The sequence below is a fragment of the Diadema antillarum genome, unplaced genomic scaffold (genome assembly GCF_040938485.1).
Source record: "Diadema antillarum isolate AM-2024a unplaced genomic scaffold, OU_Dant_1.0 seq00000507_RagTag, whole genome shotgun sequence".
In the NCBI taxonomy this organism is placed as follows: Eukaryota; Metazoa; Echinodermata; class Echinoidea; order Diadematoida; family Diadematidae; genus Diadema; species Diadema antillarum.
Window position 1 is genome coordinate 1,194,957 of NW_027271462.1, and position 57,389 is coordinate 1,252,345.

The 57,389-nt window shown below is 38.1% G+C and overlaps 2 protein-coding genes and 1 pseudogene across 2 annotated transcripts; 1 reads left to right on the forward strand and 2 right to left on the reverse strand.

The window, feature by feature from the left end:
• Positions 1–5,562: 5,562 nt before the first annotated feature.
• Positions 5,563–21,427, reverse strand: LOC139734003 (phospholipid scramblase 2-like). Its single transcript, XM_071644810.1, has 9 exons — positions 21,407–21,427; positions 15,930–16,380; positions 15,176–15,253; positions 13,825–13,901; positions 12,383–12,513; positions 9,850–9,970; positions 8,396–8,498; positions 7,161–7,219; positions 5,563–5,668 (listed from the first exon to the last, which is right to left on the reverse strand). Exons 1-9 carry the CDS (start codon positions 21,425–21,427, stop codon positions 5,624–5,626), a joined length of 1,086 nt encoding a protein of 361 aa, XP_071500911.1. The 3' UTR covers positions 5,563–5,623.
• Positions 21,428–28,169: 6,742 nt separating this feature from the next.
• LOC139734039 (TAR DNA-binding protein 43-like) lies at positions 28,170–38,538 on the reverse strand (annotated as a pseudogene).
• Positions 38,539–39,938: 1,400 nt separating this feature from the next.
• Positions 39,939–45,071, forward strand: LOC139734040 (uncharacterized). Its single transcript, XM_071644847.1, has 5 exons — positions 39,939–40,079; positions 41,014–41,162; positions 42,439–42,546; positions 43,180–43,283; positions 44,899–45,071. The coding sequence occupies exons 1-5, from the start codon at positions 39,939–39,941 to the stop codon at positions 45,069–45,071; spliced, it is 675 nt and encodes a 224-aa protein (XP_071500948.1).
• Positions 45,072–57,389: the final 12,318 nt, after the last annotated feature.

The following is a 57,389-nucleotide window of genomic DNA, read 5'->3' on the forward strand; positions in this document are numbered from 1 at the left end:
TATACTGCGTCACCTACTGCAAGGTATATCTAATTTTCGGCAAAGCCGCGATTCTAAACCTCCTTCTTTTGAGGAAGTGTTGGAGTGTGGGGGGAAAATGAAGTCACACACACACACACACTCACACACATACACACACACTTATTTTTTTACCAATGATATTTATTCACTTTCATTCAAATTATACAAAAAACATGAATTACATTTGGTATTACTCTTATAGTACTTAACAAAAACATTTCCTTTTAACGTCAAATTTCCGCATGTAGAAATAAAAATTAACAAAGGTAATGATTGTAATTGAATCGAAGCCTGAGATGATCGCTGTGCAAAGCTGCATTCCTAGGCAATTCAGAAATTAATCAAAGTCATTATTTATCATTTTCAGATGAAACAGACACCAGCTTTAGTACTTCAAAATAGTTCTAATACTCGAGTTATGGATAGAAACAACGAATGTAAAAATGTTAATCAGTATTATTAATGTTAAGTATCGTTTAATATACAAAATGTGAACAATAGTTTCATGAAAATTGTTTCTAATACATGTATAAACCGTCTGCAGTTATGGTTTATTGACAAAAATAGTGACATCTCCTTATATTTCAGGCTTTATTGCGAAGTTTTTATACCTTGGGATGATTTGTGATACAACTGACCTTCATGGACCAAAATATATGTGATAACTTAAATATCACTGCTCCCTATGGTAAACAGTGGCTTTAAGCATTTTGATACACAATGCACTAAAATGATGGCAACCACTACCCATGTACAGCTGTCATATTTTTGATAAAGCATCATAACATTCAGAATAAGAGACATACACTTGTCTTTTGTAATATGCGACAATTCTTTTACCAGCTAGCAAAGCAATACCCAATCGAAGTATTCCTTCAGTAACATATAAGTTTCAATGCGTGTCAACATAATCCACTCCACTCCACATAAATGTAATTTGTTTGTTTTTTTCTCGTTTTCTTTACTATGTATAAAATGTATTTTGTAACCGTATGATTTTTAAAGGTGATGGCTAGTAACTGATCAGTGGGAATCAGTGGGGATGCTGGGAGATGATTTAAGAGTATATCATTGTTGTGTGAAAATTGTTTGCTTCAGAATGGTCTTATATTTCAGTAATGTGCAGTTCAATGTTAACGGTCGCCGCGACACTGTACAGGCATGCTAACCTGGAAACATTGAACTGCACATTACTTGAATATGAGACCATTCTGAAGCAAATGATTTTCACACAACAATAGATATATACTCTTAAATGAATCCCACAAGGATTGGAACAATCATCCCTCAGCATTCCCACTGATCAGTTACTAGCCATCCCCTTTAAAGGGGCATTCCGGACGATTTTCATAATTTCACATCATGAAGTACATAAATCAACAGCTCCATGTATAGATTCGTGGAATTTATTGTGGTCCTTGAGCAGAGAAACCAATAAATTGAAAATCTTAAACAAATTACACTGAACAGTGTTGATGACATCAGAGCCTCATATATTTCATAAATGTAGCAGTGTAATTCCATTACAATACCACTTGCTCAACAAGTTCACCTGTGAAAAATCTATGTATGCCTTCTTCTTTTGTTCTGGTTCCTTGAGCCCCAACTCATGCATTCTTATCATGCTTATGGTGAGGCTGGCATGTCATCATCCTTGTTCATTGCAATTTGTTATAAATTTTGAAAATATTCTCATTCCTTATCCCAATCACTATAAATTCTGAAACTCTGTACTCAGTTTAACTGATTTATAGCTGTTCAAATGTAAAAGTCTGAAAATCATCCGGAGGTCCCCTTTAAGCTACACGGACTCACTGAAGAACAGCAATTGGCTGAAGTGAGCGACCCGTGGTGAAATAAACTGATCTCAACTCAAACTCAAACTCAAACTCAAACTCCTTCGTAGATTGGTTACCAAATGTGTAGCACAAGAATCAACTTCAATGGTTACAATCATGTGTGGTTTGATGACAGTCGCATGGCCGGCGTCAGACTTCTGGTACCACTTCAGGTTTTCACCAGCTAACAAGCAACAAACAAACAAACAAACAAACAAACAAACAAACAAACAAACAAACAAACATAACAAAACAAAGCAAAACAACACAAAGACAAGGTCTTCAGCGCAAAAACAAATAACTTATCGCGCTCACACACATCAACGCTTCTATCTACATGTATTTGTTTTTTCTAGTGCCACTTAAGGATTTCCGGGGTAAAAAAAAAAAAAGTGTGTGTGCGGGGGATCCCAAAGTGGTGACACCTTATGTATTCCTATGTATCGTGCAAAAAAAAGCCCCCCCCCCCCCCCGGTTCCGCCGGCCCTGTGTCGGGAGAATTAGGTCAATTCATACAGATCGAAGAAGTGGACTCCGATAGCAGTCCGTGAATTTTGTGATGTTGCTAAAGCCACTGTATCTTGGATAACTCTCATTGGGTCAACACATGCCACAACTAGTCTCCACATAATATGGAGATTTGGGGGAACCGCGGTATCGCTATAATAAAGGACATGTTCACCTTTACAGACATGTGGATAGAATGAATTCAGTAATCACGTATACTAGAACACATCAGTGAGAGTTTAAGGAAAATTAGACAATTCGTTCAAAAGTTATGAATTTTTGAAGTGTCTGTGCAGTCACTGCTGGATAAGAAGACTACTACAGCTTGAGGTGTCACATGTGTTTAACAATATAAAGAAAATACATATTACGCTTCAACATAACTATCGAAAAGAGGTAATTAATGCAATGACGAAATGACAGCGATATCGTCCGTACGATAACGGTCATGAATGTGCCATAATCGTCTGGAATGTGAATCATTTTGACGGCGAAATGTAATGTCTCATTTAGCCGTGGAAGATACGTCATGGCGAGAAACTCAATGGGACATGCCACGTCAGCTTCGTGCTCATGGCCCATGGGGATGTCATCTCCGCCATCGATCGTGAAGCTCTGTACTGTGGAAAATGTTCTGGATTCTGATATGACTTGTGCGAACGTACGTACTTTCCTTCGGCAAGACGTTTGATTTTGATTATCTTCATCTAAGTTGGCACGTGGACACACACACAACGACAAAAAAAAAAAAATGCTTAGATATAAAAAAGAGACGCTCTTTTAATGAAACAACAATTCCACTACAGTGATTATCAATGCTACTATTATCAATTACCCGCATAAAAACTAGGTGACTATACAAACATTGATGATGGGTTAAATACACATATTAGGCAAGCTGTGTGTGTTTAACATATTTAGTCGAGAACCGCTTGCATATAAACTCACACACACACACACACACACACGCACACACGCGCACACACGCACATTTCACAATAATGACAGTTGACCTGACGCTGTACTGCGTGCAGACAATAAAATTAATGCCACATAATATCTGCCTAAGTAAAGGGAAATTACATGTAAAAAACACAATTACGTGAATATGAATACATTATCAGGTCTTTGTTTGGCATATTGATTTACTCTTGAATTCCTTAGAATTTAAGAAATCAGATTTACACATAAGTACTTATATAATACACGCGTAATTTTAACAGAAGGAAATGAGAAGTATTAGCACATTTTGATATACAAATTTATGTAATAGCAAATACATGGTGTGTTCTACAACATGGAATGCGTAAGGCACTGGGTTTATAAGTTACAAAAGGGAGCTTTAGATTTTCACGACGGGGACGTTCAGAGGGGTGGGGTTAGGGAAACATGTTCTGAGCATGCGCAAAATCGTGTATCAAAGTCGATCTATTTTTAGCTGAGTTTTCACTACGCGTTCTGCGCTATTTTTTCGTCCGCTCAATTCACCACATAAGGGCTTTTTACACTTGTAAAATTTTGCTTAAGGGCTTTTTACACTTGTAAATTTTTGCTTAGCCCCGGACTATCGGTGGGGCTAAGGGGGGGGGGGGGGGGGGGCTTAGCCCCACCGTTGGTACGGGACTATCCTTAGCCCACTTTCTGTTTACACTCGTTTTTGCCAAAGTGGGCTAGCCCCACCGATAGTACGGTACTATCTGGCCCTGCAAAATAGCAGGGGTTAGCACCGCAATTGCGGTGCCAAGCAAGTGAGTGTAAACAGAACGAAAAAATAATCCTGGGCTAAGCGACGGAGACGAAGTCCGACCCTCACTGACCAATCAGAAACGAGGCAATCAAGTGCTGCCGGTGCGTGCGTGTACGTGTACAGTACACAGCGTAATTATGAATATTCATGTGGTTTGGAAAGTCCGGGGCTAAGAAATACGAGTGTAAAAAGGTCAGTTTTCTCCTTAGCCCCGGACAAGAGATAGTACGGGACTAATTGGCCAGTGTAAAAAGCTGAAAAAATTGGTACGGGACTAACGATAGTCGTGGGTCAGAGAAAGTCCGGGGTTAAGAAACACAAGTGTAAAAAGCCCTTTAGCCCCGGACCAACGGTGGGGCTAAGGGGGGGCCTTAGCCCCACCGTTGGTACGGGACTATCCTTAGCCCACTTTCTGTTTACACTCGTTTTTTGCCAAAGTGGGCTAGCCCCACCGATAGTACGGTACTATCTGGCCCTGCAAAATAGCAGGGGTTAGCACCTCAATTGCGGTGCCAAGCAAGTGAGTGTAAACAGAACGAAAAAATAATCCTGGGCTAAGCGACGGAGACAAAGTCCGACCCTCACTGACCAATCAGAAACGAGGTAATCAAGTGCTGCCGGTGCGTACGTGTACGTGTACAGTACACAGCGTAATTATGAATATTCATGTGGTTTGGAAAGTCCGGGGCTAAGAAATACGAGTGTAAAAAGGTCAGTTTTCTCCTTAGCCCCGGACAAGAGATAGTACGGGACTAATTGGCGAGTGTAAAAAGCTGAAAAAAATTGGTACGGGACTAACGATAGTCCTGGGTCAGAGAAAGTCCGGGGTTAAGAAACACAAGTGTAAAAAGCCCTGTAGAGAGCTATTCATGCACCGATCAATGGGGGCGCCATTTTGATTTTTATAGGTTGCGTCTAAAGCTATCTTTCAACATGACGCAGGGAGACAGGAGAACGCCCAGCTCAAGCATCGACTCAAACGTCCGCGCCGCAAATCTAAAGCTCCCTAATATGTGATCTCTTCAATACGACAGGGTGCTTGAATTCAAAAGCTGCGACAAACTGTGACAATCAAAATCATATTTTTGTCAGTCATTTCATTGTACTACAATCGAATGCAGTTTCACGTTGCAATACATGAAATCACTTAAAGATGAAGCAAAATGGGAAGAATATCTATTTTACACACAAAATAATGTGAATGTGCGCGGTTTTTGTTTCTGACAAAACTGACTCACAAAGTCAATGTAATACCTATAAGTCACTGAGATATTTCAAACCTCGATCACGACTACTTACAGCAGTATAATTTTCAAATACTGTAACATTATCTCATATATAAGTTGTGTCATTAACGGAAATTTTTGGACAGGGGGTTAATAAGCAAGACTTTACGTGTCTATATCCCAGTTAATCTGAAGTAATGTACTAGTAAGTCATCTCAAAAGAGCAGGTCGATCCATCGGCTCAGCAGCTCGACAAATCTGGCAGAAGTCCAGTGGGGCGCCATCTAGCGGTCATTGTTTTGCTTCGGGTTTTCGAAGTACATGAAATCCTTTTCGGGGAAAAGAGCACAATCAATATAACAAATTAAAGGACAAGTTCACCTTCATAAACATAAGGATTGAGAGATTGTAACTATATTAGTAGAACACATCATTGAAAGTTTGAGGAAAATCGGACAATCTGTTCAATAGTTATGAATTTTTGAAGTTTTTGTGCAGTAACCGCTGGATGAGAAGACTACTGCAGTGTATGAATAACTCAGATGTCACATGCGTACAACAATATAAGGAAAATATAAAGAGAATTTCACAAAATTTCATCTTTTGAAAAAAAGTACACATTCCCTTGAATCGTTACCGACATATGTTATGGGTAATATTATTCCCCCTGCCTCTAGAAAGAGACAAGTCAAGTGGTCTTTTATTATGCGAAAAAAGTGAAAATATGTTGAATTTTCTTTACATTTTCTTTATACTGTTGTACGCATATGACTCACAAGCTGCAGTAGTCTCCTCATCCAGCGGTTCCAACACAAAAATTTTAAAAATTCATAACTTTTGCATCGATTGTCCAATTTTCCTCAAACTTTCACTGATGTGTTCTACTTATATTGCTGCATTTTCTCAATCCTTATGTTTATGAAGGTGAACCTGTCCTTTAACAACAATATCAAAATATGTATATAAACAAAAATAAAATGGAATGCGCTCAAGATGGGGAAGAGATAAGTGACATCAAATCCGAATACATATCACAGATTTCAAATGAATTGCAAATTCACCGAAAAACAAAAACTGTTAAGAGTTTCACAAGATATTCATGAAATTGATCTTGTCATTTCAGTACTAAAACTGAAACTGAAACAGTAAGATCCGTGAAGATACGTGTGTTTTCCGGAAGATTTGTATTTGTACATGTTCATATTGATACAAATTTACAATTTGATCCAGGCGTATAGATATTGTAATTTGCAATTCTCTGTCTTCAAGGTGCATCATTGCGATTTGCAGACTGAATCATTACCTGTCGCTCTCTACGTCACAATAACAAGGTCTCTTCTTTAAATGTTTACTTCATTGATATGGAGTAGTAGTGATATCAGTGATTATAGAGCCTTAACGTTTAGAAATATGTTTATGATTGGACACTAGTGATTCATATATTTTTCATTTCTACATCTGTTGATTAAGCCAAAGCATCACTTGAGTGGAAGGAATGTTGAAAGTGAACAGTAATTTATAAAGAATGTCTCAGAATGTTACTTGTTTTCACAATTGCATTCATGACACGTATTTTATTTTTTTTTCGGAGCCGCTGGTGATTGATTGATTAATTGACTGATTGATTGATTGATTGATTGACTGATTGATTATTGTATTGTCTGCAATGGAAATTCATAGTATATTGGAACAACAATGCATGAAATACATACAACTACACCCAAATATAGACCACAAAGTGCAATTGAAACTGAAACTCAAGAAACATTGTGAAACAGTGCTAAAAGTACTATACGTATACAGTCTGGAACATCAACTCACAATCAGGAATGTGCTTGCGAGGATGAGCGCTTTCACTTTCACGTCCAAATCTTTGGGAACTGATGAAAGAAAAAAAGTAACATTTTAATCATCACCTTATAAATACGCGTCAAAGTTGGTTGAAACAGTTATACAAGGGAGGGTGAAATGATTTTTACCTCCCTGTTGTACTTTGAAACCTACACTCAATGCAAAATGTTCTTACGCTTTAATACAAGGACCTAAAATGTGTTCTAAACTCACCCCGAGTAAAATGTACGAACTTGGAAACCTTGTAGCACAGAAAAAGTGAGAAAGTCCCCCCCCCCCAAACAAAAAAAAAACAAAAAAACAAAACAAAACAAAACAAAACAAAACAAAACAAAAACCACGAAAACTAAAACAAAAAAAAACAAACAAAAACACAAATAAGAATGAGAAAGAATTTCAGATTAAATATGCTTCAGGAGAGAGCGCCCAGATATTTCATTCTCTAAATACTCTGCCAAAAAACGATGACCACAGCAACGCAGGGTTTCTACGGTGGTCACATTTCAGAGTCAATAGTATGGTCCTTCGGATTGGCGACTAGGATTAGTCATCTTTGGATTGGTATTTCTGTTAAAAGGTGATCCGAATTCTGTCCGAGCTGGACGAGGCATTTTTAAAGGAAAAACAGGTAACTCATTCAATGTTCCAACAAGGGTTGGGTTAATTTATAGGAGAGCGGCCGCCTGCGTGTTGTAACACTATTTTGTGTTGTCACTGCTGTCGTTATCATTTCGAGGGTTTTGCTTTTTCATGCATGACCTTTATGAGTTAAATGTACGCTTTTATTCATTTATGAATTCATTCTGTATAATATTGGGTAATGGATTTGTGAGTCAAAAGGACATTATCGTCTTTATTTAGAGAACCTGCTAATGGTACTATGATTTCAGTTGTGTCTTCACGTATTACGACACAGACTTGTCAGGAGGCATTACAGCTTTCACAAGTAGCGTCTGCAATGTCAATATTACCAACACAACGACACAATCCTGTTTTACATGGTAACATGATTCCTACCTCAGAAATTATATAGAAAAGATTACGAAAAGAAAAGAGAGTAGAGCTAAGCAAATATTTACTTAGTTTAGGCAAAGAAGAGAATCGCAGACGAAAGATATCGTTCCGAAATGAAGAGGTGGATGATCGTGTAGGGTAGACGCTGGAAATGGCGTGATTAATGCCATTGCCAATTTCTTAAGACTTACATGTGGCTCCGAAATTGTCTGCTTGTGTGTAGTTCTCCCGGAAAAAGCCTCCCCACTGCTTCGATACCTTGCCTATCTCCTCACTCAGATCATTCGTCAAGATCTGTGAATCAGGAATTCATTCAATATTTCATGCGTAAAATGAAGCAAAACAAGCAAAAATATACGCGTATTCAAACGTTCGTTGTCATTGTCAAACTTTGGAGCGGTATACCTCAATGTGCTTTGCTTGTCCCACAATGAATAAAACACGTCTTTTATCTACTGTGCATCTTAAAAGCCGAGAATTTATTAAATTGGTTGCAGAAGTGACATATCGTGCATATTGTCTTGATTGTCACTGGCTAAAAATAATTAGGTACAGAGTATGAATGACTAGTTAAAGAGTACAAATTATTAATGACAGAGATTAAACGACTATTTCACAGAGTATAAAGACTAGGTACAGAGTACAATGAAAGGAATTAAACAACTATTTCACAGAGTATAAATGACTAGTTACAGAGTTCAAATTACTAATGACAGGGATTTTATTTGATTTGATTTGATTTATTCCTGCTTAATTCCGTTACATCAGATATGATTATGTACACGTCATTTATGACAAACAGTATATCGACACATTATTCTTAGTACAATTATACAAGACAAATACAAACAGCTTAGGGAACTTAAACAGAAGGGTCTCCAATATAAGCCGAGGCTTGACGGTATGGAGACTATGCTGAGCTACTCTGAATAGAATAGGGGATAGAGAGAGAGAGAGAGAGAGAGAGAGAGATAGGGAAGGGTATAGGGGAAAAGGGAAAAGGGAGAAAAGGGAAAATTACAGCAAAACTGTTAGTGTTGGTTCTAATCCTTAAAGCATGCAATGGGTACTGCGTAATTACGCAGTACCCGCTGCATGCTATAAGCATGCTATAAGAATTAGAACCAACACTTGGTGTCAGGCGAAAGCTCGGTGGTCTAGTGGAGATGACGCCTGTCCGGTGATCAGGAGGTCGAGGGTTCGAATCCCGCTCGAGTATGTATATACTCCCATGGTTTTTTATCATGGCTACTACTAAAACACTGATCAATTCAGTGCTTAGTACGTCGATGCAAGGCAATTTGCCAATCAGTTGCAAGTAACCACTTGCTGCACACTATAGCAGTTGCTCTAATAGCAATTTTAACATGGGAGTGATAATGTGAATACGACATAATTTTAGGGTTTAAACATTCCGGCTTCCATAGACACGGGGAAAGATTCGAAAAATGGAAAACATGAATCAATTGCAATTCCTATATGTGATATACCAGCCAGCTGCAATGCCGCATAAAAAAAAGAAAAGAAAGAAAGAAGGGGGAACTATGACGCTATGCGACACGACCGAAGGTCTTACTTGAAGTGGAAGGAAAAACATCGATTAAAATGTATATGGATTAAGATGAGCGAGGGGGTAATAGCTTACGTTGAATTCGATGTCACCCGTGCAACAAATGGTCTGACATCGGCACCAGGGCCCACGGATTTTCAACACAGTCTCGTTCTCCGCATTGCAGATGTCAAAGTGAGGAGATATGAAACTCCGTCTGACAAGACAAATAAAGGGGGAAAAGAATGTTTAGAAGTAGTAGATCAAACGACAGGTAATGTATTCCTATTCAGTATAATTCATGTCCACCATCATGCGCCGTAAGGATTTAGTCTAAAGGGTTTTCTGAAAGATGAAAAAAAAACACCAAAACAAAACATAGTGTTCATACTCTCTGAATGCAACGAAAGCATTTCATATTTCAAGAGAACTTCTTCCGAGAGCCACAAGGACTACATCGTTACTTTGATGTAATATGGCGTTCTTTCATTTTTCAGCATAAAGAAGACAACATACGCTTAAGTCATTGTAAGTTACAAATATCTTAAGTGCCTAAAAAAGTAATGCACCCAAAACAACGGTTAATCTCCGTTAAGTTGAATAAAAACAAAAACAAAAAACAAAAACGGAAAACCCTTCGACTTACGTGAAATTCGACTTAAATAATAAAATTAACACAAAGTCATGTTTGTCATTTATCTGGGTATAGTTTTTCTTCGACTCATCCAATTTTTCGACTTACGCGACGTCGACTGTATCACCTTATTCTCTGAAGGGCCTATACTGGAATGTTCTAGTTGTATGGTAAACCCGGAGGACGCTCTTTCATCATGAACGAATGTTCGCTCCTGACCTATACCCCTCCTTTGGGAGCCAAAACCTGTTATAAAATGGGTTCAAGAATGTAGCCAATAGGAAGCGCTGAAATGAGACACACCTCCTTCCTTTACTTCAGTCACAACTGCACTGCCTGTAATCCTATGGTAGATTGCCGATCGTCTGTGCGCGCGGCGGCTCCTTTGATGAATTGCATGCATACGCGTACGCGCTGTCAATCCTGTAAACAACTTCTAGTTCGGGCTGCCGGCCGGCCGGCCTGTCTTCCCTTGTGCATATGTGGCGTACGTACGTATACTGTACTATACGTACACTTTGTACAGTACAGTAGACCAAGCGTTATGGGACCGGACGCGTACATGGAGTCACTTTGAAGAGCAAATCCAACGATTTAGCAGGTTAATTCTCACGCCGTTTTCAGAGTATGTTGTCTAGTAGGCCTATATGAGGAGTCTATATCAAGTCTTTAAGGTAAAGGGTGCATATTCTATGTAAAATAAGTAAGTTTTCATGCGGGTGTCCGGAAACCCAACCCCCCATTATACTTATACTGTATGTGCGGGACTTCCGCGAGTGCGACGTGCGTAAAAGTTTGGGACGAACATCTTCGGACGTCTTGACCCACAAAGGTACGTGAAAAACGCTGAAAAATGATGTTAGTTTTCGAATTTTCGACCCATTTTATAAAACAAATGATGCACAGGATTATTTCGTGACGTTAGTGTAGGCGTAGCTCACTCTCGGGTATTTACAATGTAGTGCAACATGCACTCGGCTTCGCCTCGTGCATGTTTCACAATTGTAAATACCCTCGAGTGCACTACGCCTACACTAACGCACTCTATCCTGTGCATCATTTGTATATTATAAAATGGGTTCAAGAATGTAGCCAATAGGAAGCGCTGAAATGAGACACACCTCCTTCCTTTACTTCAGTACAACTGCACTGCCTGTAATCCTATGGTAGATTGCCGATCGTCTGTGCGCGCGGCGGCTCCTTTGATGAATTGCATGCATACGCGTACGCGCTGTCAATCCTGTAAACAACTTCTAGTTCGGGCTGCCGGCCGGCCGGCCTGTCTTCCCTTGTGCATAACGTATGTGGCGTACGTACGTATACTGTACTATACGTACACTTTGTACAGTACAGTAGACCAAGCGTTATGGGACCGGACGCGTACATGGAGTCACTTTGAAGAGCAAATCCAACGATTTAGCAGGTTAATTCTCACGCCGTTTTCAGAGTATGTTGTCTAGTAGGCCTATATGAGGAGTCTATATCAAGTCTTTAAGGTAAAGGGTGCATATTCTATGTAAAATAAGTAAGTTTTCATGCGGGTGTCTGGAAACCCAACCCCCCATTATACTTATACTGTATGTGCGGGACTTCCGCGAGTGCGACGTGCGTAGAAGTTTGGGACGAACATCTTCGGACGTCTTGACCCACAAAGGTACGTGAAAAACGCTGAAAAATGATGTTAGTTTTCGAATTTTCGACCCATTTTATAAAACAAATGATGCACAGGATTATTTCGTGGCGTTAGTGTAGGCGTAGCTCACTCTCGGGTATTTACAATGTAGTGCAACATGCACTCGGCTTCGCCTCGTGCATGTTTCACAATTGTAAATACCCTCGAGTGCACTACGCCTACACTAACGCACTCTATCCTGTGCATCATTTGTATATTAATGCCCTCCACCCTATGTCATGTTCACTGACCGCTGAAGTTTTCTATGGTTGGTAGAGTTCAGCGCGCACCCTGTGCTCTGATTGGATAATATCTCAACTTACGACTGCTTGACGTAGCCAATGGGAGAGCCGGGCGGGGCCTCCACTGTAATCATGTAGGCGCAGTAGTTGTCATTGGCACACCAGCAGCATCCGGCGCAACACTTGAACTCTCGAAACACTCGAATTACTTCCTGTGGGGTCAAGAAGAGAGTTACAAGAATCATATAGGGCTCACACGGGTATAAAGGTTAATTCCCCATAGAGACGTGTGTTAAAATTCAAAATATTCAAAAAATTCTGTAAACTAGCTGGGAGAAATGAGATGTTTCATGTTCGGTAACCTAAAAAGTGAGATATACCCTTCACCCATCAAATTTATAAAGGGGGTTCTTCGGCTCAAGCTCTTTCCAAGGGTTTGCAAAGCCAGACTACGAGTTCTTTTTACTCAAAAAATCACATATTTTCTGCACATACACCCAAGCAAATACAGTCCTTTCAAATTCCATGAGAAAAGCTTTCATCTTCCAACCAAAATGCAGTTTGTAGAGGAATTCATACTCAAGATCTGCAGGTATTCAGTTTCTGCCAAAACGCCTTTTCTGATTTTTTATTAAATTTTTTCTTCATTTATTTTAGTATCTTTGGTACGATTTTGTGATGCGGTCAGGGATATTCTATGACATTTACAGGTGTGAGCCCTACAGAATAATATTATGAATAATCACTCCATACTATAAGTTTACACACCACATACATTGATGTTTTGTTCTTTGTTCGATTATCTTCTTCTTTAATCGAGTGAATACAAATTCCCTTCAACTGACAATAAATACGATAAAGCCATAACATGTCAGATGCTGAAACTCTCAATTCCCTATCGTTTTCAGGAAAAGTTTATTAACCTTTGCTTGAAAGAAATGCGTGCTCCTTGCCACCTTCTTGTCAAACAAGTATCTATAGTCTATTATACATAGGATCCCATGATGAGCCGAGAACTGAATAGTTCTGCTCATATTTCCAGATAATCAATCCCATGACAAAAATGTTACTTAAATTTGGACGTAGTATATGGAATATTTAGCTAAACCCTGCTAGATTAAGAAGTAGGCCTATCCACATCGACTATAAAGCTCTGTCATAGCGATTACATTATTCATAAAACTGCGAGAGGACAGACTGCCTGACATCTTCTGAGCGGAAATCTACAAGGGATTATAGCCACCGTCAAAGTGTCAAAAGAAACTATTATCAATGTTACCACAATTTTTTTCTAGACAAACTGCCGTGTTTGGACAAAATATTTGTCTATCATAATTCGCATATGAATTGTTATATTCGCATGTGTTTCATATGCAAATATCTATTGATATCATTCATAATGATTATGAAAGGTGGAAATCAAGACATAACAAAAACATACAAATTACAAAGAAAGGTTGCGAGGTCAAAGAGCATGAAAGTAAATAGATTGATTGAACATGTTGAAAGGAGAATCTAAATACCCTGCTAAAGTTGTCCAGGATATGGAATTCAAACCCTCTGGCGGCTCCACACATGATACGCATGCACGGATCGGACTCTGGAAAACAACAACCGTACAATTCACATTGATTTGATAGAGAGTGGTAAGATGATAACAATTCTCACATATCGTCATTGCACGTAACACGTAACGGTTACAGCCACTCGTTATTCCGAAGGTTCGTTATTCCGAAGGCTCTTCGGTCCGAAGATTTGTTATACCGAAGGTTCGTTTTTCCGAATTTCATTTTCGGATTAACAAGTCTTCGGAATAACTCCACAAAAAGTTCGGATTAACGAACCTTTCTTCATTTTCGGATTAACGAACCTCTAGGTATAGGGAAATTGTGTGTTTCGGATTAACGAACCTTCGGAATAACGAACCTTCTGAATATCGAACCCTCGGAGTGACGAACAGCACCCCACGTAACACATACAACTAAATGAAAACCTCGTATAAGTTTTACAAACTTGGAACAAGTAAAAACAGCTGAAATGTTTTGTGGAAGTTCCACTTTTCAGTAAGAATAAAATGACATGGTGACGCAAACTCTTGGAAGGATAAAGCATTAACGCAAATTGTCATAGACACATTTCAGAAATATCTTCCTTATCAGAAATAAACAGCATGGCATGCATAAATCAACCCCAAATGACATACATTGTATACACGTTATGGGCTTAATTCGCTCCATCGGCCTCCACAGTCATCTTTAAACCAAGCTTTATGTATAACATCTTTTTTTCCCCCTGAAAATCAGACAGCTATTATATCGAAGTTTGCCTGGTTTGGAAGCAACCCGAGGACGCAACCAGGTTCCTGACATTTGTCTACAAGGGATAGCTGAAAATAATGCTATAGATTACTTTCGATAACGGACTTAGATATACACACTAAAGTGTAAACTGGTCCATTACAACTTCGCTTTAATGTACTTATTTCCGGGGAAAAACTCCGAATACGTCAGCAATAATCAATTTAAAAGGGGGTATCTCACTGAGCGGCGAATGCTTGCGAGCGTAGCGAATTCTATATTATTATGTATATAGGGAATGTTAGGTTATGTTGCAATCAAATTCGTAAACAATTGCATTCAAATTCGCAAACTGTTTACAATTAAAACTGTTTGCGAATTTGAATGCAATTGTTTACAAATTTGATTGCAACATGTTAACAATCCCTGAAAACCTTAGAATATTCGCTACGCTCGCAAACTTTCGCAGCTCAGTGAGATACCCCCTAATTAGGAAAACATGATGACCACCCCCCCAAAAAAAACAAAAAAAACAAAAACAAAACAAAACAAAACCGAGAGGTATCGTGGCACATACCTTCCGTAGCAAAGAAAACCTGTTGTCCCACGTTGTTTTTGATGAGATATTTGTTTGCAAAATCGACATTTAATAACACTAAAGAAGAGGAGAAGAGGGAGAGAAAAATATAGAAGCAAAAATTGCGCATTCAGAGAAATTGTTACAATATTCAGGGCGCATACGTATATTTCATAGATTGCATATAGGCCTATCTAAGATGTTTATAAAAAGTTTGCCTTCATTTCGTCATCACCGCGCCAAGAAATCAAAGATCATAAGACATGGCAAAGTTGATTGAAATGAAATTTGATATCTAGACTTGGTTGATTTCAGAAATTTATAAATAGATATGAAGAAAATTTCTGAGAATGTGGCTTTGTTTTTAGTGCCTGGGAAGGGGTTTTCATTGTAAAGGGCTGTGAGCGACACGTTATATATATATATATATATATATATATATATATATATGTAGACAAAATGACTTTAAGCGAAGTATCGATGAAACGACAAATATATCATATTTCTGTATCTATCAGATTGTATATTCTATATTCTATTCTGTATTTATCAGTCTATTTGCATACAAATTTACATATACATGTACTAAGGTATATTGTATATTTTATGCAATTATCTAAATCTTTGTGTTTGTATGTAGGCCTCATGTTTCTTTATAATTAAAACTCATACTGAGATACTGCCTGACAATAAAAGCAATAGGGGTCAATAAAAGCCTAGGGTTTTCTGACCGCACGCTACGGCGAAAGCTTACCCTCTGCTAGTTCTATCTGTTGATGTATGAGGAGTTGGTCCAACTGGGACAGGTATTCCAGTCCGGGGGGACACCCCGGTATACTGGGAGGAGCTGGCATCATGACAATCGGTGCCGGCTGTCCGGGAAGTTGCATCGGCTGCGCCATCGGTTGTCCGGGTTGCATCATCGGTTGTCCCATCGGTTGCCCAGGCTGCATCATCGGTTGCCCAGGTTGCATCATCGGTTGCCCAGGTTGCATCATCGGTTGCCCAGGTTGCATCATAGGTTGCCCCGCCTGTCCCATGTACGGCTGGCCGGGATACGCACCAGGCGGACCCTGCTGCGGCTGTCCCGGGTACTGCGCCATAGCGATTCCCTGCTGCGGTGGATATGTACCAGGAACCATTTGCGGCTGAGCTGCGGGGTTCCCATCGGGAGGGAGCTCACCCTTCTCTTGATTGGGGTTTTCCTTCAGTAATCAAAAGAATGTAAATTATAAAATTATAGACATAATAATACATGCAATAACAGAAATAATATCTAGCATTCATACTGGGCTTCATTATACGGGCTTGTTTCTATAAGCGCATTGACAAACGGAACAAAAAAAAATGAATTATAAGATACAGAATAATAGTTACGAAATTTGTGATATGCATATGGCAAAAAAAGAAAAATATATCATGAATGATAGAATAAGTATAAGACGGTTTTGAGCATCGATTTAAACTTGTATACACTTTCCATTATGCGTATTCGTATATTTATATCGATATGATCATATTGGAATTTTCCTCGTGTTGGACTTCGAATATTATTATAAGAAGAAGGAGTGTATCACATTATAAACACTGACGAAGGCCCGAGGTGGGCCCAAAATTTTGTGAATAAAAATCTTCTTGTTGGAGCTACAAATGGCGTACTGGAGACTCCTTCTTATATATATATATATATATATATATATATATATATATATATATGTATACAAAGAGAGAGAGAGAGAGAGAGAGAGAGAGAGAGAGTTCCAGCAAAATAAGGATATGAATGCACATAATTTAATTATATATATTACATACCCTATATACACACAGTGTAGGTCCTATATTTCATACAATGTGCAAAGAAAGATAAATAGGAATGTGCAATTTGCAAATGAAACGTGGTATATAATATATATAATGAGTGGCCCACATCTCTACAAGCTTGTCTTATAGGCGGGCCTCTCTTTTCCAATGATACAAAGATTTTAAATACATAGTTCTGTCATGTATGTTTTTATTGTTGTATTGAATGTTTCTTTTTGGAATTGTGAAATGTGATATTAGAAACAGAATTTGTTTTGAATTGAATTGAGATGAATTTAGTATGTTTTGTATTAACACCAATCATTATACGGGTGGTGTAATAGTCACTTATTATTATTTCTGCTATTCTGTTTGTCTGATTTTTATACACTTTTAATGTAACATAATTATAAGGGCGAAGGGTATATTCATAGCGAAATAGCCCGTTGTTAACACACAGACACACATCACATTCAGATAAGTCACCTGGTTTAATCAGACAATATATCGCGTATCCAAACAACATACCATGCACACAAGATCATGTCGCAAACTATAATGGAATCATTCCTATGATCATAACTGGAAAAATAAAATATATAGATTTGCTTCACAATGCAGTGACGTATATAGGGCCGGGCAGAGGGTAAGACATAATGGGCCTAAACGACTCTGGAAACAATTACGTGCCCCAGGCCATCAAGCTAAATGACTTTCTGTTGTTTGTTTGCACACAATCTATTGGACACCGACTGATCAAAGGTTGATTTACAAAATTAGCAAGCCTTCGTTTCCCCACGTAATGGCATCTTCGTAACGCAAATCAGCGATATAATCATTTCAAGCTGTTGTTATATATAAACGTACACTAAATCTTGTCATGCATTAGACTAGCGCTCCACCCCCCCCCCCTCGAAAAAATGAATCTGTAATATCATAGTTGTCAAGTTCAAATATATACAATGACTTTAAAATCACAAGAAGGCATGATCAAATTGGCATAAAGATATTGAAAAGAAATTTCAATTCTTTGTTTTTCTTTTATGTCGGCTACCACTACTTGAATAGAATTGGGAACAAAAATTCAAAGCATGCAAGAAATGACAATTGTATTGTATACATAAATCATGAAAAATCTGACTGTAATCTACGGACAGGACAATGAACACTAAATCAAGAGGTTCTTAGTTCGAGTCCTTTGGCAGCTTCGGTTGTGCCCTTAAGCAAAGCACTTTATCCTCATTGCCTAATTATTCGGAGAGGATTTAAAGAAGTATAAGGTGCTGATATGCTACGCAGATGTTGGACAAAATCCTTCAAGGTTCCAAGGTCAGAGGTAAAAGGTTGCAGAACCTTGATTTAAATGATACTTTCCAGCTGTAACTTTATGAAGAACTTTGTAGCAAATGGTAGAAATAAAGCAATATTGTTTATACATATTGTTTTCATAAGATTAGTGTGAGAAAAAAGGTGTATTATCATGATTATAAGTTATTTGAGCTCGGAATGGTTTGTGTGTGTTTGTGTTTGTGTGTGTGTGTGTGAGTGTGTGTGTGTGTTTGTGTGTATGTGTTTTGTGGAAGGGTAGAAATGAAGAGACAATTTTTTTTTTCCATTTTTGTCCAAATTAGAATATTTATGCAATAGCTCAAAGGTTAATGTCAAAGGTCACTGTTTTCAGATACAAAATGGTTTTTAGCCATAACTTCGCCTAGTGCAATGGTAATATCAAGATTCAAGATTGCAATTTATTTTCATTTCCATAAAACAAACAGAGAAAGTATATACACTGTATAAGCAGAACATATTTTGTAATAATTGCAAAAACGTAAATTGACATAGTACATGAGAAGATTAGTAACAATGAAGAAAATACAATTGTACTTTTTTATATTTAATATATAGGTATACCTATACACATGTATGCATATAGTACAAGCAAATTAAGGGTGGGAATGGAAATGGAGGGACCACTAAATATCATCTAAATATCATCTAATGAGAAGAAATAATATTCCTAAACATTCCTATGACAGGAAAAGGTGAAGACCAATCTCATTTCCACAAACAATTGGGAAAAAAAGGACATTTGTATACGTGAGCAAATTGCGTATTTGGTTTTTTCTTCTTCTTTTTTTTTTCGTAAAGCTGTTGTCAACTCTTCTCTACGCGTCAAAAGTGGAGTCATAAAACACGAATTTCACAGATTTAGATCAGCAGCTATCGGGAAATGTCTATTGAATCTAAATCAAGCCTTTCTGGCGTAGGTCAGACAATGGTCAGTTTGTGTACCAAGGGCCAGTTGAAATCGCGGACTTTTATTTGTGTACAAAGAGTACAATGAAGAGACATCAAACCTTTACCAATAAAACACCGGGATGCGATGGAATGTCTCCTTTATACAACCGGGTTAAAGTTCAACATCTTACTTCGGTCATAAATATGACAAATTTAAATAGACGCAACAATTTTAGTAACTATACGCACGCTTGTTCACGTTGTACCCAATGAGTAAAGTTATTTTGGTCGTATTCAGGCATTTCTGTCAAAATGAAATGAGTCCTTCATAGAAGTGTACCCGCCATCCCCCTTCATATACCAAAGATGAAAGATTATAAAGGATAAGCACTAATTATTTCTCGGCGAGACTTGCTATGCTCACTCACTGTCTTTTTAGAGCTAATTTATGTCCGATACCGGGAAGGGTCAGTTTGCAGTTTGTTCGAGATTCAAGATACAAATTTATTTTCATTTCCATAAAACTATAAACAGAGAAATTATATACAATGTATAAGCAGAACAAATTTGTAATAATTGCAAAAACGTAAATTAACAAGGTACATGTGAAAATGAGTAACACATAAAGTAAACATAATTGTATATAAGTGTTTTTAATATAATTATACATATGCATATTTATAATGGAGGGTCCCACTAAAAAGCATAGCTTGTACGATATGGAACCCTCGGAAAATACATAAGACAGCGTAACTACAAACCGATATAAAACAAAATCAAACGAACCAATGTCAACTCACATAAAATCGAACTGGGAAGGAATAAAAAAGAAAAAAAGAAACTACAGCATGTGCCATTGTGGACGTAAGCAAAATGGATTCCATGATGTAAGAGTAATGATAAAATACAACCTGGACTGAATACATCATTGCAAAGAATTTTGTACATAATAATCTTGAATCTTGTTGAATATTGCTATTATTATTGTTATTGTTGAATAGTATTGCTATTTTTGTTAATGTTGAATACTGTTGATCCCCAGGGCTACAAATTGGTCACTCAGTGATCAAAGCTTGGAAAAGTAGACCCTCTAGTTTCACGAGGCTTCCTAATCAACTCAACTCCAATAATTTGATCATTGTCCTCGATATCTCACGACACCACCAATATCTACGTCACAATGCAGGGATGTACTTCCGGGACAAACTCGACAGTCCGGTCAGGTGCTGGTCATAGAAGTAATAGGCCTTCTTCATGAAATTTGAAAATATGACTTTCGTTTTATATGGATTGTGGAAAAGTTTCAGCAAGTTCGATTGAATATATATCAAAACTTATACAAATAACATCTAAAAATAACATCAATCTAAAATGGAAGTGACAGGTGACCGTTGTTGCTGAAAGAAGAGTATTGTAACTCGATCGGTGCTGGATAGGACTACGGATTAAGAAGTTCCTGATTCTATAGTTGCCTGGATACAGCATGATATGTCCGGCACAGGGGTGGATCAAGGAATTCCGTGCACCGCATGGAGAGGAGGCGCCTATACACAAAATTATCTATGGGGGAGGGCTATGCACCCCACCCCCATTTTTTCTTTTTATTTCTTTTGTTTTTACAACCCCTGCCTGGATCCGCCACTGGGGCAGACAAGTGCCCTTTCCTGGTCAAGCTCTGCACTTGGACCGTCATTTCCTACGTCTTCAGAAGGGATTTATACATATAGCCTTTGGTTTCGTTGTTATTTGCTTACTATCTTAGCTTTGCTTCCTTTAACTGTCACACAAAATAAAATCATTCAAATAAATTCAAATTCAAAAAGATTCCGACATTCTTATTCGCGGATGAGTTTTGCTTTGTTTTTTGACGGCGCAAAAACAGAGGGGAGTCACCAGTCATGACCCGATCACCAGTCGTTGATTGGTATCTTGTTAAAAATATCAGAACCATTTAGACATGGTGTATCTAGCTATTACTGGTAAGTTCGTTTTCAAGCCTCCTCAGCGGCCATCCATGGACCGCTACGTTCGTTGTACTTGCAGGTCCATGATACACCCAAACACTTGGTTCAAACGAAAAACATCACGTATAGAATACTACATAAAACAGTGTTATTCTTTTAATGCACTGAAAATATGCATGTAGAAAAAATTACAGGGAAATATCCAACCGATATGTATTCAGTTTCTTACCGAATTAGCTTGATCCGCCATGTCCGTGCAAAATTCACCTTAGTCCGTTCTTCAGAGTAATAATTTTAATGAAGAACTCAAAGCTACACTGTGCTACGTCCTGTACAGCGGGGTGTGGTTAACTTAAATGACCGTGCGCCTGATGGATTGATACCCATTCTTAAGAGCATTGCGCTAGACCAGGACTTCGTACACAAACAGTGTGGCTCTTATCAGATAAAGCGACACACTTGGTGATGTGCAAATTTATCGGTTCATCTCCGAGATGACGCAAATCATTCATTTTGATAAAGCAAAAGAGCTTCCTTCTCACGTTGCTCCTTGTGAAGGATACGGATTTAACGGCTTGGTTAAATGGAAAGCATCGTGGCGACAGCCCACTGAAACAGCACTGAGCATATTTTCTCTCTCCAAGGACGAGTCCACGTCGGGAATATCTGCTATTATGTGACCCATTTTCTCAATGAATTCCTTTCTGTTTAAACTAATGATTCTTGCGTCCAGTTGTATTCCTCTGCAAGTGATTGACAAATTTACCTTCATCGACGTAAATAAACACCTATCGTACACTGAATAAACGTTGCATCGATGTGCTTGCCTTATCATAATGATAAAGGACATTTATATTGCGCAGCTACTATAATGATATACTCTACTGCGCATAAATGAAGGGCAATTTGTCAATTAGCTGCAATAAAAACAAGAAAAGTTGCTATCGGCGACCTAGTATGCCTATGCTATATCGCTTTATCCTCCCATGAATAGCCTACTGCAATACACCTGTACATTGTAACAATGTGAGACGACAGTTTCACATGATTGGACAGATCTTTGACCCTTGACCTCTGACCCTAGACCATTTTAATCTTTCCCTATAGACATATTGTGCGGTGATGTATGACCAGTTTGAATTCAGCGTAAATAGGGGGGGGGGGGGGGAGTCATTTCCAAGGTATGGAGAAAATATCTAGCCGTTAATAGTGTAATTTTAGCATTCTAAAATATAGCATTCTAAAATATAACAGAACTGTCCTGTATCGTTGAACGTGTATGAGTTACAATGTCACGCTGGTCTAGAAATCCGTTTCATATCGATTGAGAATCTTCATATATTAGGCCTAATGCCTTTCTCTGTTTTGCAGAAACTATAAACAGTGAATACATTATCTGTCCATGGTATAGACCTGGACGTAAAAGAAGTCCAAGTACAACTGTCCATAAGCGAACCGAAGTTCCTACACTCTCAAGTTTTCGTTTGGTGAACGCTTTCGAATGCACACACCAAACGTTCCGGTGATTCACAGCCTATTCACGGCGAGTCTAATTAGAAGCTTTAACGCCAACGAAGCTTTCAATTTTGTTTTGTCCCCCTTTAATGTCATATTCATTTCGCATATCTACACAATCATTCAAATCATGCATAATCAACAATATTCGTATTTTTTTTTTCCAGCGCTGTGAGTTTTATAATAGCGTCATGACTGCTGTTTTTATCATTATCATTGTCATTATGTAGGAGCGTATAGTTATCACATTAATCTGTTTTATTTATTAGTGTTGTGATATACCGGCACTTGATTGACGCGGCGGTTACAGTACGTAATTTCGAAGGTTCTTTAGTCCGAAGATTCGTTATTCCGAAGGTTAGTTATTCCGAAGGTTCGTTATTCCGAAGATTCGTTATTCCCAAGGTTCTTTAATCCGAAAATGTGATAAGGTTTGTTATTCCGAAGGTTCATTAATCCCAAAATCATATAGGGTTCGTTATTCCGAAGGTTCGTTCGTCCAAAAATGAAACAAAGCTCGTTATTCCGAAGGTTCATTACGGACCCTATTTCATTGTCGGATTAACGAACCTTCGGAATAACGAACCCTATTTCATTTTCGGATTAACGAACCATCGACTCCATCCAATTGCTATAGTGTATGTCATCTACATTAAAGGGGTGGTATAGTTTTGTTTGAGATGGGACCTCAGGTTTCCAACTTGTTTTTAAAATGAGATAATACATCCATTCATTTATGTTATTTCCACACGGTAACTCGTTTAAGCCACAGGCTGTTCTTCAACAATTTTTTGAACCTAAATAAAAAACAATTACATCACGTATAATACAAAAACATCATAATACACATGGCCGGCGGAACCGTGGGGGCCGTGGGGGCTCGGGCCCCCACACTTTTTGTGCACCATAAAGGAATACATAAGGTGTCATCACTTTGTCAGGTGAAGAAACCCGGAAGTGGAAGGGGGAGAGAGATAAGCCGAGGACCTTTTTTTTTTTTTTTTTTTTTTTTTTTTTGCTTGTTAGCTCAGGAAACCCGGAAGTGGGCCCCCACACTTTTGAAAACGCTCCGCCGGCCCTGATACACTGTAAAAACATCGGTGTTAGATTTAACACCATGGGTGTTAAATCTAACACCGATTAATCTTCAATAGAGGACCACACCCACAGGTGTAGAAAATGTATTGTGACGGTGTTAAAAAGTGTTCACCTGGCACTTCGTGGTGTTAATTTGACACTGTAACTGGTGATATTTTTGACACTGCGCTAGAGTTAATTCATTAATGACACCGCATGGTGTTGATTTGATATTGGTGGTGTCAATTTCAATGGTATAACACCCGTCCAGCTTCAATAGGGGACCACACCAACTGGTGTTACTGTGGTGTAAATGTGTTTACACATTTTTTCAAAAATCAAGTACTTTATCGGAAAATTCTTCATCGTCTTGTTGAAGTTCAGAATTAATAAGAAATTCAGTAACTAAGAAACTAAAAAAAAACAACAATTTTATATTTTGAAATGACACCCGGAGGTGTTAATCTATTACCATGAATGAGTACCGGAAATTTAACACCAGCTCGGTGTTTCATATTTAACACCGGACTTTTTGCAGTGTACACACATTCATACTGGAAAAAGAGGAATAAAAGGAAGAGGGAGAGGAAGAAGAAGAAGAAGAAGAAGAAGTAGAAGAAGAAGAAGAAGAAGAAGAAGAAGAGGAGGTAGAAGAAGAAGAAGAAGAAGAAGAAAAAGAAGAAGAACACTTGATCTTACAGGCTATATGATAAGAAAACTCTTATGAAATATTAAGGGGAGCATAATACAATATGTTTAAGGAATTGAAAATCTATTTGATGAAAATTGGTTTTGAAATGACCGAGATAGGAACCCATCTTATATCAGGACCATTTTGTTTTTGGATATCCAGCCGTTTCAAAACTGATTTTCATTAACTTTATGTTCTTTAATATTTCATAAGTGATTTCTAGTTATCTCGCAAGAAAAAAAAAAGAAATACTAGAATCTGAATCCTTACCTTAACCAAAATCGCAAACACTCATGATATGTGTCTCCCTACCTCTCTAAGTAATATATCAAGTCTTTAATGGCGGCAAATAAACAGCAAATCTTTGTTAAAGTCTGAGGCGAAACATTTTGATGCACAGACTTTAGCGATGTATTTTAATCTCTTGTAACAATTACAGGCGGTCAAGCTCAGAAAAGGTTCAGAAGGTGCGAAGTTTCGTATGGGTATCCTCGTGTGTGTACACAATGTGGCTTACCCGATCATAGTTCATCCTGCATTTCGTACACGCCTTTAGTGATTATGGACGTGAACAAACACATTTCGGTAACATCTATAAATAGCTCAAATCTGTGGCCCACATTGCCATACAGCGTACTTTCCGTGGCATTCTACGCTGTGCTTCATGAATATTCATGAACATTAACTTCGCAATTAATTAACTCAGAAAGCTGGGAGTGTACATGCGAGTTAATTGTTAACTTTTAAGCCAAACTAAAACATCACTGTATGCATGCGGTCTGCATTACTCATCTGCGTGGGAGTCAGCGCAAGAAGGGAAGAAAAGAGAAGAGTAGAAAAGAAGAGAAAAAATAAAAGGAAAGAAGGGAAGAGGAGAAAGAGTACAGAAAAGGAGAGAAGAGAACGAAAGAGGGAAGATAAGAGGAATGAGAGATGACGAAAGAATCCTAGTTATTATTGCACCATATGTTTTTTTTTTTTTTTGTATTCCTTTCATATTGATACCTGTACCTGAGTACACTGTATTTTGAGACAATACAGTATAAAAATATTGACCTGCTATCGCTATTAAATTGCTTCAATACATTTTGGATATACCGCGTGCGTACAGGTCTTTCTATTTTTTTTTTTGATTTTTTTTAATATCAGAAATAATTGGGTAGTAATAATTTCTATGAAATTCCCATGATAATGACACCAAGCCTTTTCGGCTCGGATGTCCTTTTTTTTTCTTAGTTCGTTCAATGTTTTGCATGTTAAATATCTGTATTTTTTTTTTGTAATCTGCTCTTATAAAAATGCACATGTGTACACGCACACACACACACAAATATATATACAGATCTATCATGTATGTATATATATATATATATATATATATATATATGTATATATATATATATATATATGTATGGATATATAGTAAATATGAATATATTTCTATACATTATATTCCTGTTTCTTAAAGGGATAGTACAGTATTGGTGGAGATGAGAATTGGGGTTTTAACTTTTTGCGAGATACCAAGAAAACACTTATGATATAGTACAGAGCATACTATTTTAAGAGGAATTCAAAGTTTATTTGATGAAAATCGGGTTTCGAATGATTGAAAAATCCAAAAACAAAGTAAAACAAGGCGATCGTAATAAAGTGTGGGTCCCACACTTTATAAGAATAGCTCTTTTTTGGATATCTCAGCCATTTCAAAACCAATTTTCATCAAATAAATGTTGAATTCCTCATAGAATTACATGCTCTTTCATGTTTCATAAGAGGTTTCGCATCCTCTCACCATAAAATGTTAGAAACTTGAAATTAGGTCTCAACCAAAACTGTACGATCCCTTTAACAGGAAAATATATAGTATATATACATACACACACATATATATAACACCAATTAGTTTCTGCTCGGAGTTCAAGAAAGTATATATTCACAATAGTACATGTAGTTCAATATGAAAACTCCGTGACAGAAGTAGTTTTGACGAATTTTCGCCCGTAGGGCTTTGTCAAGTCAATGGTAGATTTTATTTTGAAGCAGACACAAATCAAAATAAAAGAAGCGTCGTCAGTGGTAGCGCGTCCATAACAAACTGCGCATTTATATCTGCTTCAAAATCAAATCTGCCATTGACTTGATAAAGCCCTATGGGCGAAAATTCGTCAAAACTACGTCTCTCACGGAGTTTTCGTATTGAAGTACTGTTGTGAATATATACACCTTGTATATATATTTATCACATACACCCGTACCTATATTTGGAAACATCAGACTGAACTGAATTGAATTATCACTACGTGCATTACATAAAAACTTGAAAAGAAAGTAGTTTTGGTTATCACAAAACGTGTCGAATTTCCACATTTTTTTTTTCAATTTTCATGACTTCTCTTTTTATTTGTTCTTTATTCCCACAACTTTTCCCAGCCTGGAAAAACGTGTACAAACATCCAGGACTCTTCTGGGTGTTCTGGAATGGAAGGTCTGTTTTCAGGAGCTCAATTCATTTATTGATATGAATGAAATAGACCAGGCGCATTAATTTCACCGATGTCATTTGCATCATATGTTCTTAAAATTGTGATGTGCAACTTTTGATGTATACCTGCAATTTTCTAAATGGATAATCGACCTGTTTATGTATGTGAAACATTTTCTTGAATAAAGAAATGATTCAATAAAAAAAAAGTCCCAGTGGAACCAATTCCTTTGTGTATTACATTTCTCCGAATGAATAATTCGAGTTGTCGTTTTTATTGAAACTTATTGACAAAAATTGCATTTTATCAATGTAAGTAATCACCGATTATGCAGTGTTTTAGTAGTACTGTATCTGCAGCCATGATAATCAGGGTCTAGGGCAATTACCCCGGACCCTTCCTCTGACCTAACCCTAACCTTTACTAACCAGAATTTAGCAGGGGGGGGGGGGGGGGGCAATTGCCCTGATACAGATAATCACCATGGGCATAAACATACTCGGGTTGAGCCTGACGCAAGAATCATGAAAAAAATAGATATGCAGTACCCACTGCTGGAAAGGATTAGAACCATCACTGGTTATCAGGAGAAAGCTCAGTGGTTCAGTGGATACATCACTTGTCTAACAATCATAAGGTCATTACTTCAAGTGCAACCCGAGTATGTATGCCCATGACTTTTATCACGGCTACTACACATGTACTAAAACACTGACTGAGATGTTAATTTACACCAATGAAGGGCAATTTTCAATCAATTGCATTAATTTTCTTTCATTTCTGATTTACCATGTACATGACATTATAAACACAATTTCCCAGTCCCAAAGGCTCTTCACAACAAGTGTTCACTTGACATTTGCATTTCTAAACCAATTAAGAACCAAGAAAAACACACTCAATCTTTCAAGTAGTAGTTGGAAACAATTGTCATTTATTTCAAGTTTGTTAATTAAAACTCACAGACAGATAGCTACGACACTTTTTCACTGACACACTGAACCTTACTCCATATCTCTCGCCACCTGGCAATTAAAAAAATTAAACTAATTCATCACTGATTCATTCAAATCAAATTTACTCCCCTACCAAAACAAAATATAAAATTCAAGAGTGCAACATACTGCAGGTAGTCCATGACCCGACAAACTTCCAAGGCCAGCATGTACTTGCCACATCTACCGACAAATGACTACGAGCAATACAATGCTGTTGTTGCTGTCGTTGGGTCATCAAAACTCTTGATTACATCTTTACAAACATGTTATATCCAGATGTGGTCTGAAGAGGCCAGACTGAAATTGCTCAGTGATTGGGAGATAATACCCTTTGATTTTGCCTCAGATATGGACATAGTCACAAAATGAAAGGACACTGCAATATGTTGCACCCTCATAGCTAGAGAGAGTTAATTTTTTTTTTTTTCAGGAGGTCCGATAAGACAACGCAAAATTAACAGGAATCAACGCACATTGGATACATTTCTCCACACTTTATCCTCTTCGTTCATCTGAATGACTCACAATCACTGAGTGCTGAGTGATAATCCCTAAAACAAAGGCTGGTTGCCTTTACCAACCGTAACAGATAGTTTGTTCACAGATTCTACGAAAAATACACAAGTGAATGCTTCCTATGAAAATCTCATACAATTGTACATTAAAGTCAATCTGTTCAGCTCCATGCATCCCACATTTTCACATCCTCCATTGCCAACTTTTCTAAAATACTTCGAGCATTCAAAACATTCTTCACAAGCTCGGTGTACAGATGGCTCTGGTCATACTGCTTGTACTTACACACCCTCTTCAAATATCAGAGTTAAGAAAAAACTTGCGCTTATCTTTCAACCAATCTTTCCCAGTCCCATCTATACATCGAGTCTGGCCAACTCTAATCACATGGGTAGCACAATGGTGGCATGATACTTTGTTAGGCAAGCGTGTAACAGAGGAATGTAAGCCACATTGCAAAGCAACTGAAACCAAGTTCGCCAAACTCGGTCTACAGATGGCGCCAGATATACTGCTAGTTACATGCCCTCTTCAAATATCTGGCTGAACAAAGCACTACTTACATACATCACTCCCCTCTTATAACTGAATACACTGTATTCATACAGACATATGACATTTCTTCCTGATGCATTTCTCCCTCTCGAAGATAATATCAGTACAAAACCTCAGTGAAAACATACTTCTGCTCAAAGTACTCATGAAATACTGTCAACCTCGTACAGGTGAAATCTACTACGAATCAACAACAGTGATAACTGTTAAATCATGTTTCGTCATCAATCAATTTTGAGCTTGCTTCTTGGAGGGTAGGCTGATGTTGTGAGGTTGACAGCATTTGAATATCAAGTGTCTTGCTCATCTCCCATGCCGACAACATTAAACTTACAAATCAGTAGGAACTTGTACACCCAACAACTCTTACTGAAAGATCCTCTCTTCCTCATCTTGTACATTATCTAAAATAAGGTACCTTCTTTGCTTGGTCTTTGCGTACATTGCAGTCTCACACTAATGTACCTCATTTCTCTTCAGACATTGCCTCCCTCATTCACATCTTTCCCATCCTTCCTCCCTTTCTTTAGCCATGTTCACCCTGTTTCTGAACTTTCATCATTTTCATCCCGCAACTTAAACAAACAAACAAACTCTGTCTCTACGAAAAATCCTCCCGCCTCCCTCCACTTCCAGACCACCCTTCAGAAACCGGCTTTCGTTGTTATCTCGTTTGCTCTTTCCACGAAACTCCGTCACTCAGAAGTCGCTTTCACCTCTGGCTTACAAGCAGAAACCCTTCTCAGGAGCTTGCATGCATGAAACACACAGTAATCTCCACTTTGGCTTTGACAGGGTTAAACGACTTACCTTGAGTGACGTTGTATCTCGTGCTACGGAAGATTTCGGTCCTCAGAGGAATGTGTGTAATGAGTGTGAGGCTGGCACGTCTTCATGAGTAGAGAAATTTTCTCAACAGCTTTGAACATTTGCAATGTACCAATGTATACTCTTCTCTTTACCTTACATTGCTAACTACACTGGAAAACTGTATCAGTTCAAAGCTGAATGAACAAGATCAAATAGGTTAATTACAAGTACTTATAGATATTCTGTAATTTTGAGCACTAGCCAATTTTATGCAACACTGTTATATATTTACATGCACATTACTCTTTTCAAGCATAAATTTTACAAGCGTTTCGCTCCCAAATATTGCTACTTTTGTGAGACAAGTGCTTTTACCTTGACGCATTTTGATTGATCGTGTAAATGCAACAAGATTGGACTCTTGAAACAAAGCAGTAGGTATATTTTTACAAATTTGTATTTTGGTGATTTTTCGCTATTTAACTTTACTCGACTGACAGGAGAAAAAAAGAGCAATGTCTACGGCATTGGACTGAGTACAGGACTGAGTAAAACCTCTGAGTGCTTGATAAGACAAACATAAACAAAAATGATAATTTGGATGTCGGTAGCTGTAACATCTGAGGAAAGAGTGCCGAAAGTATTTATTCAACAACATATGATTAAACTGCTTTAAAAGCTGGAGAAATATGAGGGCAATATTTTGTCTATGAACATTACAGTAAGAATGTGTAGACTCATAGATAGCAGTATTTGACACTGTACAAGAGAACAGAACCTAAGCTAGTGACTTCATACCTACCAACCAGATGATTTGTTGAAGAACTGGCCCCCTGAATCTCCGCTGCCTTGCGTAGACTGACCACTCCATGAAGGATTGGAGTAGCCCACATCTCCCTGACCCTGGCCGGTGCCCTGGCCACCACCTCCCGATCCACCTCCACCCTGCCCCGAACCTCCCGAACCTCCCCCCTCCTCCTCCCCCGCCCCCAGGACCCATACCCTGGGCCAACATGTTACCCATCATGCCAAGCCCCGCCTGACTCAGGGCCGCGGCAAGGACCGCCTGGTTCAACTGCATCTGGTTGAGGTTACCCTGGCCACCCCCTCCCCCACCTCCACCGCTCCTGTCCATGTGTCCGCCTCCTCCACCACCATCCCTACCCCCACCTCCACTACTCCCTCCATAACCCCCTCCTCCTCCTCCTCCCCCCATACCCACCCCCACCACCTCCCCCATAGCCCCCTCCCCCACGGCCATCTTGCCTGAAACGGCCTCCATCGCGTTGATACCCGCCTCGATTGAAAGCTGCCGAAAAATCGTGCAAGAGATGCAAATAAAGTGACCAGAATATGTCTTCCTACACCGAACAAGTAAGCAAAACAAGTTTTCATCTTTATCAAGCCACAAAATTGAATCCCTGCATCTGGACTTAACTGTTTTACTTCTGAGAAGGGATTCACATCCAATCCTGGAGGCTGCATCAGCTTGTCTGATTTGGTGGCGGGAAAATGTTATTAGCGATAGGTACTGATGCAATGTCGATGTTATTGTTACGGGTCAGACAAGCCGATGAACGCTCAGAGATCGGACCTGAAATGGTCCTCGAAAGTAAATAAGTAAGTCCATATGAAGCAATCTAACTTTGGGCCTTAGTTACATTGAATGTAATCAAGATGAATCAGAACTTGCATCAATCGTTTTAATCTGAGGTAATTGTCAGCCATTATTGTAACGTTCCTTAACCATCAATCCTCTGCTGGAAATGGTGTTTGCTTCTTACTTTCTCACATAATTAAGCACAGGATACAAAATATGAAGTCAGACTAAAGGCAACTGCACAGTCCGATGACTTTAGAAGGAAGTAAAACTGACATATCCTAGGGTTGAAATGCAACATTATGTAAATAAAACCTCCCTCTAAACAATGAATGTAAATGTCAACACAATGATTGCAACCCCTCTAACATCTTTTCTGTTTATTTTAACTGTCTTTGGTTTATATAATCTGAAAAGATATCAAGCAGAGGATTCTCCTATTGCAGCACAGTGAATAGCAGCTGTGCTATAGAAAAGTACCTTTCCATCATTTTCATTATTTGCTGGATTTTCCCCTTATCTCTCCTTATTTTATTACTATTGATACTTTTTTTAATTAGCCTGTCCTATTAATAACTTGCTAAGTAAATGGTGGCGGATTGCCCTTGTAGAAAAAATACATACAAAATAAAAACGAATAAGGGTTGACTTACAGTCCATGCTTCCGTATCCTCCGTTGCCACCTCCTCCGCCGTATCCTCCACCACTACCATAACCAGCACCACCACCACCTCCATCGCCATAGAAACGGTCCCCCTTGTTAACCACACGCTCCTTGGGTTCAGCTCTGCTGATGTAGACACTGTTTCCCTGAAGAGTGGGGCAAATAAAAAGGGAAAAGATTATGTAATCAATCAAACTCTACAACTCCATTGTATATCTGCCCCTGCCCTTTATCACTCTTCGCTGCATTACACGTAATCACTTGTTTTGGCCATCATATTATGTTTATACTGTATGCAACTTTTGAGTATGACATTTTCGGGAATGAGGCCCCAGACATTTTGTGAGATGTTTCGTGATTTGACACTGAGGTTATCATTGGTGTACTAATGCCTGTCCATTTCACTTTGCAAATTTAATGAGATTAAGATCAAGTGGCGATATTTTTGTGTGTTGTTAAAGTCGCAGTCTAACTGCATTTTGCGACATACTGTATGTGAAAACAAGTACACAATTTTGCCAACAGAGTTTACGTAAATGCACATAATTACCCACAAATGCACAGTGCTGTGTTTTCAAGAAATACCAACGATGAACAAATTGGCAAAACTTTCCTATTGCTGCGATGTTACATCCTGCAGTATCTGTAAACTGTCGTAGCCTGCTCAGGCAACAATGACATCACATGGACTTAATTAAAAGTTTAAAAACTTTGTAACTCCTGAACAGATCATCAAATTTTTCTCAGGCATCATTGATGTCATGTTCAAAACATTCTATTAAATCCATCAACTGAATTCAAATATTCAACTGCATTCCAATCCACCAACTGAGACCATATTTTGGGCAGAGTCCCCCTAAGAGCAAACTCACATTGATAATGAGGTCTTCTTCGATGATCTCATCGGCATCCTTGGAGCTGTTCATGGTGACAAAAGCAAAGCCCCTGAAAGGCTTTGGGATGAAGACGTCCACCACCTCGCCAAATTTGCTGAAGATGTCGTACAGATGCTCCTTGGTGATATCCCCCGACAGTCTCCCTATGAACAGCTTCTTCCTGCTCGGTTGCTGCAGGGAACAGAAAGAGCAAAAGGAAAATCAGAACAACAGACTAAAGGAAATATTTGTACCCCTTTCAAATTTATTGAATGCAGGAGCTCTACAGCAAACCTGTTCAGATCTAAATCTTAAGTGCATATACATTTTGTTATGTCCCCATACATTGTATCTTCCTCTATAAAGAGCACACAAACTCTGTTCAAAAACTAACCTAAGCAGAAGTGGTATTATTTTTACCATGTGCCTGGCACTTCTCATATTGAACCCACATGGGCTCATTTCTACCACTATACCCCAAAAACTCGCTCCAATACAATACATACAATTCAATACAGAGGGAAACCTTGTACAGTGTAATATTGAGCATTCATACTTACAATGAGGTACTTTCTTTCACAAGGTGAATTCTGCAGTCCTGATTGTACATTATTGCCTGTAGCTGGTCTTGATAAGATTTTTTTATTTTATGTTTTATCATAATCTATGCTTACTCCCTCTCCCCCCCCCCCCCCCAAATACAATAAAAAAAACATACCAACTAACCAACCAACCTACATTGTACTTTTGGTCTTCTCGATTTGCTATCAGAAACATATTCCTACATGTACACTTTCTATGTTATTACTGCTAACTATACTGTTTACTGCTACACTTTGTTTAAACGCATATTTGGTTTTACTTGTTTCACATGTTGAAGAATGGAATTTCATTAATAAACACACGCATGAAGTTGGCGGTTACACTGTCATTCTTCATATATGAAATGAGATATTACTGATGCTGATCCATCAAAAAATTTTGTTCTGTATTTCTGAAAACCTTACATTTGTACTTTTACAATTTGTGTCTTTGCAGGATAATATATTGTACAGCTGTCTTCCTTCATATGCATTCCTTCTACATGTATGTATACTGTATCAATGTGACCCTGCATCACAAAACCAACAAAAAGTTGCCAGACATGGATTTTTAGTTAAAGGCAGATTCTGAAAGAGCAGACTCTAAGCTTTAAAATGATGTATAACTCAATTCAAATGGACTCTCCTAACCTATCTAAATATTGGAAAGAAAGGACACACTCTGGAAAGTGTGAACTGAGAAAACAGGCTCTGAAGTACAGAGTGTATTCAAGCGCTTAATTTTACCAAAGCCATGCTAGCTGTGGGATAAATGGAACAAAAAACAGGACGTTGACCACCAGAGCAACAACAATGAAGGCATTATCAGATTAACCCTTTGAACCCGAAAGGCCGGAAAACCGGCCGCGCTCAGAACGTGCAAATACCCTAAAGGCCGGTATACCGGCCAGAAATCATGTGACTTTGATAACTTGAGAGTTAACTGTCAGGTGACCCCCCTAAATATAACGCCATCTCACGACAAACGATGTGGAGAGGTTCTTCGGTCTATACTTTCGTTGATTACGGTTTGGATTTGCAAGTTTTGAGCTATAAAAATGACAAAAAGATGCTATTCTGCAGAAGAGGCTCATGCGATAATCTTAGGTGAATCATCTGGTGATTATGAGGAAGCTATTGACAAGTCATATTATAGTCAAAATCAGTGATTTGAAGATGAAACGGACACAGATGATGAGCTAGATGCTGCACAAGGTGATGTACAATCTTAGCCGGGTACCAGCGGGGGAAATAGCAGCTGGGATGCCGTTAGAGCTGGAGCTGGAGGTGATCATGTTGGTGATCGTCGAAGTCAAGGGGGCGTGGCACAGTCAGGGAGTGAGGTTGTTTTTTATAGCTAACATTACTATTGTTGATTATCATTATGATTATAATCATTATATTGTCATGCTGAGCTATTATTGCAGCTCAAATAAAATTGGAGTAATCATAACCACACTTCACAGACCTTTGGTTATTTGTTTTTGTTGTATTTTTTGTATGTATTACCAATGTATTCAGTCATTTAGCAAAATATGCTCAATATGTGCAAATAATGCAGGGTGAGGGTCACGACCATCTCAAATAATGCAGGGTTCAAAAGGGTTAAGCTGAAATTGAACATGCTTCATTATCACATTCTGCAGATGATTAATGCCAACTTTCAATGCAGCAGCTTTAATCTTAGTTATTAGAGTTGAAAGTGAAGAGTGTGGACAGGGTTTTTAAGAAATGAGAAGAGGGTTCTATGAGAAATCACACTATTCCACCAAAAAGTGTTTGCGAAAAACTGCTGAAAACACAAGTTCCTGATTGTTTTATGATCCCAAATTTTGATATGATAGAGAAAAAGACTTGCTCTTTCAGAAAATATGAAAAAAAATCAAGATTGGTTAGGTTGACCCATTTCACGTATTTTCAGTCCTCACACAAAATCACTGCATGTGACTTTTTGTGCGTTTTGTGATGCACGGTCACATACACTGTATGCACAAACTAGATGCCCCACTCACCGCTCGGCCTCCGGTGTCCGGGTACTTGACCTCACACCAGCGGCTAGCCGGGTCAATCTTGTGTCTCTTCTCCACCACACTCTCCTGGGCATCTATGTCTTTGTAGCGAATAAAGCCAAACCCCTTGGATCTGCCTGTTGTTGGGTCCTTTTTTCACCTGCATTAAAACATTTGCAGTGTAGTAGATATGGGCATGATGATGCCTTCAAATGCATGTACATTGTACATGTAACCTGTAATAGTCTACAAACTTGAAAATAATTATACAGTGTATAGACAATTTGTCTGTATCTGGTTTACAATTACATGTACCTCTGCAATGAATACCAGACCTCATGGTAAATTTGACATTTATTCTCAATCAAAGTCCACATAAGGACAGTAAAAGATTAAACAAACAAGAAACAGAGGACAATCATTCTCTACCATTGTACTGAATGCTTATAAGTACACACTCAGCTACATGTACAGTATGCCAAATGTGTTGCAAATGTGCACTTTATATCCCCCTGATAACACATAATGCTGATTTTAATATCCATGAAATAACATTATTTATGGTTATTAAAGGGACTGTACAGTACTGGTTGAGGTGGGGATTCATGTTTTGAACATTCTTAAGTAAGATAATGAGAAACCTCTTATGTAATATGAAAGAGCATGTAATTTTAAGAAGGATTCAACGTTTATTTTGATGTAAATTGGGTTTCAAATGGCTGAGATATCCAAAAAAGTGATAATAATAAAAGGCGACAGGTCACAACTTTATTAGGATCTCTTTGTTTTACCTTGTTTTTGGATATCTCAGCCATTTCAAAACTGATTTTCATCAAATAAAGTTTTGATACCCCTTAGAATTGCATGCTTTTTGACATCTCATAGAGTGGTTTCTGAATATCTCACAAAACGTTAACAGTTAAATCCTCACCTCGACCAGAACTGTACACACCCTGCATATCTTTCTAAAAATTTTGATTTGTGTAGCATTATTTCTATTCCTTTTTTTGGCCAGACAGTCTCATAACAAGGGACTTCATAACCTTGAAAGGGCAAGTGGGCCCAGCATTCCAGTATTAAAGCAACAACTGCTAGACTTGACTGAAAAACTTTCCTTTGGTTCCCATGTTTGAACTTCAATGCAGACAGACGCACAGAAAAAGATCACCATAGTGCTATACCTGTCCCATGACTAATTCGCCATATTTCCCAAAGTACTCCTTCATCTGATCATCGGTCGTGTTGTAGTCAAGGCCTAGGACTATCAGGTCTGTGGTACGAGGGTTGTCAATCTTGCGCGTCTTTCCGGTAGGATTTTCCCGCGTGTCATCTCCTTTCCTCTTGTTATCTGATGATGTTAATTCAGCTGCAAGGGATGAAAAAAATCCACATCTGAGGTAGACCAATACAATATAGACAGTATCTCATATGTACATAGACAAGATCTAGCTGTCACAGTAGACCAAATGACTTGAATTGTCCACGGAAAATTTGTAAAGAACTGTCGCTACATTCCACTGATCTGATTATCATCACTACTTTAACATTATCCCCTTTATTTAGGCTACACACTGTGTAGGCCCTATGTTTATCTGCCTTTGTAAATTTAAACATCTCCTTTTTTGTTTGAAATGAACTGGATAGTACAAGTTAAGAAATATTATTATTACACATGTAATTACTTGTCACTTGTTACTTGTTGAAGTAATCCCAAAACTGCAGCTCCGTTGAATGGATGTACACAATAAAGCAGGCACAGAAGAAAAATAACACATTAAATAAATATATCCACTGGAACCAAGCCACTGATTCTGGTGCTGCATTACCAATGCCTGGATATAGCTTACATACTTTGTACAAACTGAACATTGTACAGTTGTATGTTAAAGTGGCTATAAAGAAACATTAGAATACTGTATAAGCTGTCATTTTTGAGAATTAGAGGGTCACAGACATTTTCGCGAGATGTTGCTTTCACGAATTGACACCAACGCTATCTTACATGCATTGTTACCCTAGTGCATGGCGACATTTTCGCGCGTTGTTAAATTCGCGACCAACTGTGAATGTAGTGTGATTCGCGAAATTTGCAAATTAAACCCTTGCGAAAATAACTGCTTAGAAACAGTAAACATGTATAACAAGAATCAAGATAATTGAATTCATCCCTTAACCCCTTGTTTGTTGGGCTTGTTCCGACGTGGAAGATTCTTGTTCTTGTTCTGTCATGAATAGGCCAAAAATATATGACTAGATCTAGATCTAACATTACAGTAAAGAAATACAGCGAGTATGAGTAAATTCATGACTTCTAAATTCTATTTCGATCATCTAGTAGATCTAGGGGGTCTACTTCATCTACACTTTGTGAACCCCCCTGACCCTGTCTGCACGTCTGTGGAGTGTGTGTGGGAGCGGGCTGGTCGCATCCACAGTTACATCAATCAATGACTGCAGCATGCAGCAGGAGTAGATTTATTCTACTTCAAATTAAAAGGCACTCTCCCAAATAAAAGTCGTAGAAACTAGTGTACTGTAACACTGTTACGCCGACCAATACTCACAAGCTCCTTTTGGGAACGTTGCAACGTAAATCAGGTCGTCCCATGAACCATCAGGCCGTGGGGCGAGAACCCGTTCGTCGATGACTCGCAGACCACGTATTCCCCCACTATCGGGGTTGCGGTATTTCAAGCCCGTCGCACCGGGGAACTGGGCGACAATCGTTGAGAGCATAATGGCCCCATCTGGCTCTACGGGCAGTTCGATGATAGAATCGGGATCGGTCTCTCCCTCTGTCACTGCGACCCGAATAAAGTCCATTTTCCTTGTGGGTTGAAGACCTAACTAGCTCAAGATTGTCTAGAAAACTCAGGGTATGTACCTCAATCACTTTTTATGCCATGTATCAGCTGAAAATTGTCACACGAACTGGTTTGAGAACAGTACCCAGTACGACTTACCACACGTGTGAATAGATCAAACATGGACGCCACGCGTAAGGCGCATTTTGGAGTAGTCTTATTATTCATACCTTACCTCATTGTGCAATTACCACATTATGACACTGCACTCGGCACAGCTGTGGCGCCATACGCTCTCACAGACGAATAAAAAGAAATGAAGCAAAAAAAAAAAATCCTCTCATGGCTCCTTTTGACATAAGAATAATCTTAAGAAATATTTGTGTAACTTGACTTAAAATAGGCCTAATTCATTATCTTTATTGTGTATCAGGTCCGGTAGGCCTACTGTTTTGCTTTGTTTTCTCTTAGAGCATGAATTATCAGATGGATTTGGCACCTTATAAGTAATATATATTATTATCATTGTTATTATTATTTTTTATTATTATTATTGTAATTATTATTATTATTATTATTATTACTATTATTATTATTATCATTATCATCGTTATTTTTGTATTTCTGGATTTTATTGATCAGAACAAAACATTGTCCTTTTTCATAAGTCATATGACATACATTTTTGACATCACAAAAACAAACATTTTTAACAGCATTCAATGATAGCAAAATTACCAGGCGTCTGATCCTTTTTGGACTATACTCTCTAACACGTTAACATCAATTTACTCTAGAATCATATACACAGAAAACGATGGGGGAAAAAAAAATGAAAAATAGCCTTTAGTGGAAAAACTAAATACTACCCAAAACAAGACAAAACAAACCAAAGGCACAAAAACACACACTACAATCTTTAAAAAAAATCAATTATCATCGTTATCATTGCTATTATTATTATCATCATCATCGTTATTATTATCATTATTATTATTATTATCATTGTCTTGTTCTTGTGAATATGATGCCCAATTTCCTCTTCTTGCATTACTTTTTTGCACCCACCTGACCAACATCTACATACTTCTGTCAAGTTATTACAAATACAATCTTTAGAAGTAATAAGAATACTTGCCTTTCTCTAAATCCGTTATGTTTGTTCTTTTTTTTATACTGTATTACTGGTTTCCACTGCTGATTGCAACTCCTGTCTAGTCTGTTACACAGTATTCCAAGTAATTTTGAAATGAGGTCTGCAAAAGAAACTAGCCCCCAAGCCACTTTTGTTTTCTTGAGCTTTTCGTCCCTTTGTATCGAATGAACTCGTCCGAATGAGACCGGTGCCTTATTTTAGACATAAACCGTGGATTAGCACCGTGGCTACTTTGAAAGGTAAAAGTATCACCAGTCGAAGGAGCGTCTCGTCGCCGTGGTGTTTATATTGCACTGTCTTGTCCCCCTTCATACAATCAGCAAAGTTTGCTGTACAGCCGTCTACGTAAACTTCTGAAGTAGGTGCAAGTGGATTTGAGCTGTATTAATTTGAGCGGATAAAAGTTGAATACACCTGAGATAAGATGCCTTCTAAAGTCAAGAAGAAACGAAGCAAGTCCAAGTCGCCGGCTTCAGCTGATAGATCGAAAGTGCAGCAGAATCAAGATCCAATATCTTCCCAAGATCTAGGACCAGAAAAACCGAAGGCGTCCCATCGTGAAAGTGTAAGTCATTCATCATGACTTTGATCGTACCGTGCGAATGTATAGACCCTACATTGCAGAATGTTGGTTGAAGTTGTAGAATGGGTTTACAGATAGCGGTTCTAGAATAGAACGATAACGGTCATGAACTCAGTTGTAATCAGATAACGTAGTTAATGTTATGCGGTGTTGATACAACTACACACAACAAGTTAGGTGATGCATACCAGCAGAATTATTGCAAACAATCAATGAAGTCTGACATGGGGGGGGGGGGGGGGGGGGGGATGTATGGGTCAGATCAACACTTAGTTGTTGTTGTTGTTATTTTAATTTTTTGGCGTGTATCATTCATTTACGAATATTTACGCCTAATGCCTGTTAAAATTTATGCAAATATCTTTTTGATTATTATTATTCAACACAAATTCAAAAATTTTCCGCTGCATTATTGCTGCAATTGTGGAGATTTTATAAACAGACTGTCACCCACCCATTGGCCGTTTTTGTGTGTTACTTTAGTCTTTAATAGTCTTTAGGCTTACTTACTGTTGTCAGTTGTTTTTTTATTTGTTGTTGTTGTTGGGTTTTTTTTTTTTGGGGGGGGGGGTTAGTGTTTGAGGTTTTTTTTTTTCTTTTATTGAGACTACAAGCGGGACCAATTTCTTTAGGTTGTTCTAAAGTTTCTAATTTTTCTTCTTCAAACTACATTTTGTAGCAAAGATGCAGTAAATATTTCTGTGCAAAAGTACTAGTGTAGAACTGAGTCAGTGAGTGCACTTTTGATCCCCAAGACTTTGAATGATCTATGATGCAATTTTTGCAATTTCTTCTGTCATTTTGGAGACCAATAAGTTTTGAATGAAAGTGAAATTAGTGATAAGCCGTCACTATTGTTTTCATCAGTATTAGTATTACTGTTGCTCTATGTATCATTGATTTTCTCTATATTCAGCTTCAAGCAGTACTGACTGGTGACCGTGTGGACCTGCAGACCAAAGAATTTATGGGATGTCGTATTTCAACTAAAGTTTTTGAGCAGCTGACCACGCATGAAATTCGAGACCTGAAGACGGTCTTTGATGCCTTTGCAGACAAACGAGGGTGTGTCAGCAAGTCTCTACAATCTAACCTTTGATCCTTTTTCATTTTTTTAAAGATGATATAAAGTTTTGGTACCTCAAAAGTTTCCCTGAGTTTCCTTGTCTTAGTTTGTGTTTCAGGTTAAAGTACAACACCTTTCATATAACTAACATTGTGAGACCTACTCGCACCAAAGTGCTCTCATGTTTTAGAAATCATGCAATAATGGTTTCGTACATTGTACAATACGTGTATATTGATTGTTGCGGTACCACGTCGAGTCAAACTAACGGCTCGTTCGAATTTTTCAGAGCCCACTCTGCTTTGGTACGAAACCATTATTGCATGATTACTATTTAAAGTCATGAGAGCACTTTGGGGCGAGTAATTCTCACAGTGTTAGTGAAAGGTATATGAAAGGTACTTTAACCTGAGAAACACGTAAGACAAGGAAACTCGGGGAAACTTTTGAGGTACTATTTATATTATCTTTAAGTCATGTACTCACTCCCACCAGAATCTATTGCAATGAACCAGGAAAATTTTCCTTGTGATTTTAACCCATTGAGGATGAGTCCCAACTTTACTTGGGCAGGTGTCTATGGGAAATGCATGAGGTAGCAAAATCAGTCCGTCCTCAACTGGTTAATGAAATTTGCTGAACCAGTGATATTATTTGTTCCATCTGGTGAAAGATTCATCCATGCCTATACAGTGTGATAGTTGTACATAGCCCTGGATTTCATCAAGATGATAATCTTGCAATCAAATGAGAATCTATCAATCTCATTCTTATCTTCCATAGTCATTGCAGGGCCTGTTCTATATGTGCATATAACTATATGAATGGCAACCACAGTGCTGTAGAAGTAAAATACATGTTCTACACAGAGTTTTAGAGTGAATGTTTGAATAGGTTTTCTCACTTTTCTTTGAGATCATCTACATTTGAGTCATATGGAAATAGTGTCTTCAATAATAAATAGTTAATCTTGTCATAATTTACAGACTTCTCTTTATTTTTCTTCCTCCTGTATGTATTTAATCATTATTGAAGTTTGCATTTTAACCTTGCTTTTCTCTTCAAGTTGTCATGTTGTATGTACATGTAGAATTACGTACATTATTCCATTTCAATGATTGTATGTTTCACTATGTAATGTGAAAAAGGAACTAAAAGTGGAAGTGAACTATATCTCAAATGCAGACTAGTAATGAACCGGTACAGGGAATACATTCTGCAATTAGAAGTATATTGACCTTTAACCCCTGCGGTCTTCCTGCCTTTGTGTGCTAGGATGATCCGAGCTGACAACATCCGAAGAGCCATGCGGTCTCTGGGCTTCAAGGTGTCCAAGTCAGAGGCTGCTGACATGGTGGCTGATATCGATCTTGACAGATCAGGGTGAGTGGTCGGAAATCTTTACCACTTGAAAACTAGTTCCGAGTATACTCGGGCAGATGTATGTGGGAAATGCATGTTACAAGAAAAATTATCACTCGTCTTCAAAATAAGACTGAATATCCAGAATGACTTAGTGCCCCTGTAGACAGTTTGACAGTGCACTCAATTTTTGTGTAATTGTATTTTTCTATGGCAATTGGCAAATGGGATGAATCCGCTTCAAAAACTTATATTCTACTTACATACCTGAATTGCAGATTGCATATATACCACTTGTTACTGTGTTGGGTAAGCCGTAGGGCATGTCGGGCAATATTGGTTTTCACTCTATAACTCCAAGAGACAAAATTATTGTATGAATGATCTACATTACTTTAAAAATTCTGCTCCAGCCGTCACAGAGACTTTTTTTACATAGAATTTCCTACATTTATAACAAACAAAAACCTAAAACCAAATTCTCATTTGAATCTTATCACCTGAAAAGGAGGACAGTTAGACTGCTAGAAATTGAATGTTTTCCCAGCATCATGAATAAGTTGGCATGGACGTATTATCATGATAATGCTGTGTTTTATGTTACAATTTTGCAGTATTTGTTTCGTTTTCTTTTTTGATACATACAATCATCAGGACTATTGATTTCAATGAATTCCTGCTGTTCATCATTGACAAGCAAGGAACAGCCAGGGATGTCCAGGCAGAGATCACTCAGGGCTTCAAAATGATGGATTATGGTAAGAAAAGACACGCAATCAATCCTCCTCTTGAATCACAAGTATACAAAAGGGTATCTGGTGGGCTACTGAACATTTACCATTAGTAACTGTGGGCACACTGGCAAAAGCTTGTGAAGTTCAAGATCGTGATTTTAAAAGTATCCAAGTTTTACCAGACGATCGCAAACTTCTCGCAAAACTCCCCGCGAAACTTCCCACTCAAACTCAAGATATTTCTCTGACTCCTGCCAATCTTCTTGATCTTTTGACAGTGTTAATGCTATCAACTGAAACTTTGCAAAGTTTGTCACGTGACTAGTCCACCATCTGTTTGCGGGCGGTGCCTTCAAAGCACACTTTTACTGTGATGTACGTGTGTGCACTGGCTGCCAGTGTGGATGGACGACCAAATATCGCGAAGACTTCATGATCCTTAACTTCGCAATCTTTTGCCAGTGTGACCGTGGCTATTTTCTTGGGAAGTTTGCTGCAAAACTACCATCTTGACATTATTCCATGGGCACCTCTGACTTTCATTCCGTATTTCATTTCAGAGAAGGATTTTCTAGGAACTGGGTAGATCCATTAAATCTGCAAAGAATCAGACAAAGAACCCCAAATTTGTCGGTTTTAGAAAGGAGGAATTTTAATATTCTAAAATGTGCTGCCAGTGTAAGGATTAGTGGAATTCACTCAATTGAATGTACAGCTTTAAAAAAAAAATAATGTAAACTAGAAAAGCACTCAGAGAATGCAGCCCTCCGCCAAGCCAGCAACTCACCCATACACACATGTAACCTATTTCCCAACATAGAAGCCCTTTGTTTAAGTTGTCAACTTTCAGCTGCATGGCGGCACCCTGCCAGAGCAGAGCACACACAGCTAGAACTCCAAGTTCATTGACCTTTTATGCCAAAAGATTAAAAAATCCTTCAAAAATCCATAAAAATTCCCAGATCACTACCAAAATTTAATCATCTGTTCCTTGGGTCATTATTGACTTTTCGTTCAAGTTTCATTTAAATTTTTTCTCAACTTTTTGAGTTATATTGCAAACCGACAGACCAAGGCCGTTGATCACTTAACATCCTCCTTCCTTGGTGGAGGTAATAATAAGTAAATTGATTGGGAAAGGGGTAATAGTAAAGAACATATTTATTATATATATATATGTATTTTTTTTTTTTTGCTCAATCAAGGGCAGTTTGTTCATTTTCAACCGAATAATGAAATCATTTCATTTGTAGTTTATTACTCATTATTCAAGCTGATAGATTGTGGGGGGGGGGGGGCAGACTAAGATAAAAGTGTATCTGGGTCGTCACTAACAGCTCATAATAAGTCACCCATTATGACATTATTTGTGATGTCATAATAGGTCAAAATAATTTCACACAATTCCACGTTTGGAGGACATCAAAGGGGAACTTGGTCAAAGTCTGTTAGAAGACATACATAATAATGTTGAGAGAAAATAAATCTTATTCAGTTCTTTTGATAATTCCTAAAAATCTTTGGTCTATTATGATGACATGGATTGATAGTGGTACATAAAAAGGATTAGTGGAGGATAAGTAGATCCGTATCTGAAATATCCCTGCTAATCGTCGGCTGTATCTTTTGTTCCTGTCAGATAACACGGGTAAGCTGACCCTGGAGAACCTGAAGAGGGCAGCAAAGGAGTCTGGGGTGAAATTCACAGAGGCAGAGCTTCGAGAGATGATCGAGGAGGCGGATCGAAACGGGGACAATATGGTAGACCTGCAAGAGTTCAGTGCTGTCATGCTGAAAACCAATCTGTTCTAACTGAGCTGATTCTGCAGAGTTGGAGTGTCTGTAGGCCTGCTCAGTGTGGTGCAATTAACAAACTGTGGACTTAACTTACCGTTAAAAGGCAGAAAATCCCCAACTGTGGCAGTCTATATTAAAATGAAGACTTCATTTATCAGTGCATTATTGTCAAACTTACCAAAAGCTCTCGCATTGCAGAAGAATATCATGTACATATGTACATAGGTTTTGTACAATATACTTACAAATTGAAATTATCATATTATGAATTCATATGAACAAAATGTAATGGGAGAATTCCAGATATATGTTCATTAAATGTCTCAGTCACTGACCAGGTGTCAAAGGTCGTATCCGGGCAATTACCCCCAGAGGGCAATTACTCCCCGGCTAAATACTGGTTAGTGGTAAGGTTAGAGTAAAGATTAGGGTTAGGATTAGGTTAGGTTAGGGTTAGGTTTAGGGTTAGGAGTTTGGGTTAGGGTTAGGAGTTCGGGTTAGGGTTAGGATTAGGTTCAGGATTAGGATTAGGGCCAGGGGAAGGGTCCGGGGTAATTGCCCAGGCAGTACTTGCCCTAGACCCATCAAAAACACCTTGACCTACTGTACAAAATTGCCTTGTCAGCTGGATACTGTTCAAAAATTGCACTAGATATTCTGAAAATGATCTTCAGAATAACAATTATATTATGTTGGTCTACTTGCCAACAAATGTTACAGGTGGTTTGAACTCCTGACCTAGGCCCAGATTCATGAAGTTGTTGCACTTGCTGTTTACCTGCAATAATGTTAGTTACTGTTGGTAACACATTTAATGCCTTTAGATGATGGTGTATTGCTCCAGTAATGCAGTGTCGCGTGATGCAGTTCTTGTACAATATGGCCTTGTGACATTGAGGTTCTGGTCCTTGTCTAGATTTTATCCTCCTGTGAAATATTCCCTGGTAATGCATCACTCACTTTGCCTCTTCCAGTGAAATATCACCACGAGTTTGAAAATTGTCTACATTAGTACTAGGAGCTGTCGTTCAAATTTGAAGAAGATTCCAGCATATGCCATGCTGTGGCAAGGCATGACATGAATGTGAAAACCCACATTTGCTACTTGGTGTACTAGTGTGGTGTGTAATACAGTGCACTCCCGTTATAACGAAATGCTCGGGACCGGCAGTTTTCTTTCGTTATAACGAAATTTCGCTATAAATGAACAAATACAATATACATGTATAACGTAAACAAGGAAGCCACGCATATATGATATTCTGTTTGTTGAATACTCGTCATACACTGGAAAGCTATGTGAACAATAAAACAAATAGTCAATCAATTTCAGATTATTGTATTACAATAATGCAAGTCCCCCTCGGAAACTGTGCGTGACACACCAAGCGAACACACAGTGATGTGACGCGTTCGCCCATGCAGAGACGCTGTAAATGCCTTGTTCCGCTAAGGTATTTTCGAAAGCGATCCGGATTTCGTTATAACGGAGCACATTTCTTTTGTTTTTCTTTGTCAGTGGTGCTCGGAAAAGACTTCGTTATAACGAAAATTTCTCTATAACCGCGTTCGTTGTAAGCGAATTTTGTACCATAGACTTTAATGGCGATAATTTTGGGACCAGAAGTTTTACTTTGTTATAACGAAATTTCGTTATAACCGTGTTCGTTGTAACGGGAGTGCACTGTAGTAAAAAGAATCCATTAGGAGCCCATTATTCTCTCCTTGAAAAATGGGGTCGGTATGTAGCTACCATGACTTCATTATCAAGGTTTGTTGTATCAATCAAAGGCGGCAACAGAGAATCAAGATGCACAGTGATTTCAGAAAGAAGTTTGAGAAAGAAGAGGAATCCATCTGTCTTTGAACCAGATAACACCTTGCCACAGGTAGAAAGCATTCAGAGCTGCAAGGTTTTTGTTCTTAAAGGACACGTTCACCTCCATATACATTGTACATGTGGATTGAGTGAATGCAGCAATATTTCATAGAACACATCAGTGGCAGTTTGAGGGAAATCTGACAATCCATTCTAAAATTATGCATTTTTGAAGTTTCAATACAGTCACTGTGTAGAATGCATAGAATGATATAAGGCAAATATGAATTCCATAAATGTCATATTTTGAAAAAAGAACACTTTCCCTTGACTTACCACTGACATATGCCTAGGGTTATAATTCATTCTCCTTACCTTCTGGAAGAGTCAAGTTAAATGCTCTTTTATTATGCAAGAAAAGTGAAATAATTTTCTGTAAATCATTCTACACACGACATCACCAACTGTAGTAGTCTTCTCATCCAGTGATGGTGACACTGACATTTCAAAAATTCATGTATTTTCTTCAAACATTTACTGATGTGTTCTATCAATATTGCTGCATATTCTCAATTCTCAAGTATATATGAAGTTGCACATATCCTTTAAATAAGGCTGACTAGTTGACTGTGTTTTTGTGCAATGAGAAATTAGACACCAGAGTAACCCACTGGAGAAAGGAAAAAATTGCAAGGGACCACTTTGTGTAGGCCAATGGTGAGCAACCACCCAGGATCAAAGTTCAGAGCGACTCTTGCTATACAAGGAATGTTGATAATTTAATGGATTCAAAGGTTGATGTGTTCTGCATGTAATATAAATCACCCTAGTATGAGAGGCTTATCAAAATGTTGTTCATATGTTGTTCATATAAAGAAGTCAATTATTGAAAGACAGTTTATTACAAAGAGAAAGCTGTTTTGCAGCTTTCTGTACACACCCTGTTTATTACATTTGTATAATACATTCCACCAATTGCGATGGAGTGGGGGGGGGGGGTATTGTTATGTGCTCTTGCCAATTTTGATAAGTCTTTATGCATTGACCTGGCATATCTTATGGACACAAAGTTCATTTGTTTTGCAGTTCATGGTTTTTGCAGTAATGATATTTCTTCAAAAGTAAACATTTTATTCCTTTAAAAGTCGTTCTTTACTCGTTCAAGACTAGTCCACGAATATACTTGGGCAGGTGTCTATGGGGAATGTGTGTTATAGCAAAATCAGCCGTCCTCTACCGGTTTAAAAAAAACATCAATTCTGTTAAATCCTCAGACATACTGTAGTACATTCTGTGGATTCAGGGCTTCTGAGTTAATTTTATAACTTTCTACAAAATAAAAACAATACAGTGTTCACGGGAGCATGAAAAAAAAAATCTCTCTTCTCTCTCTTTTTTTGTTTTTTGTTTTGTTGTTGTTAATAGCACAAATCAAAGCTGTCCTTATTAGGAGATATGGCAGAAAAAGAGGCTGATTATACACTGGAAAAGTTTGTGTACTGTTAGCATGCATGCTTCCTCAATGTGCCATATGGAGGCAATGTCAATCTACCCAAACAGTTTATAACCAGCTGCTTGGGACCATGGAAAAGCCCCCATTTTACATTAATCAGTTATCTCATTACATGAGATAGAAAATAAAAAGAATATAAAAGGAATGAGACCTGCAAATTTACTGTGTTATGAGGTCATCTCTTTATATGCGACCGTGTTATAATAAGAGTCCAAGGTATTCATGATTTATTACCGCCACAAAGAAAAAAAGTGCAGACCAGACACTTTGTACATTAGATTGCATAGCTTATATCTACAAAAGTAATCAAAATGTAGTAACCTGCCATAACACAAGCTGCTGTTACAGACCAAATCTAGAAGATGCATCTTGGGAGAAACATGTACATGTATGTTGTTGTTTTTTAAGTGCATACATGTATATATGTATTGTTCAGATGTTTATATCACATGTCACTTTATGAACATATATTTAATGTGAGGGTCAAGAATTATACATCAGACATATGTTACAATAAATGTGGCAAAGATGAGTAAGTTGAACTGCTTGAAAACCCAATTGTTTTCCTTGCATTGCATCTCCTTCTCATCACACACAAATTACAATGCCTAAGACTGTGATTTGAACCTCATCTCCTTCTCATCACACACAAATTACAATGCCCGGGACTGTGGTTTAGACCTCATCTCCTTCTCATCACACACAAATTGCAATGCCTGGGACTGTGGTTTGAACCAAGTGGTTGTCATGAAATAGTTTATTTCCAGTCATATCTTTCAAGGCATCCGATATCACAAATTTGATAAAAATGATTTCTCGTTAGACACGAGTAAAGATTTGATGAAACGCTCATATAGGTCAGCGTACAAATGCATGAACAGAACAAATAAACATAGAATCTCTACCGCACCTAACAAATCACCACATACATGTCATCAATCAATTTCAAACAAAATGGTAAATTCAGTCCAGGATATAATATATTCTTTACATGTGAATATACCCCAACATTTATTCTTAAGTTCTTTACTGAATAGGTATGAGTTGCTAGCACAAGTTCCTAGCACAAGTTGCAAGGCTGGTTACATTTACTGTTTGCAATCTCCTACCTTTCTAAAATAGTGATTGACTAGAACAGACTTTAATACCATCATGAACATGTATCTAGATTTCTGATGGAGTTTTAGTTGATTCTCTCCAGCAATACATATACAGAATTGTTTTAAAGGAGATTAGTTTTCTGGAACACTTGCAACTATTCGCCTTGATTTATCAGTATTTCTGTGGATGAATGAACAAATGTTTTCCTAGCACCCATTGTCATACAAACAACTGATTTTGAATTAAATGGATGTTGACCCTCATCCCACAAGAGATACTGTAATAGGCAAAACTTACAACAGGGCATGCTAAAATCAATCTTAGCACAGTGCACAGTGATGGCTTAATAAGAGTCAGTTAATTACAGATATTGACCAATGAAAATGTCAGACCTACCATATTTGAAGGAACAACAAGTTTGAAGGAACGACAAGCAATGCATTCTGGGACGATATTTTGCTATATGCGATATGGAGAATCGTCAGATAGTCTACCTGGGCTAGTGCCACGAATTGATTTTGACATGGATCTGTCAATGATCTACTTAATTCTATATGGATCGCTTTGCAGTAGGTTTCAATCTTGGCAAACGCTTACTCGTACTAATCCATTATATCTAAGCTCTAGAATGTTCAAACACTGCAAATACTGCAGAGACTCCAACTCTCCCGTTTTCGACGGGAGATCTCCCGCCGAAAACCCATTTTTGCAAAATCTCCCGTTCTCCCACTTATGATTTAATTTCTCCCGCCCTGGCTCTGTGTCTCGCGTTGGAAAGGATTTCTTACTTATTGCTATCGTATGTTGAAAAATAAGCCTTAGATGGCACCAGAGAGCATCTAGAACCCTGGGAATTTTGCGCTTCGCTCACATCAACTTAGAATCTCCCGTTTGCTAGGGGTTTCAGGCGGGAGAATCTCCAGATCAGAAGGTGCTTTGGGTTGGAGTCTCTGATACTGTTGGGGATTTGCCATGTGATAAATTCAAACTCTACTGGCCATTCGCATTGAGTTTGTCAACTGATGAATCTCACGTTTACGGTCATTCCTGGTATTTCCAAATTCCAGTCGCTATCACTGCATACTGTAAAACATGATATATTCGCGGCATGAATTTTTCGCGAATTGGAGCCGACGGCCTTTTTTGCGGCACGACATTTTCGCGAACTGGCACTGGCATTCAGTGCATATAGTGTACAAAAGAACTTTCGCGTGCATTTTAATTTCGCGAATCTTCACGCTCGCGAAATTCGCGAAATTAAAATGCACGCGAACACTTCTCGTTTCACAGTATACATCAATACCTTCCTAATAGAAACTCATTATGAAGAAATCATGCAGCCTGAATTTCCATATCATATCATATCAAAAGTTGTCTGAAAAGTGTAAAAGTTACAAGTAATAGATACAATATACATTAGACACAGACCACAATTTTTTGATAGCAGGTACAGTATTATACTAAACATAACCATACCAAATCAGTACAATAAATAATAATTCCTAAAAGTCAAAGTCAAATCTTTCAAATGCAGGTAGCCATCTGAACTTTTCTTACAGGGAAAATGTCTCTCCGAGGTATATAGCCTGCCGCACACTATACGACTCACGACCTTACGACTGACAGACTGTCAGTGACAGAATGGGTTCTGATTTCAAGATTTGGTTAAGAGTTAGATTGTACTAAAATAAGCTGAAATATGTGACTAAGTAAATTTTCATGAATTTTCAACATACGTTGTTTTGCCATCTCAAGGCCACATGTTGATTTCAACCCTAAAAATATAAAACAAATGGTAAACCCTGAACGGCACATAAAGGCATGATTTTTTTTTTTCATCTTTTGAGCATGTGGTATAGGGTCTACAAGACAGAGCGTACTGACATGAAATCATTCTTGGAGTACAATTTGCATTCGTGCAGTTCCTGGGAACAAGTTGGTTTCTGGTGACTGATATAACATCTGATAATATCTGGAAGAACAATGACAAATACTGACCAATGGCAATTCATTGAGAATGATAATAAGTCTACACAAACTTTAGATTCTACTTCATTTGTGACAATGAAAATCTCACTTCATATATTACATTCATTTTCCCCCCTCTCTCTCTGGTTTGTGACCATATGTGGGTGAGGTAATTCAGTGGTGTTTTTTCTTTTTCTCAGTAATACTGCTAGTTTCATCCATGTCTGGATAAGGCATATGTGCAGGCCAAAGAAAAATATTTTTGCAGAAATATTATGACCCGACAGTCTGTCAAATCATTATGTATTCCATGATCAACACCATAGAGTAAGTAGTAATTAGTTTAATACATACATTATAAATCATGATGTATGTAAAATGACCCTAGATAGAGATCTATTTCCCCACTCTTTTTGCAAAATCTATCTGTTTGAATAAACTATTTGTCATCAAATTTCAGAACGTTGCGGAACAGTGCCAAATATACACAATAATCAAGCTCATTCCTGTTCAGTGAAAACCGTATCTAAATTGTTGGCTCTGAGATACCACTACAGTCTATTAAAAGAATTTATACCAGCCACACACGGTTCCTGTACATGATGAGTTCATTAGTCAGCATAGCGTCTGCGTGCATTTCATGTAACATACAGACTGATATCAACATTAAGTTTAGGGGAAGGCTGGTTTTGACAATATACTTTTGCCTATACTTGCTATTATTGTATTGGTACAGGACTGTTATTGGATTTTATCCAACTGTTCGAATAGAGTCATGAATATTCCCTTAATCTTTAACACCACGACATCCCTTTGCACCTAATATATAAAATAATGATTCATGAAATCTGCATATATACATTGCCGACAGCTAGTAGAAATATATCAATCCTCTGCAAGATCTTGAGGTCAACTGCAAAAGAAGACATCATATGCCAGTATTCTTTTTCAACCAAATAGTTTCCTTTCAAAACAAACAAACAAAAAGCATGCAATATATTAGATCATAACTTTGGACAGGAGAAATTAATGTTTGCCATGAGCAGTGTGATGAAAAATAAATCACATAAGAAAAAAGAAAAGAAAAAACTGTCAAAAAATGGTAGTAAGACCAAAAATGTGTCATCTGGACTGCAAAGGGCAAGAACTTTTCAAAATCAAGTAAAGATGTTTGAAACTATTAACATAAAAGTATAAAGAAGCAGAAAATAAAAGTCATATATTCAACACATATGAGTGACATACATTTAATAGGAAAAATATTATAAGAGATCTACCTACATCAGACATTCAAGAAAACAAAATTAAGAGTGATTTGTACTTGACAAGAGACTAATCTATTAACACTCCCATGCAAAGGGGTATGCAAAAGCAATCAATTCATTCATGAGCATTTAAAATACTATAGGCTGCTTTCAGACACACCGATTTATCGTATATTGACCATACATGTTGTATTGATATACAGCATATTGTCATGACATCATTCACACCGATGTACTAGAGTTACATACAGATATAAGGTGCATGGATATGAGAGCAGACACAGCAAGTGTTCCCATACTATGTTAATCATATTCCAGCATCAGAAAGCAAGGAACTTGTGCTTGAAGCTCCTTGCAGGACCTGTGCACTCCTGTATAAGCTGTTATTTCTCCGAGGGTTTAATTTTCGTGAATTTCTCGAATCACAGCTGGATCGGGACTTTAACAACGCCAAAAAATGTCGCCATGCGCTAGGGTACTGGTGCATTTGTGATAGTGTCGGTGTCAGTTTGTGAAAGTCCCGTGCAAATGTCTGCGACCTCAATCACAAAAAAAACAGCTCATACAGTATCATGTTTCATACGAAGCTCATATGTATGCACGAGTCTCTCCCTTGTGCAGTATGAGCCCTGTGTATTGTTTATACTCTGCAGTGCGTTTGACCGGTAGTTTGTGCTAAAACCTGAGCGAGCACTGCAAATAAGCCCCGTCTACTCATACGACGTAGGGATATGAGAGCATTCAGACACAGATAAATGTTGTATGGATATACGTCATATTAATATATGAGCATTCAGACAAATACATATTAACCCGTTGAGGATGGATTGATTTTGCTACAACACACATTTCCCATAGACACCTGCCCGAGTATACTCGGGACTTGTCCTCAACGGGTTAAACATCCCACATCCATAATCGTATATCCATCTGAGAACTCTCTAATCTGGATGGGAGCTAACACATTTGTCAAATCTATCTCTCTGCATATAGATTCTCACTCAAATATAATTTTTATGTATTTGGTATGAATGGCATATTTCCATAAATTCAGGCCATATCTAATTCTTTGAGTCAATATTTTGAATGACAGAAGATCAGGCACTTTGAACTGGAAACTATGTATCTAATAGCAGAGGTAGCATTTCCATAAGACACACTGGGGTATCGTTTTGAGTATGACTGAACTCCAACAACTAATTTCTGTAATCGATAGTTTCAAAAAAATGTTGATGATTATGACACAAAAACAAAAAATCTACATATATGTATGTTCAAAGCAGATTATATGACAGACAACAAACTGCCTGGCAATTTGGGCAAGAAAACATCTACTGTATATGCCGTATATTTAGTGAGTCTAAATTTTCGCAAATCGGGACTTCCCGACGATTTCGCGAGTGGTTAAATTCGCGATCGTGGAGTACTGTACTGAACAGAGAAATGTATATATGTGTGCATTGGGTTCGTATCGGGATTACAGTCATTATTTTTGTGTGTCTTTAATTTTGCGAATAGCACCTGACCCGCAAATTTGCGAAAATAAAAACCTCGCGAAATATTCGGCGTATACAGTAAATAAGTTGAATACAGATTGGGAATACATATATGCAGAGAATTGCAAAAGCTTTATCAAACCATGACATTAAGCCAGTTCGTAGTTCTACTTTGCGCATGAGCAGAAAAAGGTCATTGGTACCAAAACGCATGATGGTTTTTAAATTCACGGAGATAAGGATCTGTCATAATGATATTCATACAATCCTTGTACATGATACTTGCCATTACATCCACCTGACTGCAAACCTGGTATTTGGCAATACGAATATAAATGCATTCAATACAAAACAAAGAATGACTGGATGCTTCGCCCAAGGGTTGTTTGACGGACCATTCTGGTCACCTGGTCTCGCTATGCAAGATCTTTTTTTTGTTGTTGTTTAACACAAATTCCATAAACTGTTATGCCGGGCAAACTTTAATACCGGTACGCATTATGTTGCTTTGAATATGAATGAAGTGCCTAACCAACTGAGAAAAAAAGAAAGGTTATTTGTACCAACGTGCACATGAGCTAATTACGAACTGCCTTATTGCATGCTCTCAGTGAATGATGTTAACCTTGCCAGGAAACTAAGCAAGGTACAAAAGATCAACTCTGGAGAATTTAACTTGTGGTCAGAGCAGCTGCAATCGCTGTCTCTCGCATCTGAATCCGCCAGGATCTCTGGGAAAGAGGACAAGGAAATCCTTGCACAATCTCATACAGGATGTGCTTGCACTATGTCGCCAGTTTTTCAAAAACTTCACATATCGAGACGTGCAATGGCCTTGAAAGCCCCAAATCGTGCATCATTTAGAATATTGCTATCAATGTCAAGACCTCTGTTGACGATGGTATCCTACTTGAACAAAACCGATAAATTTACTTGATGTACGAGAGATATTAAAGTTTCTTTTGCGCACATGAAGAACAGAAAAATGAATAAAGAAAGATCGAGGGAAGACAAGTTGGGTCACCTGATATAAAAGGGCAAGATATTGCATTCACCTCAATGTCATCTACAGCTCTGAGAGAAATCCAGGGGTAACAAGAGGCGAGCTCACCTGCACAGCAAATCGGCATTAGGACGATTCTTGCAAAACATCTCGGACCAATGTTTAGATCCTCTTTTTTAAGATGTACAGCAAGTTCTTAACGTTTCCCCATTTCTCTCAAGAGAGTAAAAGCTCGTTACGTGCAAGTAAGAGAAGAATATTGAGCTCCTAATGGACGGAGTACTCAAGGAAAATAAGTGAGGGAGATTAAGTGATCTACAATACGGCTAGCAACTTTCAGCAGCCTCTTTATTCATTTGTACTTTAAAGCCTCCATACATCCAGTCATTACTTTGTACATACCTGAGGCAGTCCTTATATCTTGAAGCATCTATGAAATGGGTAACAAGTTAGGTGCAGTCACACACACAATAAGAAATACAAGAAAAAAAGATTTCTAAACGAACTGCAAATCTTCCACCCTGGACTTGATTTCAAAAAGTTTTTACAGAGGGTGACATGCATAATGCAAAATGATGAATTCATAAATACAATAAATATTTTACGAGCTGAAATTTTTTCTGTGGTATCATTTTCACAAATTTCGCAACTCACTTTTGAACCACGAAAAAAAAAAGCATGAATATGAAAATACAGAAAAATATTGTTTCTTTAAAAAGTGCTAAATCATGCGCAACTACCAACTACTGTACATCAAGCACATTGCGTGGGCCATGACACAGTGATGTCTAGAGCATAACAACACACTAAAATACAGAACTTCAAATGGAGAACATACTTCTTCTTTACATCAAGGGAATCACTGAGTAAAAACATTCAGTATAAGCACTAGTATTGTCGCTTGCTACTCATGCTCATCCAGAATAGTTTACCATCTACCAAAGATAGCACAGGTGCTTGTATCTTGCTCTACACTGTTGGCACATACATTGCTGGATTCTGTTAAATATAAACTTGCTTTAATCTCTGATGTAACGCTTCTACAGTGACCTCGTTTCAGGGCGAATAGTCTAATCAATCATGGCTTTAAAAGGCAAGTTACATAGATTCCTACCCTTTTTTTTTTGTAAACCTTTTTTTTCAGAGGGGGGGGGGGTTAAAGCACCACAAACTCTCACAAGGGCGTGTTAATTATTGATTGCAACTAAATCAGAAAAGCCAGCAGTTCAGTGATAGCCAAGATTTCTCGGCGAATTACCTTTATAGCCACAGGGGAAGGGGGAGGCTGGTGGGGGTTGGGGGATAGTATTACATAATGCCTACAGAATTGTCTGATGGGAATGGTACACCAGTGCATACTTGGAATATCTATAGTCCTCGCTAAAAGATGGCAATGTGAGCCTCCCTAAATCCATGTTTATCTATTTTGTTTTATTTTTGTAAGGCATAAAAAAAAAGTTTGTCTGGCATATGAGCGTGTGAAAGAGCCCTAATTCTTGAGTCCCATGCCTAATGCATAAGACTTGGTACACTAGCTTTGCTTCTCAAGATACATACTTCATCACCCTTCTCCTCCTTGCTTTCTGTATTATGTTTCTATGTTCAGAAAAGGCAGTTACATTGACATTTTTTTTTCAATTTCTACATTTTCAGTCTATTAATCATGTAAGAAAAGTTAAGTCATGTTATGCTAGTGGAAGTTGGCATGCCCTCCTCTATACAGGAATCGTAATCATTCAAGGTTAGTTACATCTAAGTCTCTGATATACTGTTACCACGTTTCTTTTTAATGAAACAAAAGTTTTTGGATAGGGAAATATCGTCACTACCCCCCTGGCCTAGCGTCATGGCATTGGCTCGAGGCATTCAAGGCAGACCACTGACACAACATATGCGAAGAGGCAAAAATGGGTTAGAGGGGAGGGGAAAAGGGTTGAGATGTACAGTACGTAAGCCTTGGGCAGTGTGATTATTGGTGCAGTGTTCCTTTTCAGCTGTTTTGAATTGCTGTTGGCATATTCAATTTGCATCACCAATCAGACAGAAATGAATAACTGTGAAATATTAAGTTAATCTTGTAAGGAACACAAATAGTCATTTTTTCCTCCCTGTTTGCCTTCCCTGCCCTGCCTTGGTGTGCTAAGAATTGTAAGGAAAGTAAATTTTCT

What these genes read in the sequence shown, in the direction of transcription:
- LOC139734003 (XM_071644810.1), bottom strand. Translation starts at nt 21,427, where the DNA reads ATGGCGGATCAAGCTAATTCG. An exon ending in TCCTGGACAACTTTAGCAGG is followed by an intron (nt 12,514 to 13,824) that starts GTATTTAGATTC and finishes TTGACCCCACAG; the next exon opens with GAAGTAATTCGAGTGTTTCG. An exon ending in AGACAATTTCGGAGCCACAT is followed by an intron (nt 7,220 to 8,395) that starts GTAAGTCTTAAG and finishes TTCTTTCATCAG; the next exon opens with TTCCCAAAGATTTGGACGTG.
- LOC139734040 (XM_071644847.1), top strand. Translation starts at nt 39,939, where the DNA reads ATGCCTTCTAAAGTCAAGAAGAAACGAAGCAAGTCCAAGTCGCCGGCT. An exon ending in AGGCGTCCCATCGTGAAAGT is followed by an intron (nt 40,080 to 41,013) that starts GTAAGTCATTCA and finishes CTCTATATTCAG; the next exon opens with CTTCAAGCAGTACTGACTGG. An exon ending in CTTCAAAATGATGGATTATG is followed by an intron (nt 43,284 to 44,898) that starts GTAAGAAAAGAC and finishes TGTTCCTGTCAG; the next exon opens with ATAACACGGGTAAGCTGACC.